The following is a 71,865-nucleotide window of genomic DNA, read 5'->3' as shown; positions in this document are numbered from 1 at the left end:
CTGCATTAACCTCCCAAGCTTAGTGTACAGCATTGTAATAACCAGCTCTCCAGCCCTCCCAGACTAGAGTCTCATTGGGAATTGGATGGACACGCTGGAGGCATGGGACCATTCCAGTTTGGCTTGAGCACTGCTCAGTGACCAGACTGTGGCAATCTGGAGAGAAATTAGACCTGGATCCGATGCATAGTTGAAAAGCAGCATAACCCAATGCAGAGGGGGAAAGTTTCTTGCCTAGCTAAAGGCTCTCAGGTGTTATTTAAACCTCTTATATGAGGGAAAGTCTCCTTCTATGACTGTACACAGTGAAATTCGGTAGGATGACATCCAGTGGTCTCGATCTAAACACCTATGTACAAATAAAGACTGGAGTTGACTTCAGCTGACTAGTGCTGCCTGACACTGCCTGGCTTTCAGGCTTTACCTCCCTTTGCTCTCCAAACATGGGGCCATTGGACCCCCACTGTTAAGACTCAGTGTCTACTCCCAGTCCTCAGGACCATCCTGAGTGACATAAGAGGGAGGAACAAAGTCTTGGGAAGAAGCACTGCTCAGTGTCAAGGCCTTGGCCTTTGGGAGCTTCAAATCTGGACAGAGAGGATGCAGATGAGATGCACAGTTACACAGTCAAGGGCTGCCTTCAGTGAGAAACTGTTCCTCTCATAGTGGGACAACCCAGCACAGCCAACCGTGAGGTCATCTGACTTAAAAAGTTCTTTCTCAGCTGAGATCATTATGATGCGCTGGACCAATTAGACTGTCACTCTTAGGAATTTTAGTTATACATTCTCTAGAAAGAATTTTTCAATTGGCCCTGGGAGCAGAAACTGATACAGGGGGAGACTGGGGGAGGCAAGGACCATGAGCAACCACAACTAAGTGTCATTTATGAGTAAGCTAAATTACAAGTAAGCCAAAGACAGGAGAAGAGTGAGAGGGTTGGTCCCCAGCCCAAGAACCAGATAAATCCAAGGAAGCCGACATGTGGGGTAGAAGACCCTTGAGTGAAGGTGAAAGCTGCTGAAAGTGGCAGCTCTCCAATCCCTGGAGTTGCTTGGATTTGGCCCGGTCTTCTGATTCTAGTCTCTGCAGAATCCAGCACAACTTCAGTTCTGTTCTACTTGCAAGGCCTGGTTGTTAAACCCTCCTTGAGACCCATGAGACTTGACTGTGGGGTTGAGATTTCTAATTGTCTTCTTTCTGTGTTCTTTGTAACACTGCTTCCCTCAACCCAAACACACATGCATGCACTGACTTAAACTCAAGTTGACCCAAGAAAGCCTCCAATCCTTTCCAACAGAAGAGACTCACATAGCCTAAACTGGGTCCTTGTTGCAAACAATGGTTTCCTTCCTTCTCCCTAAGTGCCAGGCCCTCCCGTGGTGCTCAGATCTGGTACTCTGAACAGGGATCCCTGCCTGGCCAACCTCTCCCTCTGGGAGCTCTAGATCTCTTCCACTGCTGTCAACTCAAGGTCAGACCTGAAAGGGGTAAAATAAGACAGCAGGACACTGAGACCCAAGAGGGACAGGCAGCAGTCTACTGACATCTGACAGGAGACTGAAACCCAAGGCTGGAGAAATCCATGAAGTCTACCACTGACTCTTTCCCAATCACCTCCATACCCCTGAGGCATCCCCTCTCTGGCTTCTCCAGCTCCACCACTCACCACCTATCTCTTCCAAGATGGTCATCACCCTTAGGACTCTTGGGACCCAAGCCACTCTAACCCCACCTTCCTTTTTGGTATGGACTGTCCCCCTCTCCTCTCAGATCAACACAGAATAAGTTGGTATTTTGCAAAGAACTAGGAGAAAACCAAACACAGACCAAATGGAAAATAATGAAAAGGCCAAGCAAGACACGTCCTGTTTGTCGAGCACACAGGCTTCATCCCAGGGTTTTTGAAGGCTCACCTCGAGTCACCTTGGCTGGTACAGGTTCGGCTACATCTCCAGGGTCGGCTTGGCCCAGGGGCTCTGGGTCATTTCCAGGATTGGCTCCCTTGCCTCTCTACTCCATGGGGTCTCTCCAAACCTGACAGGGCTGCTCTTTAATAGCCATCATTCTTGTTACTGGAGACCCTTGGCGCTAGACCCTAAGCTCCCTCATGTACTCCCTGGGATCCAGGCTATTCTTTCATTGTCTTTCTCCACCAGCGAGTTTTCTAAGACTTGAGAAACCCGCCCTTGCCCCTGATCCAAGTCTAAATGTGCCAATCACCATTTGGGAAGAAAGAAGCAAACACTTCCCAGGGACTCACCCTGCTACAGGCACTGCAGTTTACACATTGGCATTTCACGTAATCCTCACGACATTCAGATTTCACAGATGGTGAAACAGGCCCTGAAAGTGCTGGAAGAGAGAGAACCAGAACCAAAGCAAGGCCCCCGAAACCCCACACCCAGTGTTTGGTCATGCATGTCCTCACCGAGTCTACACCAGGGATGGCAAAGACGCTTCATCTCACGTACCAGTTCAGATCGACTTTGTGACTGCCTGGAGCATCTAGCGAGGAGGATTATGAAGCCACATCTGTGCTCAGTGGGAGAGAGGATCATGATAAATGAGAGATGTCTGATGTGGGGAGAACTGGAGAGAGTGACAGGCATGTGCCACGGAGTTGCTGCCTGTGATCCAAGCCATTTTTGTGGCAGGTGCCTTTGTGGCCAGAACCTCTCTGCCACGTGGAGGAACATGACTCTTCTTGGGTATTCAAGTCTCAGCTTTGCTCTTGACTCACCATGCGACCTCAGGCAAATCACCGCACCTCTTTGAACCCCAGCTTCCCTGTCAGTAAAATACAGTTGAGCATGTTGCTTACCTCCAAGGCATCAGGAAGTATGAGTTGGCATAATGCGTGTAGAGCCCCGGCACAGCGCCTTACACACCGTGAGCACCTGCCAGATAATGGTAGTAGTGGAAGGTGTTACTGTTGCTGGCCATCACGCTCTCCGGGCAGGAGTGTCCACACGGCTGCATGCACCAGCTCCCCATTTCTACGACCTGCCACGGTAACTAGTGCCCAGCTTGCTCCAAGTCTGAAAAAGCTCCAGCGGGCCCACACTCTCCTTCAAGTGCCATTGGGTCGGTGGCAGTCCGTGCTGGCTCTGTGTTTACCATGAAGTCCCTCCCATTCCTTTCCAGTCCACCATTGGACATTTCAAATCCTCCATGGGCTCCCCCACCTTGTTACTGTAATTACATGTCCTGATTGTTTCATTAAGTCCCTTTTCATAGAGAGGCGGGTGAATACCTTGTAGAACATGGAAGCTAATTATCATCTTAATTGGAGAGGATGACCTGGTAAATAAAATGTGTAATTTAATTAATTACCAAGGTATGCACGCTAAAGGTTAAGGAGAAATCAAAACCCATAGCCAAAGGTGTTGAAGTTTCTGGACAGAGGATTCCCAGGCTCTGGGACCTGTAGGGGACAGCCTCTGTGGCACAGACCAGAAGAGTAGACCCACTGCCCTTTCCGATCAGGGAGGAGGTAGCTCATGGATTCCGTAGTGGGTTGTTGTTGGTTTGTTTGTTTTTACTTTATTCATTTAATTAAGCATTTCTTAAGGGCCTCGTGCTTTCCTAATGAGTTAGGGCTGCCCATCCTCCAGGGATATCTATTGTTTTTCCAACATGATGAGAGTCCTAGGAACAAATTCTCCTGGATTTGGATGCCCTCTTTCCAGAAACACCTGGTACCTTCTGTTCCCAGCAGACCGACGATGCTTCACATCCACGTCGTTTTTGCCTTGCGTGGGTCTCCCCTCTCTCCTATCTTGGGCTGCCTCTGTGGCAAAGTAATCCCCAGGGTTTCCTGTAGAACCCACTCCAGTGAACAAACTTTCCTATTCCCTTGCATCCGCCGCCATCCGAATGGCTCTTTTTTTTCCAGCTTAATGGAAACTTGGCTCTTTCCCTAATGCTGCTTCCCCTGCAGGCTTCTCCATCAAGCATTGCTATCTTTTCCACAACCCAGAAATGTCTCCATCAGGAGGTGGGGACGTATTCTCTGTGCTCCCGGACACCGCGTGTCCTCCGGGAGCCCATGTCCCTATCCTGCCATCACCCTGTCTTCTCAAGGACCCCACGAGTTCCTGCCTCGCATCCCCCTCCATCTCCAGCTCTGCGATGCTCTAGTCACCTGCCTCCCCCTGCTTCGATGGCTCTGCTGTAGTTGGTGTCTGTCGCCTCCCCTCAACCCTCATGGCCGCAGCCTGGATTTGGTCAGCAGCTGGCACGGCTTCACTGCAAGCATTCACTTGGCCTTGGCCTTCTCCTCTCTGCACCTGTTCCTCACCTACTGCACCCCTTCCTGGCTTTAGCCCCATCAGCAACCCTTGCTGCCGGCATACTCACCCCATCAGGCTCCACTCTTGTCCCCCTTCTGGGTCTAGCCTGGATCCCACGGTTTCTCATCTGAACTTCTCTATGGCCAGTATTTTATTCTCTTGCCATCCTCAGCCCTCAGATTACCCACCTTATCCATTATATCCATATTTCCCCTGCTCCGGGTCATGCCCACCTCACTATGATGTGCTCACAATTCTTTCTGGCCTCCTATCTGCCATGGTGCATGGTACCCTGCCTCTCGATGGTGAGACTGAGATGGGCAGAATTAATAATGTGCCTGTTCCGAGCCAAGGCGTTAAGTACTCATGGGTGTTTCCTTCCTCTTCAGCTCCTGCCAGCACCAGGAGAAGAATGTGCTCTGGCCAGCTCACTGGCCCAAGAGGCTGGGAGCCACACGGAGCAGCCCCGAGTATGCAGCCCTGCAACATGATGTGGAGCCAACCTGCAGACATGTGAATGAGTCAAACAAATGCTCAGTCTTACCGTGAGCCACTGAGATTGGGGGGTGTTTACCATACCGCAGAACTGCAGTGATACTTGACTGAATCAGTCTCCTGTGTCTTAATCTGCTCTTCCCTTCCAGACCTTTCCGTCAATGTTTAAACATGCTTAAGTCACTCCCATCTAACAAAACCCTCTATCTCCTGTGTCCTCTTCCAGTGATTGCACCTTCTCAGCTGTACTCTTCTTGGGATTCTCTAAAGAAGTGTCTCTTGTCACTGTCTCCAGGACCCATCTCTTGCTCTTGCTTCATCTTATCATCGTCTGGCTTGTGCCTACACTTCTTTGAATCTGCTTGTCTAGGATTGCCATTTTTTCCAGCAAATACTTACTAAGCACTAAGGTTGCTGTGGGACATTGGGGATATGAGCACGAAAAGGCAGGGATGGGCTCTGTTAGCCTCACGAAGCTCATGGTCCAGGGGCATATGGACAAGAAACCAGACGGTTACAACCCAATACGATAAGAGCTGTCGAGGCATAGAGGGTATACAGGTGGAGGACACGAAACCCAGAGTTGGCGACCAGGGAAGTATCCTTAGAGGACGTGACATCCAATTTGAGAAATAAAGAATGGCAAGACTTAGCCAGGCAAAGGAGGGGAAAGCTTCAACGACTTGGAAAACACACGGTATTTTTAAAGACACAAATCCTGTCAAATCACTGCCTTGCTTAAAGCCTTCAAAAGATCCCCTTTGCATCCATGAAACTTTAGGAGGGCAGGTTCCTGCTCATTTTATTGCCACCAGGCTTGTAGTAGGAATTTGATAAACATTTGGGAATACAAAAGAATTAACTTACAAAACACAAAAGAATTAACAAGACATTCACAGGTGGAACATGAGAAGCACAGAACAGAATGTTACTTGCTGAGTTCCCTGGAAGACTGTTATTGATAATTGAGTGTTATAACAAAACTAGCATTTGGGTAATGTCTAATTTAATGTCAGTTGCATGGTTGGTGCTTCCTAGCTGCTTGTTAAATACATGTGGTGCTTGGTAATTTAAGGGATTTAAATTATAATATTTTATAATCCTTACAACACCTCATTGAAAAAAATACTGAATTTCTTAAAGGTTAAGTAAATTTCCCCAGATCACTCAACCAGTAAGTAGTGAAGTCACACTTGGATCTTAGCACTTTGGGGGTGGGGGGTGCACAGAATCTGTGCTCTTTCCTTGTTACTCAGCAAGTAACATTCTGTTCTGTGCTTCTCATGTTCCACCTGTGAATGTCTTGTTAACGCATTTGTACTTTGTAAGTTAATTCTTTTGTATTACCAAATATTTATCAAATTCCTACTACAAGCCTGCTGGTGGTAAAATGATGGACAGGAGACAGAATGTGTGCTCTTTCCCTGAAGCACAGAGTCCACATACATGTGAAGTGTAGCACGAAGGAGCCCTTCGCACAGGGGACACCCGAGCTGGGCTGTGACAGATCAGTAGCATTTGGATAGAACAAAAGCCGTATGGAGACGAAATTCTTGGTGAGAGGACCAGCAGGAACACAGGAATGGAAAGGGGATGGCACCTTGCTTTCAAGGGACAGAAAGGAGAGGGTCTGCTTACGGCCAGGACCCTGTGGCTGGGGAAGCACCCTGCCCAAGGCTCAGGTTGAACGGAAAGTGCTGACTCTGAACAGCAGCTCTTTGGCTCTAATAATTTGGCTCTAATAGTTGTGCACCAAGCGGTTGTAGATTACAAGCATCCTGAGCAAAAAAGAAGCATAACTAACACATGGCTTGCTATCAAAGAAGAGAAAGGACATCATATGCTTCTCCGCCCTCAATAGTACAAGGCTCCCTAAGATGCCAGTATATAGCCACAATGCTGGATGTGTCTGTGTGCACATCTGTGTGCATGTCCCACATTCGTAGGACCAGCAGAAGATGCCTATTCCTAGACAAAGCTGTGTGACTCACTGGAGTGCGGAAGGCCTCGAATAAACTTGTAGTGTAAAGTTATGAGCTTAGGAATCCCTGGGTGGCTCAGCGGTTTAACGCCTGCCTTCAGCCCAAGGCCTGATCCTGGAGGCCCGGGATCGAGTCCCACGTCGGGCTCCGTGCATGGAGCCTGCTTCTCCCTCTGCCTGTGTCTCTGCCTCTCTCTCTCTCTCTCTCTCTCTCATGAATAAATAAATAAAATCTTTAAAAAAAAAAAAAGTTATGAGCTTAACTGCTTGCAGATCCTTCAATGGGTACAAAGTTTCAGTAATGCAAGGTGCCTAAATTCTGGAGAGAGACCATATGATACAATGTCTAAAGCTTACAATTCTGTATTGTGAACTTAAAATTCTATTAAGAGGAAAAACGTTTATTAAGAGGGTAGCTCTACTGTTAAGTATTATTACCACACGCAGACTCACACAGAGAGAGACTGCAAGGAGGCACAAGGGAAGTTTGGAGGTGACAGATAAGTCTGTTACCTTGATTGTGAGGGATGGTTTCACGGGTGTATGTGTCTGTCCAAACTCATCGAATTACATACAGCAAATATGGGCAGTATTTGCACGTGTCAATTATACTTTGATGAAGCTATTGTAAAAATAAAATTTGTAAAGCATCCAAAAGGAAACTAGAGAATGTAGCTCTAAGATACAAAGACCAAGAGGAAAGTGGAGCCAGGTTTGGAGATGTTGGTGAGAGGCACTGCCTGGGGCTGGGAATGGCCCTGTGCCTGTGGTGGAAAGTCTGAAAGAGGCTGCGGAGTTAGTTGAATGAAGCCTATAAGCGTTTAAACCTTGTTTCAGTTGAATTTATTCCATCTTCCCCAACTCAATTTTGAATACTTTCTTCATACTTACCAAGGAGACTAGGATTTTCTCTACACTAAATGTTTTATCTAAGCTTACATTTAAGTGATTTTACATCTTCTGGCTTTCCCTTCCTTACCACGCACGCTGGCGGCTCCTGCACTCGGATCCACTTAGTAGGAATGACAGTTGAGCAAAAAGAATGAAATGCACCCACAATCTCAGCACCTGTTGACAAATATTTTTCCCAGAATCTTTGGATGATTTTTAAAATAAAAATAAGGCCATACTATACATGCTATTTATATTCTGATTTTTTTTTTTTGTTTGGCAATATAACATTGAGCATCTGTTTGTGCCAATAAATATTCTTCTGCAGCATCTTTTTATGGCTGTGCAGTGTCCCTTGGTGTTGGTGTCACTGGGAAGCTATTGTTTGACATCTGAGTTTCAGATCTCATAGTCGTGGCTGATGTTTCAGTGAGTCTATGTGCCACCTTGAATTATTTCCTTAGGGTCCCTTGCCTCCCTTTCCAGCCTCCCTGCTTATCAATCCCTCATTCCTACTTCTCTTTCTGGCCAAATTGAACTTCTTTGGATTCCTTCAGCATGCTGTGTTCTCTGCCTCTTGTGCTTTCCTATGGCCTAGAACATTCTTCCTCCACCTGCAGCCCCACACCTCCCTAACCCCGAATCATCTTACCAAGATTGCTTCCTTTTTTTAAAAAAAAGATTTTATTTATTCATGAGGGACACAGAGAGAGAGGCAGAGACACAGGCAGAGGGAGAAGCAGGCTCCCTGCAGGGAGCCCAATGTGGGACTCGATCCAGGAACCCCGGGATCACAACCCAAGCCAAAGGCAGACACTCAACCACTGAGCCACCCAGGTGCCCCTCTGACATTGCTTCTTCAGATTAACTCCTCCCGACACCATATCATCCCATCACAACCATGGCCTGGGACAGCTGTCTTTGTCATGGTGGCTACCACCACCTGGCTTCACTCTGCTAGAGCGGGAATCACATCTGTTTCCCCACCTCTCTCCTTCACCAAGTTGTAATGTCCATAAAGATTGGGATTCAATCTTTCTTGGTAAATGTACCTGGACCATACAATATATGTTATATAATTGGTACTTCATAAAAATCTGTCGAATAAATAAATAAAATGGCTGGGACAAAGGTATGTGCTCATAAGGCTTAGGACACAGATTGCCAAGTGGCTCCCTCAAAAGACCTTCCTAGTCTAATTTTTTTTTATAATGTGTGTGCTCATCTCCTCCACAACCCGGCCTTGCCAAAAATTCTGAGGATAATTTCCCTGCACAGGGCTTTATTTAAGGATCACTGACTGGAATGATGTGCAGTGGGTTATTGAAAAGTCTCAACCCAGTAGTGTATAAACACGAAAGTTATTTTTTTTCCAGTCACTGCTTTCTGCTGTGTTCGGTCAAATCCCTTTCCCCATCATTTAATGATATTTTGGGCAGAAAGTGAATGTTCCTGTCACTTTCAGTTATTAAGAACTCAGGCTAGTCAGTGTAAGACTCCAAAGCCACATCTGATTCAAAGCTCTTCCTCCCCCATGTCCCCAAACGCCAGACAGATGGAGGCCCTGGGGACCCGGAGGTGGAAGGAGCAGCAAGAGGTCTGCCTTCACCTCTGCTCCTTCTCCTTCTTCTGTGTCTGGCTTTCTCAGCCTGGGGGCAGGAAGGGGGGCTGGGGAGGCTTGAGGCCCCTCAGTGAGGCCAAGGGCCAGTGGTGGTGAGAAGGCACCTCCCATCTCAGCCTGGTTCTGGTCCCATGTGAGGCTAGGGGACCCTACTGAAGTGACAGTCTTCATGCGGAAGGTAGCTGGTGGTTTGGATTAAAGCTCAACTCAACCTGGGTCTCCTCCCCTACAAAGACCCACTCAGAGAAAAAGTGGCAAAGTCCCCCTTGATTTGGGACTATGGCCCTCAACCCTTTCTGGATGAAGGCATTCCTCACTTGTCCTAACAACCATCTGGGCAGCCCCCACCTCCTGACCCTCCTCATTCTACACCCCTTTAGGTGGAACCACAGGAAATGTGTGGACTTCCTCTGTATTCTCCAAGGGCTGAGGGGAAAGTGGGATGGGGGTACCTCTAGTCCTTCCTTCCAAAGGCCTCTAGAGCCCCTTCTCCTTCAACTGCCATAGGCCACCTCCATGGTGGCCTCTTATAAAAGTCTCTAGCCCAGGAGTAACCGATGGTCTCTGTGATAACGCATGTCTCCCAGTAGAAAGTAAAAGGAATCATCTCTCACCACAAACACTGTAAGGTTGGCAACTCTGATGCCACCTCCCCACATGGCCTGGTCTTCCCCCTCTGTATGCAAGAGTGCTGGAACAGGGGTCAGGATGGGGGGTGGCTTGAAGGTGGCAGGCTGGTTCCTAAACCTGTGGTTGCAAACCACATTGTCATATTGCCAGGCTGCATTGGCTCTGCTCCTGGGCAGCTCTCTTTAGAATGCAGGGTTCCTCAGTGTCTCTTGTCCACTGCTTTGGCTTGGACCTTAGCCACAATTCTAGGACACCAGACAAATCTCCCTCGTCATCTTGTTGCAGATGTACCAGTCGTGGTCCTCAACAATATTTTTACGATAATTGCAGAAACAGATTACACATGGCTATTTCTTGTAGCAGTGCTAGATAAAAGCTGAAGGCAAGACAAGGCACATTGGAATTAAAGGGAAAAGAGCCACATAAAACAAGATAGATGGAGTCCAGAGCTCTGTGATGTGGGAGTGGGGGAGGGGCCAAAGGGTGGACAACGAGGGAGGAGAGTAGGCGCTCTTATGCCTCCAGGGGCATCTCTGGTCAGGGGACCTTTCGGTCCAGTCTCGTCCGTTGTCAGGGGCAATCAGACATCTCATGCAAAGAAGAGAGTTGGAAATAAAGGGGCCCCAGTGAAACCCTCTCGCCCTACCTCAGTCCTCTCCATGCAAATGTCACATCCAATTGAGCTGATGCTCTGGCTGAAGCCCCTCCTGCACCACTGCTAATGGCCATAATCATCCACGTGGCCACTTCCTGAAGGCTGAGCTATTACAGGCTGACTGGGTAAGTGCTGCAGAGGTAGCCACAGGATGGCTAAGGATTGTTTCCAGCGCCTAGCATCCATGAGAGAAGGAAGCTTGGACAGGGTTTCAATGAATCAATCACAGTGAGAAGGGCCCTCGTCCCTCCAAGCTCTCTGGCATGGTTTGTGGAAATGAGCTCCTCAATATTGCAATTACAGTCAGAGTGTTGGGAGCCTTGGGATTCATTAATCTTGACTTCAGCATCGATTTCTTGTTCAGTAATTAGCTTACCAGAGCCCCTGATGGCATAATCGCCCCATTTACATAATTAAGACATAAATCTTGAGCCTGGATAGTAGTGAGGACACTAAGGACAGTGGACACTGAGGGTGGCAGGTACTTGGCAGCTGGTAGTCCCAGTTCTCCACTCTCAACTGCTGGTTCCTTTTGCCTCCATGACTTCAGTGGGCTTAGAACTTCTACTTAGAAACATTTTTTTGAAGGTTGATGCCAAGGAGATCAATCCACTTAAACTGGGCTTACAGAGAGTCTGGAACGTTTCTTTTTTTTTTTTTTAAATACACTCACAATTTCTTCAACACTTGTCCTTCAAAAGGTGGAGTCTTATTCCCTATCCTCTTCAGTGCGGGCCAGAATCCATCAGCAGCTTGCTGCTAAAGAACAGACTGCGGCAAGTGGTGCATTATTTCCAAAGCTAGTTCAAAATGATGGCTACTTCCTTCTCTGTCTGTCTGTCCCTCTTTCTTTGCCTGATTCGGGAATCTCAACTGTCATATTATCACAGTATTACAACAGCCTATGAAGAGTCCACACTGAGGGAGAAACCGAGGCCTTCTATCAAGCACTGGCACTGACTCACCAGCCACATGAGTGCGCCATCTTGAAAGTGGATCCTCCACATTCAGACAAGACTTCAGATGATGCAGCCCAGACTGACATACTGATGACGCTCTGAGAAATCCCACATCAGGACCACCCAAGCCATTCCCAAATTTCCAACTCACAGAAACTGTGAGAATAGTCAGTGTTTATTATTATTTTTATTCATCAAATATAAGAGTAATTCGTTACCCATAATAAATAATACAGAGGGCGCTTCCCTCCCAATGCTTCTTCTTCAGGAGAGGAGCTGGTATCAGAACAAACCTAGCTAAAACTGTTCATACTTTGGGATCCAGCAATTCCTCTTGTACGAATTTACCTTTTCTAAATATATCATATATATTTGCAAAATATTTGTATAAATGTGTTCATTGCAGCATTCCTTGGAACAGTGAAAACTGAAAGCAATTAACATTTCCATCAATAGAATTCAATGAAAGAAAGAAAGAAAGAGAAAGAAAGAAAGAAAGAAAGAAGAAAGAAAGAAAGAGAAAGAAAGAAAGAAAGAAAGAAAGAAAAAAGAAAGAAAGAAAGAAAGAAGAAAAACTGAACAAGTCTATGGAAGAATAAAAGAAATTGAGTTAGCAGTAAAAAAAGAAAATTTCTACATGTAAAACTCCCCATCCAGATGGTTTATCAGTTACTTTACCAACAATTTATGGAAGAAACGCTTGAATTTTTATACAGTCATGAGGAATTTTTTTAAAAAATGGGGGGATCCCTGGGTGGCTCAGTGGTTTAGTGCCTGCCTTCAGCCCAGGATGTGATCCTGGAGTCCCAGGATCGAGTCCCACGTCAGGGTCCCTGCATGGAGCCTGCTTCTCCCTCTGCCTGTGTCTCTGCCTCTCTCTCTCTCTCTCTCTCTCTCTCTCCCCCTCTCTCTCTCAGACTGTGTCTCTTGTGAGTAAATAAATAAAATCTTTAAAAAAAATCTTTAAAAAAATGGAACACTGCCCAACTTGCACATAACCTTAATATCCAAACCTGACAGAAATATTAAAAGAAAGGAATATTGAAAAAAAAACTCACTCTTGAACATAGATGCAAACATTTTCAAAAACTTTTAGAAACTGAATTCAACAATTTATAGAAAGATATATAACATGAATAAGTAGAGTTTAATGCAAAAATACAAGGCTGATTCAAACTTCAAAAAGAATCTAAATACTTGGGGATCCCTGGGTGGCGCAGCGGTTTGGCGCCTGCCTTTGGCCCAGGGCTCCCGGTGCATGGAGCCTGCTTCTCCCTCTGCCTGTGTCTCTGCCTCTCTCTCTCTCTCTGTGTGACTATCATAAATAATAAATAAAAAATTTAAAAAAAAAGAATCTAAATACTTTACCTTATTAATAGGACAAGGAGAAAACTCTTGTGACTATCACAACAGATGTAGAAAAAACAATCTTCTGGTAAAGTGCAACACTCATAATTTTTAAAAGATTTTATTTATTTATTTGACAGAGCACAAGCAGAGGGAGCAGGAAAGGGAGATGGAGACTCCCCCTTGATCAGGAAGCCCAGTGTGGGATCATGACCTAAGCTGAAGGCAGACACTTAACCGACTGAGCCAACCAGGCACCCCAAATTTATAATTATAATTTTAAGGAAGAATCCCTTGACAGAATAGAAATAGATAACTTATAGATAACTTAGTATATATATATATATATATATATTAGTTTTTATATTATTATTTGAGATCTTTATTAACAGGTGCCTGCAGTTTGTGGACTTTTTTGAAAACACTCAGCTTACAAACTTTTTTTAGAAAAGATGAGAGATACAGGGAGCAGGGAGAGGCAGAGACATAGGCAGAGGGAGAAGCAGGCTCCTTGTGGGGAGCCTGATGAAGGACTTGATCCCAGGACCCCGGGATCATGACTTGAGCCAAAGGCAGACGCTCAACCACTAAGCCACCCAGGCTCCCCAATAAACTTTTATTACAAATTAAAAATGTTCTTAAAAATCTTAAGCCAATACAAAACTATGTTAAAGCCTTTAAAGATGTATTGAGAAAAACCAGACTTAAAAGAAAAATTACAATAAAACAGGTTTGCTATTACTAAAAAGAGATATTGCAGTTAGTTCCGGTTATCTGGTCAACGGGGAAATAGTAAGCAATTAAGGGCTTCTTCGCCCACAATCTTTTGTTCATTGTTTATTGCTGAAATTTCATATTCATTTCTTCTTGTTTGACTACACCGGATGATGGCCACGATGGGAGGCCGGCAATGATTCAGCCCTCCCCACCCAGCCTTGGAAAGGAGCAGATGAATTCTCAGCTGGTAGATGAGCTTCTTTTGTCTCCTTGCCTTCCTGTGGCTTAGGGTTTTCGGCAGGGGTGTAGATGCTGAGATGGCTGCTGACCTTGGGTCTGCTGTCCTTGGTTTTCCTTATCTTCTTCACTGCCATCCTGTCTTGGCCAGGAGGCCCTGCGGAATGGTGGCCTCTAACGCCAGTGCTGTGTCGCTGGTCTACCCTGCCCCTGGCTGTCAGCCCCTCCATCCCCTCTCCCTGCACAGGTGAGCTGGACCACTGTGCTCCAACGCTGCCCACAGGTTCTCCACTGGGGGCAGGGGGGCACCTGGCCTGTGATGGGGCTGGCCCTGTGGGCTGAACTGCGGGAACACTCCCTATTGCTCCTTCTGTCCCCACTCCCACTGGTAATTCTGGTAATCCTGCTGTAATCCTTCGTGGGATCCTACCCTGTGGGTGGTGGCTAGAATGATTAGGGTCTCCTGCATATTGACTGCCTTGCCCTGGAGCCCACCGGGGTCTGCGACATTTGGCTCTGCACCTCTTTCTCAGCAGCATCAAACTCGGCTCTCTCTCCATCTCCTGCACCATGAAGGCACTTCTGGGGTTATTCTTCCTCGTGGCAGCCAGGTGTACCAGCACATCTTCCTTGGTGTCATTCCCACCGATGAAACTTCTTATCCGTTTCTCACATTGAGCTCTTTTACGGTCCCCAAGGATTGCTATGATGACTTTCTTGGTGCCAGAGGGGAGGCCCCCAGGCCACCTGCTGCCCCCAGGCCCCTAGGCCCCCAGGCCACCTGCTGCTCCACCTGCAGCACCTTGCAGGGCTTTGGGGTCTCCTTCCTGCTGGGGGTTGTTGTCCTGGTGCCCTGGGCTGAACCTCTTCCCTGGGTAATGGCAGCTAGTCGGGTGGCCCTAGGGCAGCTCGGGGCTTTCTGAGAGGCTGTTTTCCTAAGGTGGTACAGAGTGTCTGTAAAATGGTTAATAAAAAAAGCAACAGACTTGATTTAATAGTTCTATTTACAGGAAACATATATTATTTTTACATCAGTGGAACATTTGCAAAAATTCATCATGTATTTGGGACAAAGCAAAGCTTGATAAATTACAAATCGTAAGACTTGTAATAGGCCATGTTCTCTGACCATAATCTTTAAAAATCTGAAACTCAACAATAAACAACACTCTCCTTCCAAAAATAAAACCCTAGCAGTATAACGACTAACTGAAAGCAAGGTACACTTCTGTGCTTGTAATTTCAGATACAGTCATTTCTTTCTTAAATAATGCTACATTTAAATTATAACTAGGAAATAATTAAAAAGAAAATACTACACATCAAAACGTACCAAGCATAGCTAACTCTACTCACAGAAATTGTAATGGTCTTAATTTTCCCCTTTTTCTATTAGAGAAATTAGAAATAAATTAGGTAAGGGGGCACCTGGGTGGCTCAGTTGGCTAAGCGTCTGCCTTCAGCTCAGATCATGATCCTGGAGTCCCAGAATGGAGTCCCATTTTCGGCTCCTTGCTCAGTGGGGAACCTGCTTCTCCCTCTCCCTCTGTTGCTCCCCATCTGTGCTCCTCTCTTGCTCACTTTCTCACTCTCTCTCTCAAATAAATAAATAAATAAATCTTTTTAAAAAATTAAGCAAGTATTCAACTTAAAATCAATAGAGGATATGATAACAAAATAAACCAGAAGAGGCTAGAAAAACTAATAATAATACATGTTTAAATTAATGAAATGGAAAACAGTAAAATATTAGAAGAGCAAACAGTAAAAAAGCTAGGGTTTTTAGAAAAAAATATGACATAAGATAACCCCTGTTGACTAAAGGCAAAACAGAAAAGGCAATGTACATAATACTAGGGAAAAAGGATATAAGTAGCCACAGGTATGCAATACAGACAATAAATGAATATTATGTGCAACATATCTGAAACTCTAAAGGAAACATTTGATTTTTCTAGGTAAATAATAACCCCCAAAATTGACTCAAAGAGAGAAAAGAAATCTGAACAGACAATAAATGTATAAGAAATTAGAAAGATGGGATGGATCCCTGGGTGGCTCAGTGGTTGAATGTTCAGCTTAGGTCATGATCCCAGGATCCTGGGATCGAGGGCCGTAATGGGCTCCTTGCAAGGAACCTTCTTCTCCCTCTGCCTATGTCTCTGCCTCTCTCTCTCTGTGTCTCTCATAATAAATAAACAAAATCTTAAAAAGAAAAAAAAAAGAAGGGGAGGGTCTCTGGGACTGAACAGAAAAAATCTAGGAAAAAATCTCTCTGTGGGTTGATTTTAAATGTCACATAAGGGGTCTTATAAATTGATAAAGAAGACAAATAGTGTGATAGAAAAATGAGCAAACTATAGGAACTGGTGATTTATAGAAGGGGAAATACAAATAATCAATGAAGTTTCAATCTCATTGTGTAATGGAAATGCAGATCAGAGCACATATGAGATAACCACTTCAACTCAATAGATCCACAAAATATATACTTAAAGAATATTGATTCTAACAAAGAGCCTGATTCATCTCAAATTACTAGCTGTGTAAACTTAGGCCTCTCTGTGCCTAAGTATCTTCATTTTTAAAATGAGAGTAGTAATCATATCTTCACAGGGTTGTTGTGAGAAAGAAATGAGAATTTAGAACAATAAAGCTTAGAATGATGGTGTCTGGCGTGAAGTAGGTAGTCAATAGTGTTAGCTCTTGTTATTACTAATATAACAATTGGGGAAGTGGAATAATGGGCACTTAATGCACCACTGGCTGGTGTAAATTTCTCTCAGCATTTTAGAAAGTCGATTGGGAATTTATTTTGAAAAATTTTGGCCGGCACCTGGATGGCTCAGTGGTTGAGTGTCTGCTTCTGGCTCAGGTCATGACCTAGGTCCTGGGATCGAGTGCTGCATCGAGCTCCCTGCAAAGAGCCTGCTTCTCCCTCTGCCTGTGTCTCTACCGCTCGCTCTCTCTCTCTCTGTCTCCCATAAATAAAGAAATAAAATCTTTTTAAAAATTAAAATAAAAACACCAGCATATTAGTACATATTTGCTTCATTATTGTTTGTAGTGACAAAAAACCTGGAAGTGGCCTATCCCTCAGTAGAGGGATGGTTGACTGGGGGTGGTCTGTCTGTGGAATATTACATTGCCATTGTTGGAATGAGGAAAAGCTAGATCTTTCCCCCAACTCTTAGCCTCTGTCCTATACTGTGTCTCAATAAAATATACATTATAAAGAGTATTTTTGCTTTTCTAATAAAGACATCTTTAAAAAAAAAATTAAAGAAGTCAGCCCTCTGCTGAGACTCTAGGTATTCCCCTAGACTCTCCTAGAGATGGAAGGAGGGAGAAACCTGCCTTTGCCCATCTTGCTCTACTCTATAAGCCCAGAACCTCCTTCTGTCTCCTCCTTTATTCTATCTACAGGCAGCTGAGGAATGCAGCCCTTAGAAGGCTCAGATGGGGGATACCTGGGTGGTTCAGTGGTTGAGCGTCTGCCTTCAGCTCAAGGCTTGATCCCAGGGTCCTGGGACTGAGTTCCGCATCAAGCTCTCTGCAGGGAGCCAGCTTCTCCCTCTGCCTATGTCTCTGCCTCTCTCTATGTCTCTCATGAAGAAATAAAATCTTTCAAAAAGAAGAAGGCTTGGAGGGCAGGAAGCCAAGGGAAGAACACACCACAACCATCCTGGTAATCATGGGTCTTGATCCACTCCTGCAAACGGCTCGTGTGTACACTGTGCCAATGAAGACATTTGGGGACCAAGTTTAGGTATGTGGTTCAAGGTTAAGGTTCTGACTGCAGTGTGTGTATGTGTGTGTGTAAGAGAGAGACAGAAAGAGGGAAAGAAGACTGGCTTGTGTCAGACAAAAGCAGAGTGAAGAAGGAGGCAAAAATCACGATAGTCAAAATGCTATTTATGAAAATCAACAAGTGACAAGCCTTGTGTGCATGCAGGTTGGTCCCAGAGGCATTTAGAGGAGCGTGCTCTGCTCTGAGAAGTTGCATGGCTGCTAAGTGGCCCCCCCTCCACCATACAGGCCGAGTCTGGTGGGAGGGGTGCTGCACCAGGGGACTTACAGGGGATCAGAAGACCGGAGAACCAGAGTTCAGACAGATGTTCTGTGCCTCCCCTTACCTGTAGGGCCAGCTACTCCTAAGCCTCCCGGACAGAAAGCAAGCCTCCTGGGCCTTGAAACCGCTGGACACCCCTCCCCGACCGCTTGCCGCACTGTGCCAATTTTCCTGCTTTGCTAAACTCTTTCCTTGGTTGAAGCAAAACCGGGGAAGTCACCCTTCTTGGAATAAATGCCCTCCTCACAGGACGTGGGCCATCTTTCCCATCCTCCATGACAAGGTCCCGATCTCAGGGGGTTCGTAAGAGCTCTGCCCCAAATCGTGAGCCAGCCTCTGCCTCGTCCCCAGCCCCTCAGCATCCTTCAATCCAACAAACACTGTAGGGAGGATGGGGGTGGCAGGGGCACAGACAGCTTCTGCTGCAGGATTGGAGTTTGGGGGCTGCCTGCCGTCGCTGGCACTGGGAGCTCTGACTCTCCTGGCTTCCACGCTGGTCTTTGATCTCAACTGGCTTCCTGAACACCCTATTGCTGGCCTGCCACCCACCTCTCCCTGACAGCCCTGTGTCCCATCGCCTATCGCCTTCGGGTCTGTGATAGCCGCAGTGGCCCTGGTGGGTGGTCACTGGAAACGATCCTCTTCTGGAAGGCCGGCCAGCCTCTATCGGCTTAGCCACTTGCCTCGCACTACCTGAGGCTGGAAGCCGAACTTAGTCTGGTTTTTATCTTCCTTGGCGAGATCGTGGCTCTGCAATGTGGCTCTGCAATTCGAGGCGGCTGCCCCGGGCTGGCCCTTCCCATTATGTCTATTGCATAACAAGCGCCTTTGTTCCTGGCTGAGCAGCGACATTACTCAAATGTGACAATGCTCCCTCCGTGCCCCTCCTCCCCGGGTCTCTGCGTCTGCGTCCGCACCTCGCCGCCCTAAAAACCGAATCAGCGGGCGCCTGCTGGAAACTGATGCGTGATGCCTGAGAAGCTCGCTCCGGAGGTAAAGAGATGCCCATTACTGGCGCCTTCCCTTGCTGTCTCAGAACTGCTTGAGGGCCCTGTCGCTCTGTCAGCTGCGCAGGTAATGAGCTGTTAAGCCTCACCTACCTCGGCCAATTGCACGGTCATCTCCGGACTCACTTAAGCGTTTCTAGAGTTAGAGATTCCCAAGCAAGGCAGTAACCCCAACAGGTCATCCAGCCCATTCTCCAGCTCCCAGGCTAACCAGACTGCCAGCCAGCTGCCTAAGAAAAAAAGCGCATCCCGTGATCCCTGCAACCCTCGTAAGCCCCCAGGGGAGGAGGTGTTCCATTTCCATATTACAGATGAAAACAACGAGGCTTCGCAGGAGTACAAGGCTAGCAGGTGGTGGCACCGGCCAGGAACCCACGCTGAGGGTTTGTTTCACTCCCCAGACTGGCCCTGCAGACTTCGAAAAACACATTCAAGGTCATCTTCCCCTCCCCTGCTTCTCAGCTCCCCCCGACAGAATAGAATAGCACTTGAAAGGGGAACCTTTGCCCCAAAGGCAAGCAGAATCCCAAGTCTCTTTTTTTTCCCTAAGATTATATTTATTTATTCTTGAGAGACACAGAGAGAGGCAGAGACATAGGCAGAGGGAGAAGCAGGCTCCCTGAGGAGAGCCCGATGTGGGACTCGATTCCAGGACCAGGATCAAGACCTGAGCCAAAGGCAGATGCTCAACCCCTGAACCACCCAGGTGCCCCCAGAATCCCAAGTCTATCTCTGTGGAGCTGTGTTCCTTATAGGAGGAGGGTGGCAGGAGGTGGGGCAGTGGAAAAGCATGACTGAGTCCAGCTAGCAGCCAATCCCCAAACTTCAGGGACAGCACCATCTCTGTAAGCCAGGGCTTTCCTCTCCCCATCCCTGTACAGGGGAAGGAGAACAGACGCTCGTGTAATGCAGGCTTACAGGGTCTCCAGGCCAAGCTGCAGCCACCCTACTGAGGGCATCCAGGCAGAGACATGGCCTGACTGAAGCCTAGAGTCACAGACGGACAATTTCAAGCCTCCTTTAATGAAGTTGCTAGCTGCGCCCCCCAACCCCAGTCTGTAAGATGAGGCTCACTGAGTATGGAGAGCCGGCCCTCTTCTCTGAGCTGGAGGAGGAGATAATCTCCCTCACTTTGATCCCCAGCCCTGCAGGGTGGCTTATCAACAACAGAAACTTCCTTCTCACAGTTCTGGAGGCCACACGTCCAAGATCGCGGTGTTCCTATGGTCAGCTTCTGGTGAGAACTCCCTCTGGATTGCAGACGGCCGACTTCTCGTGTCCTCATGTGGAGAAAGTAACAGGAAGCAAGTTCTCCGTGAGATCTCTCATAAAGGCACCGATCCCATTCATGAGGGCCCCACCCCATGACCTCATCTTATCAAAATAACCTCCCAAAGGCCCCACTTGTACCATCTCATTGGGTGACAGAGCTTCAGCAGGACATTTGGGAGGGCACAAATGCTCAATCTAATCTGTAAGGGGCTAGAAGGTTTTTCCTTTCCTTTTTTGTTCTCTGTTAGCAACAAGAGCTGCTTTCATAGCTCAGTTCTCATGGCGTGTGGAGTGGGAAGCCCACCTAAAACGTATCACAGGTAGTGGTGCCTCTGGCCTCTCCAGACAGCCCCGCTCCCCTCACCTGCCAAGCGTGGCTCAGCCTGGGTTGCCCAGGGCTCCCAGGACTTGAGTCAGGGAAGGCAGAGATGGCGGGAGGGGGAGACCCGGGCAGGACAAGAGGGGAGAGAGGAAAAAATAGAGACAATGGAGGTGGAAGAGAGAAGAGGAAAGAATAATAAAGCAAGGAAGTGATGGATAAGGGCAGAGAGGCGACACCAAGTGCTTCTCACTATGGGGACTGCATTGGTTTTGAGGCCAGATTGTGTGAGATTCCAGCCTGCTGCTCGCTCAGGCCTGGCTGGCGATGGTTTTCCTGTGGGTGATCCAGCCTGAGCAGCAGGGAATAGATGCTGTTCTAATAATGATGATAATACTAATAAATAAAATGGCTAATGTCGAGGGGAATTAGGGCTGGGAAAAAAAGCTCACAGCGGTGGGAGAAGCCATCCCACTGCCCATTTGATTTCAACTGGTGTCTAATGGGGGGGTGTTCAATGCCTTAGAACGAGTGTTTTTGAGCCACAAAAAAACCTTGGACATCTTGGGCTTTCAACCTCCTCACTTTATAGCTAAGGCTCAGAGAAATTAAGTGATTTTTTTTTCAACACCACTCAGCAAGTGAGTAACAAAATCTGACCCAGGGAAGTCTGGCCTTCCAGTCTGGGAGGTGGCTTCCCAGGTCTGAGAGTCCGAGGGCTTCGGATGGACAGCCCTGAGTTCCAGCCCCGGCTCTGCCCTCTGCCCGGCAAGAGAGACTCGTTCTTTTCGAGTCTCCTCTTGGGGAAGGGTTTTGAGAACCATCATGATGGAAGAACAGAGTCATGTCTCCCTTGAGAGCAGCAGGATTCAGTGGTAGCTTCCCCTCGTGGTGCTGGAGGCGCTTGAGAACGAGGCCTGCGTCAGCCCGAGGGCCCGAGAAGCTCCGAGAGCCTGGCGCCCACTACAGGGACGTCCTGCAGCCCGCACAACAGGGACTTGCCATGCAAGCCCACGTCGCGTGGAGCTGTGACCACGGTCCCCCTTCCCACCTCCTGCCCGGGGCCCCGCCTTGCAGCTCTGCGCCATCCCATAAGGCAGCCACTAGCTTTCCTGGCTATTTGCATTTCAGTTCATTCACATGAGACAAAACATAAAATTCAGTTCTCTGCTCACGCTTTAAGCGCGGCTTGGCAGCCGGTGGCTGCCTCATTACACAGAGCAGTATAGGGCATGTCCGGGACTGCAGAGGCCCCTGGGCACCGCCGGCACCGCGGCCGCTTCTGTAGTTCTGTTGTCCTGGGGATGCTTGTCTGTTTCTGCTCGTTCTTCTTCTTTTTTTTTTCACTTTAAATATTATTAATTTATTCATGAGAGACACAGAGAGAGAGAGAGAGAGAAAGGCAGAGACACAGGCAGAGGGAGAAGCAGGCTCCATGCCGGGAGCCCGACGCAGGACTCGATCCCGGGACTCCAGGATCACACCCCGGGCCGAAGGCAGGCACCAAACCGCTGAGCCACCCAGGGATCCCTCTTCTGCTCGTTCTTCTAAATCACTACAAGCCCACCTGTTGGCGGTCTGCAGTCCCTAGGCAGAGGGACGGTATCACTGCCTGTCCCCTGCAGGCCCAGGGGGGCAGATGATGAGACGGAAGAGGTGACTTCCCGCTACCTGCAGGGGCTCACTTGCTGGGTCTCTTTCCTCTCCGTCATCCCTGGCTTCCTCTGTCACTCCCCAGCATCCCCAGTAACCCCAGGTTAAACACCTTCGAGAACTCCTCAGGCTCCAGAGTCCTGCTGAGTGGAGCTGAGCACCAGGGGATTTATGGCCAAATTCCCAGTCGGCTCACTCTCCCCCCTCCACCCCGCCATTTCCCCCTCCTTACCGTGACCTCAATTTCCAATCTGATGTGTGTGCTAACAATAAGGGAGCAACCGTAGCAACCTGCAAATTGGAATCTGAGGAGTCTAGGCTCCTGTTCCCCGGCAATTGTTGGCTTCTCTTAGCAAGAGGAGAGGAGACACAGGAAGGAGGCAACCGCTACCTCCTGCTTCCCCAGCAAGTGCTGTTTATTTTGCCACTCAAGTGAAAGGAGACGAGACTAGCAGAAGATGATACCCACCAATTTCCTAAACCCAGAGAGAAAGCGCCTCTGTCTTTGCTTCTTCAGTTTCTTGGTCCCAACTAAAACTCTCCATTAGCTCAGCTGTCTCACACATTCATTCACTGATTCATTCACTCACTCGTCTTCTTAACCAAAGCCGCATCTTTGGCATCACCTGTAGAGTTTTTGCAAAGCACACGAACCCAAATGATAGGCAGGCAAACTGAATCTGAGTTAGTGAAGGATGGAGATGGAGGGACATGGAGAGTGGAAGGGGTGCTGGGACTGGGCTCATGTGTTTTGCAAAACATTCCTAGCTTATTCTCTGGCTCCATGTTGGGTAGGAAGCCCTGCATTCATCCATTCCCTCATCATTCCTGCCTTTATTCATTCAACAAACATTCCTCGAATGCCAAGGACGGTATTAGGTGATGGGGAGACAGTGGAGCTGATGCAGAGGTTATTGGGCTTGGCCTCACATTAGAAACATCTGGAGAACTTCTGAAATTCCTGATGCCCGGGCTGTGCTCCAGAGCAATTAAATCAGAATCCCTTAGGGCAGGGACCCAGGTAGGAACATTTTTAAAGTATTTTGGGTAATTCAAGATTGTGGCTCAGGGTGAAAGAATTCTATGAAAGTGTGGGTTGGGGAGGATGGGGGGGTGGTTCTCACTTAGGCTTGTTTGCTGGGTGGGGCTCAACAAGGCTGCCCTCTAGATGGATGTGGTGACACCATACATGCAAGCCAGCTAATCATCTCCAGTGTCCTTCATCAGGCAGTGATCAGGGCAGAGAAGATGGGCCAGACTGACCCGGGGCAGAATTCAAAGGACACAAGTTTCAGCGCTGTCCCAAAGAGGACAGAAGCCTACCTCATGTTGGTCAGACCACAAACTAGAACTTGCAATGGTCTTGCCCCATTAACAACGTGAAATCTGATCAGGAGCAGGGACTGTGTGCTCGTGGAGACGCCACCATCTCTGGGGGAAGTGGCCGTGGAAAGGCATCTCTCTCATCTCCTTCTACTAGTTTTACTCCTTTATCAACATATTTGTCCATGTTTTTGTCAACATTTCTCCCAGGAGTCAGGCACTCTGGCAGACACTGGGGAGCTGGTCCCAGACTTGGTCTCAGTTTCTTTATCCATAATGGAGGGCATGAGGGAGGAAAATCTCGGACTTCTGAAAGGCTCTAGCATCACTTGCTTCTATGTCACTCTGATGAGGGGTTAGAGTGGAAACAGGATCTTTGCCTCCTTGAGCTGATTTTTCTCATGGCTGGTGAATAAATGCATATAGTTTTGTGCTGTTATGAGGCTGGCCCAACTGTCGTCCACTTCTGGAAATTAAAATAAATCCCAATCACATGTCTGCAATCAGGAGTTGAGCTCTGGTAAGAACTGTGCAGTCTGCAGAGTCTGTGGTGAGACCTCAGCCCATTCCCTTTTACTCCTCAGGGCTCCTTGTCTCTCCAGTCTGCCCCATCTCAGGAGCAGTGCTGTGTAAGCAACTCTATCAGCTCTGGCATTGCCCACACATTCCTACTTAGACAGCTATTTGTCTCTGTGGTTGTTGTTGTTCAGAGCCGAAAGTCCAGCCAGTGTGCTTTTGCCTAACAGCCCTTAGAGATGGCACCTGTTCAAGAAAGTCTCACCAGGCCAGTGCTCCTTACAGCAGGAAAAGAGCCTTCCAGAGTTGAGAGAGAAGGTTAGAAGGGCTCATGCTCTGTTCTGCCAGGAACCGATTTCCTTCTGTGTTGTCATACCCTTTGAAAACTGCCAAATGAAGGCTCTGCTATACATAAGGGAAGGCAGGAATTCTACAACTTGGAAAGAACTGGGGTCAGGGGATCCCTGGGTGGCTCAGCAGTTTGGCGCCTGCCTTTGGCCCAGGGCGCGATCCTGGAGTCCCGGGATCAAGTCCGCATCGGGCTCCTGGCATGGAGCCTGCTTCTCCCTCTGCCTGTGTCTCTGCCCTCCCTCCCCGCATCTATCATGAATAAATAAATAAAATCTTAAAAAAAAAAAAACAACTGGGGTCAAATCCTGATTACTATGTAATTAAGCTGAGCCACATGAAGTTCACTATATTCTTCTGTGTTATACCCACAGAAGCACAAATTTCAGGTGTTTCGCCCTATGGATGAATCTAATCTCTTTATGTCTGAGTTTGTTCATCTGTGAAATGGGGGCACAGCTACTTACCTAGCAGAATTGTGCGGAGCTAAACGAGATGGGTACTCATCCGTCCACACGGTACCTGAATACAATCCTTTCATGTAAAACCCGAAACCTGGCATCTACTAAGTGCCAGGGCACTGGCCCCCAAACCACAGCAGTCATCATGGTAATAAACCGCTTGACGGCCGGCTGGTCACCCCTCCTTGTCTGAGCCCCAGCCCCTGCAGGGCCCATGTCACATCCTGGCACGGTGAAGGACTGGGGTCACACAGACCCCAGAGCAGGTCTGAGCGCTGCCCTTTCCATCCTTAGGGCTGAGCAAGTCAGGCCTTCTAAGACCCCTGGCTATCCCTCTGATGAAAGGAAGGGGGCAGGAGGTGTCACTCTTCTTCCAGAGTTGTTTGGAAAATTAAATGATTGCATTTGCAAAGTGCCTGGTCAGAGTAGGTTCTAAATAAATGGCCTGAGGTCATAAGGGACACAGGGTGGGGACCTGACGGGATCAAGAGATGGGCCAGGGGGTGAACTGGAAGCTGGGCTGAACCCAGAAGTTTCCCTACCCATCCTCTGAGACATCACCTTGGAGAGAGGTTTCTGCTAGTTGGGAAGGATCCCTTTCCACTGGAAATTGTCCTGGAAAGTGAGAGAGAGAGAGAGAGAGGGAGAGAGAGAGAAAGAGCGAGAAACAATTACCATAGCCATTGGCAACCAGATGCCGGATGCAGCTAAAACCCAGTGCCTTAATTGGGGATTAGAGGCTGAACTTTACCGACGCACTGCCTCGGTGGCTTTGTTAATAGCTGGAAAATTCTCCATGCAGGTGCAGTGACCTTTTGTGACATGACCCAGAGGCTGTCTGGGCCCCAAGGAGTATGCTGCCCCCAGCCAGACACCGCGGCGACCTCCCCACTGGCCTCTCTCCTGCTCAGCAAACTATAAGTTTGCATTTATCCTTCCCCTGCCCCCTGCAGCACCAGCCCTGAGACACAGAGAAGGTAGACAGACCTACCAAGGACCTGTGCCTGTGTCTGGTGTCACTTGATAGGGCCTGAGCAGCCCTGGTGTCCCTAGATTTCTTTCCTTCCCATGGGTCACTTGGTCTGAACTTCTACCATTAGATTTAATAAAATCACTTTAAGACTCAGAACCTAAAACTTCTCTTTAAAATGCAGGTAACAGGGATCCCTGGGTGGCGTAGCGGTTTGGCGCCTGCCTTTGGCCCAGGGCGTGATCCTGGAGACCCGGGATCGGATCCCACGTCGGGCTCCCGGTGCATGGAGCCTGCTTCTCCCTCTGCCTGTGTCTCTGCCTCTCTCTCTCTCTCTCTCTCTCTCTCTCTCTCTGTGACTATCATGAATAAATAAATAAAATCTTTAAAAAAAAAAAAAATCCTGTCTTTTAAAAAAAATAAAAAATAAAAAATAAAATGCAGGTAACAGGGATGCCTGGGTGGCTCAGTGGTTAAGTGTCTGCCTTTGGCTCAGGTCGTGATCCTGGGGTCCTGGGATCAAGTCCTGTATCCAGCTCCCCACAGGGAGCCTGCTTCTCCCTCTGCCTGTGTTTCTGTCCCTCTTTCTGTGTCTTTCATAAATAAATAAATAAAATCTTTTTTAAAAAATAAAAATAAAATGCAGGTAACAGTGACCCGTCTACAGGGTTTCACGTGATCCAGGTGCAAAGTCCCATTATGATGCCATCTTGTTTGATTCCCTAGTGATCCTATAGATGGGGAAGGACAGGAGATGCTCTTCAAAGTTCCAGAAGCAGAACTGGGGCAAACTGGGGGTCGAGACCTGGTCCAGGCCCAACACTCAGTCCTCTCCCAACAGCTTTGTGTGCCTGAGCTTGGGGGGACTGGAGAGGCCAAAAGCCCCAGACAACCATTGTGATGGGGGGAGCAGGTGCCGCTGACCAAGAGGGGAGTGAAGGACTCCATGCTTTTCTCCACTTGACCTTGGTCATGGGCCACAAACCATCATAGATGAAGGATGTTTAGAACAGAAGTTGTGGGAGAAGAAAATAAGCCCCAGAGATATTCTGAGAACAAGGGTGAGAGCTCAGGATCTACCAGGACAAGTAGAGGGTCCTTCCTTGAAGCCCTTCAGCAGGGGACAGCTGCTCATCTCCCGCCGGGCCTGGCCGACCTCGGGGGTGCACAGGGTGACTCACAAGGCCTGTTGCACAGGGTGACCTCACAAGGCCTATTGACTGGCATCTGGCGTGTCTACCTCTGACCAGGCAGCACTTTCTCTGGTCCTCCTGGGTCCAGGAGGAGATTAACCCAGCAGCCACCCAGCATGGGTTGAGACCTGCTTTGCTGAGGGTGCCCCGGAAGTCACAAAGCAGGATGACTCCCGTTTCGATTCATGGAGCCTGAAGCCTAAACGGGGATCCAGGACAGACAGACATCAAAAGATGAGGAGGGACAAGACCATCTTCAATTTATTTGCAACTTTACCTAATTTTAAAGTATTTTATTACTTGGTATTATAACCTCCTAAGTAATTATCTGGATGTAAAGCATTTAGCCATGTGCTCTTGAAAGCACAAACGTGAAGCTATTGTTAGTATTTTTTTTTAAAGATTTTATTTATTTATTCATGAGAGACACAAAGAGAGAGGCAGAGACACAGGCAGAGGGAGAAACAGGCTCCCTGCAGGGAGCCCGATGTGGGACTTGATCCCAGGACCAGGGATCACACCCTGAGCTGAAGGCAGATGCTCAACCACTAAGCCACCCAGGTGCCCCTATTGTTAGTATTATAATTTGGGTGATTTTCTACTGAACCACAAGCTGCTTGACAGGGAAGGTGTATTTTATTCATTTTCTGTCCTCTGCACCTAGTCCTCTGTGTTTTGTGCCCAAGATTGCGAATCCTAGAAACCACCAAGGAGCTGACACTGAGATGCAAGTACACGAGGGTTTATTTACAAGCTCGAGCTTGGGTCCAAGTATACTCCACACAACAGAGCAGGGGCTTGGACCCTGAAGTGGGTTACAGCTGGGTTTTTTATGGGCTGGTCTAGGGGATTTTCAGAAGGGATGGAGGAATTTTTCCATTCCAATATGGGGGACAGGGTGGGAGAGTTTCTTAAGATCTGATATGGGATTCTCTGCTGAGGGCATTCTGAGCTCTGTTGTCTTTCTGATATGGGATTCTCTGTCAAGGACATTCTGCAGTTTTTCCTGTAAAGTTCAGCTCTTATTCACAGGGGCCTAAGACGGCTGTACTTGTGCTAATGCTAAACTTGAGGTGGAATGGCCTTAATTTTTTGGCCTCCACATGTGTTCTGAACCAAATACAGAAGAAATGTTTGTCAGTGTTCAATGAAGGAAGATCTTTGAAGTTGCATGAAAAGTCTGTGGAGGGATTTTTCTTTCCTCTAAAGATAAGAAATCTGAGACGCAGGGAAAGCAAGAGTTGGGGCTAGAAGACAGTCCATGGGAATTCTACATGGAAGGTGGTCAGGGAAGGATTTGTGGAGGAGGTGTCGCTTTTATAGGCTTTTTCATAATGAGCCTCAGAGAGGCATAGAAGGAAGAGGAATCTATAAAGGGAAACTGCATCAATGAACTCCTGCAGAAGGAAGAATGTGCTGCAGGGTTTAGAGCACAAAAGGTCCAACCCAGCCAAGACCAAGCCTGAGAGAGTCTTGAATGTTAGACTGAAGGTTGAGCTTTTACCTTAAAGCCCATCAGGGCTGGGGCACCACCCGGACCATGTTCCGCTGAGAGATACCAACCTTGGTCCTACATCCATTCAACGTGGGGGCTCTGCATTGGCCACTGGTACCAGACCCTGAAAGAATGGGTGTGCCTTCCCGCCAGTGCAGCACAGGGCCATCTGCTGGGTGGCATGATTCATTCATTAGCACCCGGAAGAGAAGATGAGCAATCTGCCTCAGTCCCTAATGAGAAAGATTGGAGCCACATGCTTATTACTGAGGGGGCCGCATTAATTATGGACTCTGAAAGGGAAGGGTGGAAGCTGTGCACCCGAGCTGCGCAACATCTGAAGAGGTGGCGGGAAGAGGTGGCAGGAGCAAGGTGCATATCACTCTGGCCCAACCTCCAGGTCGCACACTCAGTGCCCCCAAGAATATTCACTCAGCTCTGTATTCATTCATTCACTCAACAAAGACTTCTTAAATACCGACTGTGTACAAGGCGGCTAAGGCCCAGAGACTGGTGACTTGTTGGGAGTCAAGTGCACAATCAAATACTCAGAAGAAAATCTGCTGGGATGGACTTACCCAAAACATGGACTCCTAACCTAATCTGGGGGTGACCCAGAGAGACAGGAGTTATCTGGAACCCCTTGTAAGCCACTTAAGAGGCTGGTTCTTTAACTTTCCAGCAAGGGGAACCACTGGAAGGATCAAGAAGGAGAGTCATGTGGTCAGATCTGCTCCATCTCTCCCCATGGCACCCAACAACACCCCTCACTGCCTCCTGCCTCTCTCTCCTCCTTCAACCTGCCTGTCCTGAGCTCCAGCTGGATTGGATGGCAGATGCCAGGATGCTCCACCCCAGGGCTTCTGGAGTTGTCATGTCCAGCAGCCAGACAACTGTTTGAAGGCAGGGTGACCAATGGTGGGAAGCATACTGCATAGACCACGTGTTCACTTTGTTCCCCCAACCTGACCTAAGGTAGAGGGCAGCTGTACCAGATCAAGAGCCATCAGGGGACCCCGGACCAAAGCTGTCATAAGACCTAGCATTGGGGCTATGGCATCCTAGAGACCACGTGGCAGGGGGCCATCTAACAGAGCTCTAAGCTCCCATCACCCTGATTCACCACTGCGTGCCCAGTGTTGAGCACAGATCCCGGAGGAATTGTGAATGAAGGAAGGAATGAGTGAATGCATGAATATCTGGGTCTCAGCTCAGTCATTTTCCAATTTGGTGACTTTGGAAGTGTCACTACTCTACCATCCGAGTCTCTCTTTCCCTCTCTATAAAACACTGATTACAAGGCACCCTGCACAGAACTGCTGAGCGGGTAATGTGGTGCCTATGAGTCTAGTACAACGTCTGACACTCAGGCAGCATCAGGAAATTCTTAAGGACATACAGCCTTGGATGTGTGTGTCTTGTAGGAGTGTGTCTAAAGTAGAGCAGTGTGACCACCTGGAGAGGCAACGATCCTTTTCCCAGGGATGGCCTCCCAGGATGGTCATTTATGAGACACTTATTTCTGCTGAAATTGAGAAATTAGGGAAACTTAGTGATTTGGCACAGCTCACACTTCTGGGTCTCTGCTCTAGTCTTCTGTGATTCCATCATTCAAGAACATTCAGCAAGTGTCCATTGTGCACCCCCAGGTGCTGGACACACCCAGCGTTCTCTCCTCTGCACCCCAGCTGGGACAAGATGAAGACTCCCCTGTCCTTAGAGACCGTCTTGTACACTCTCCCCACCTCATAGGCTAGGAAAAGGGCACTGCTTGGTGACAGGTACAAGGCCACTGACTGGGAGTGGTGAAGTGAGCCTCAGGACCTGGTCTCCAACCCCCAGTCTGAGCTCCTCCTTTATGTAGCTCCCTCGTCTCACTGAAACCAGCAGTCTCTTCCCAAGGATCAGAGAACAGCAATGATTACATTGCCCAGGTGAATAGGGAGCAGAAGAGAAGAGGGAGGGACTGAGGAAAGGAGGCAGAGTACAGAAGAGGACCAGAACTTGTTCCCCAGGGAAGTGAATGTCGTTTAGCAGTACCCTCTAGGAATATTCCAGGAGGCCTGGGTAAGGTGGAAGAAACTCCAGGCATGGAGTGGGGACCAAGCTCCTCCAGATGGGCTCCTAGGGTCAGCCCCAGGATTCCTGTCTGCTCTTGGGATGCCAGCTCCACCTCTACCCCCATCCATCCTTAGGCTCCATAGGGACTGTGTGGATAGGTGTGAGGCAGATGAATGGAAGCAGGAGAGGGAAGGAACGAGGTAGGAAGGCAAGGAGGAACAATTATACTGTCAAATCCCATTTTGCCCTACAGCCCCAGAATGTGTGTGTGTGTGTGTGTGTGTGTGTGTGTGTGTGTGTGTGTATTCTTCAGAGAAAAGAAATTAATAGTCTGTGTGTATATATAAAGATGTATTGTAAAAAATGGTTTGCATGATTATGGAAACTAGCAAGTCCAAACTCTGCAGGGAGGGCCAGCAGGCTGGAATCCCCCAGAGCTGATGTTTCAAACCTGAAAGCTGTCTGCTGTAGGACCAGGAAGGACTGATGTTGCAGATGAAATCCAAAGCCAGTCTGCTGGAGAATTCTCTCTTGCTCATGGGAGACTGGTTTTTTCTCTGTTGAGGCCTTTGACTGATTACATGAGACCCATCAGTCAAGCAGGGCAATCTGCTTTCCTCCAAGTCCACTGACTTAAATGTTAATCTCATGCAAACATAGCTTCACAGAAACACCCAAGATAATGTTCAACTAAATATCTTGGGCAGCCCATGACTAACCCAAGTTGACACACAAAATCCACCATATCACAGAATGTGTGTGTGTGTGTGTGTGTGTGTGTGGTGCTTGGGGGAGGGGTTAAGGGCATAGTGTCTCCCACACCCATGCCACCTCCTGGCACCACAAAAAGTCCCTGCCATGGCACGTGGTTGTGAGAAGCCAACTCTTGCCCAGATGTCCTCTCAGTAGGCCTGGTAGGATAGTGCTCAGGTCAGTGAGTGTGTCCCCACCACAACGTGGCAGTGCGTGTCTCCTCCTGGAGGCCCCTGGGTGTGGGAGGCATGTGTCATTCTGTATCTGGGTCTGGGGTCAGGGAGTGAACGTGGCAGATACTGTGACAGATAGCAGATGGCTCTCTCGACACTGGCCAGGAAAATGAGCATCTGTCTGCCGTGCCCATGCCGCTCGCCACTTTCCCAGAGCTGATGACCAGAAAGGCCATGACCCTGATGTGCAGGGCTTCACCCTGACAGCTCTCTGTGCCACCACAGAAGCGCTAAGTGGGAGCTGCCAAGTCAAAGCACTAGGCTCTGGGCAAACTGATCATTGATCAGGGGCTCACCTATCCGGAGACACGAGCAGTGGATGTTCATCAAACCGAGAAACATCACACAGGACACAGGGAGCTGGGCAAGCGCTGGCATTCTCATAATCAGGGAGCTCCTAAATTATTCGGTGAGAAATACCACTGTTTGCCTTGGCCAACCAGTCTCATGCCTGACCCTCTTTTACCTAAACACCTAGACTGCACCGCTTCTACTGAAATTCAAGCCCATTTCTGTTGTTCCTGTCTCTGTAGAAATGGCCAACAGCCGGCTGCACCCCCCTCAAGGCCTCACCCTTCCTCTTTGACTGGTGGTGCCTCCCTCCCCATATCCACAACCCTGGCTCTGGCTACCACCTTCCCCATCCTCTCTGTGCAGCACCGTGCTGGTTTTATTTCTATAGCTTTGAATCTGTCTTGATATATAGGCAGGCGAGGAGCCTTTCTTTCCTTGCTTTTTTTTCTCAAAATTATTTTCCCTATTTGGGGGCTTGAATCTATCATGTGGCTTCTGGAATCATTTTGTCAAATTTCTGAAATGTTCGACTGGGAGTCTGATTAAAATTGCCTCGAACATAAAGATTAATTGGGGAGAGAGGGTGGTCTCACAGTGCTGAGCCTTCACATTCACAATCTTCTCCAAAAAGGTATAGTACTTTTATGGTTAGGTTTATTGGTTTGGGGGCCCCCAGAAGCAGCCTCTGAGCCAAGGTTTCAAGTGTAAACAGTTTATTGAAAAGTACAGGAAATAGGGATAGCCTGAGTGGCTCAGTGGTTGAGCGTCTGTCTTCGGCTCAGGTCGTGATCGTAGGGTTCTGGGATCGAGTCCCTGTTGGCCTCCCCACAGGGAGCCTGTTTCTCCCTCTGCCTAGGTCTCTGCCTCTCTCTGTGTGTCTCTCATAAATAAATAAATAAACTCTTTTAAAAAGAGAGAGAAGTACAAGACATACAGAGAGGACTAATACAAAGGAGAAAATCAGCCAATAAAGGGTGCATTAATAAACCAGCTTTCCCATAGGTGACTCGATCAAGATCCTGCAGGGGAAATCTGGCAAACGGTGCAATATACATGCATCAGAATTACCTCAGCCAAGGGACAAAGAGCCCATCCATCCATCCATCACTCATTGGTTAAGGGCTGCCCTGGGGAAGATCATTCTCAAGCACTTCTGTCCAGGCCAGTGGGTTTTCACAGCCCGACCACAAGAGGCAGGAGCTGGTATTACAAATAGTGAAGGTAGCCCAGGTGGCATGAGCACAGCATCTGGCAGCTTGTAGGGGGGAAAAGCAGGGCAATGGATGGAAACCAGAGACAGTTTAACTGGGATGAGAGCTTTCTTTGCCTACTGAAGCTGCCGTGTGGGGGTGTGAAGATCACCACGCTGGCAGTTTTCAAGCAGAGGCCAGCCGATGTGTCAAGGATGTGTATCCATCATTGACAAGTAGTTCGGAGTGGAACAAGGATTCTCAACCTTTTCCTGCAGAGATCTCTACGGTGATGCTATTAATCGGAGCTACTCATGCTAGCACAATGCCCTTTCTCATGCAGCCAAGAAGGCTATCAGAATGCAATGAAGTCATAAGCTGTAACTTCGGGTCCACTATAATTTATGGTTTTTATGCAATAAGTCATTTGCAATTTTTATTACTTGGCTGTTTGTTCCCAACTGTGTGCAGTACATGCTCTGAGTCCCAGCGACACATCAGCTGTCCCGGTCCCTGGGATGGGAACTTCAGGGCCAGATGACCTCCGAGGGCATGTCCTACGTCACCAGCTCTAGTGTGTGGACAGACCAGGGGGTTGTGTATGAGGCCTGGCTCCCCAGTCCTGAGGGCCCTTCTCCCCCTTTTGGCAAATCACTTGGAGTGTTGAGTTATGCATATTCTTCAACTTGAAGTAAACATCACAATGAATTATTTGAGCCTGAATAATCCTAGAGGGGATCTCAGCTGGATACCACCAGATGGATCCTCTGTATAGAATTATTGTCAGAACATGGCTTCCAAGTACTGATTTTTCTTTGGAATCTGGGGCTGAGTGAAGGAGCCAGGAGCACAATTGAACAATTTCCTGTAAGGAGTGGGATAAAACAAGGTGCTCTCCACCCCAGTGAGTCCATTCCACCAACTGCACTGCAGGTGCTCTTCCTAAGAGCTCGTGCTTCAGACCAAAGGCTGATGGTTCATGCTTCAGAGCTCGTGCTTCAGACCAAAGGCTGATGGTTCGTGAGGCAGAATGTTCATGGGGGAACAGGGGAGAGAGAACTCGTGCCTAGAAGTCAGGGGGCTAATTTGCTGAGACATCCCTTTCCCCCTACCCCTTGGTTGCTCCATCTGTAAACGCAAGATGAACACTCTTGCTCCACCGTGCACCAAACATGTTCAGAGTCGACGAGTCCTTGACACTCTTGCTCCACCGTGCACCAAACATATTCAAGGTCAGGGAATCCTTGCCACAAACAGAGGGGATTCTGGGTCTTCTGGAGGCCGAGCTGCATCTGCTCCCCCAGCTCCCACCCCTGGAGGTGGTTGTCAGGAGCCAAGGGCCCACTTGTGAGCAAGACTGTTCTCACCCTCCCCTGGTCTCCCATCTCCGTAAGCCTGAACACTCAGAGCCTCCTGACACCTGGCAGGGCTCCTGGGAGCCACTCCCCTGTCTCCACCCAGGCCCCCCTTCCTGTGACCCACTCCCCAGCAACACAGCTGGGGTGATAGTCACATCAGCCTTGGACAGTCGCCTCCCCATGGAATCAGAGCAACATAAAGCCTACACTTCTTCCTTCTCCTCTCAGCAATCACCTCAGTGCAACAAGGCAAATGAGAGGCAGGAACACAAACTCTATCTTCCTGAAGCAGGAGAGACCATGGACATGTCACCCGATAATGAAGACCCAGTTAGAAAAGGAGGAGGAGGGAGGAAGTCCCAGCAGTGGAGCTCATTGGTGTTCTTTACAGAAAGAACTTGCAAAATACATTTCCCTAAGGTGAGAAGCCCTCCTTGAGAAATAAAACCTAATCTCCATGATTGCAAGAGCAGGAGCAGGGTACCCAGTGTGGGCCAGGAGAGTCTCTGGACCTAATTCCATGAAGCAAAGAAGGTAGGGCAAGACCCCGTGTCACACGGACCAGCTGTATTTGCAAGAAATGCTCCATCTTTGTGACAGTGGGGAGGAGGGACGCTTTGCCCTGTGAATCACCCCCCAGATGTCTGCCTTCCCTGGCTAAAGAGAAGGAAAGCCCAAGCCACATACATATACACAAAACCCTGCATCCTAATGAGAAATTCTGGTGGCCTGAAATGCAGCCCACCCCTCCCCACACACAGGCCAACGGTAGCTGGTTCCGGGTAAAACTCCCCTCCTTCAAAAGGGGGCATTTGAAAAAGCACTGGCATGGGATCCATAGCAAAAACTCAAGAGAAAAGGAGGAAAGAAAGAGGAAAAACAAGTAGTAGATAAAGAAGAATCAACAGGAAAATGTTTTCACAGGGCTGAATAAATTGTGACCAAGAATTTCAAATGATTTTTTAAAAAGAAAGTAATGAGGCAATTATCTCGGTGAACCGAGCGCATGGAACAAAGATAGGAAAGAAATCACTACCTATTATCTCAAGAAATAGAAGATTGAATGTATTATATAGAGAATTAACAGATCCTGTCTAAAGAAATTGTGGGTTAAGCGTATTGTATAAAGTTATGGTTATGAAGGTAAAACCACCAGGAAAATACAAACCTTCTAAATTACACTGGGTAGGGAGGATAGGGAGTCCACACAGAGAAAAATTCATAAATAAGAAAATCAGAAAGCATCATGTAAAAACAACAACAGAACTGAGATCAAACATATAGGCGGTGTAAATACATGTTAATGAGCTAACCTCACTTATTAAAAAAAACCTTTGGATTGTATCACAGAGCAAAACCAACTCTGCTGCACATAAAAGCCACACCTCGAACAAAGAGATCTAAAACTTTGAATATAAAAGGATGAACAATGGAATACCAAGCACATGCACAGAAAGATAAAGCAGGTCATGATCTAAATACAAGAGAGGCTGGATTCGGATGAAAAATAACAAAGGATAATGCTTTGCAATGCTAAAAGATACAACTCTCAGTGAAATAAAATTAGTTATGACTACCTATGCACAAATAGCCTAACATCGATACTAACAAAGCAAAAAAAAAAAAAAAAAGATACAAAGAAAAATAGGCAAAAACACATCAGTGCTAAAAGGTTTTAACTCAGCTTCCTAAGATCAAAGATCAAGTACAAAAAAATTAAGTTTACAGAAGACCAAAATAACATAGCTTAATAATTACATTTAATTTATGTATTTCCAACTCTGTATCCTCTAAACAGAGAAAACGTCTTTATTTCTAATGCACCCGAAGTTTAAAAAGTACAAAACTTGTTCTCTGGTCATACTGCAGAGCTGTGTGGGATACAGCTAAAGTGATATCAACAGGGAATTTTATTTTATTAAGTGGTATAATAATCAAGGTTACAGAAAATAAATGAATTAAACATTCAATTCTAGAAGCTATAAAAAATAATAAAACAGCTTTTAGGAAAGCAGAAGGCAGGATTTAATAACTGAGGGAAGAAATAAATATATTAATTTGAAAAGGAAGATGTTAGAATAAATCTGAAAGCTGGCTTTTACGAGCATAAGTAGGTGACAAATCTAATTAATAAAAAAGAGAGAAAGTAAAAATCTATCAAATAAGACATATGGAGTGGGAGGAACTACACATCGAAAGGAAATTAAACCACTACTTTACTCAACTCAGTGTAAATACATTTAAAAATTTCAAGGGAATGAATAATTGCCTAAGTCATGTAATTTTCTGAATTGATTCCATAAAAGATAGAAAATCTAAACAGACCAATTATGAAAGAGCAAATAGAAAATGCTGGCAAACTTTCTCTTCATAAAACTATCAGGCCAGAATATAAAGTTACTTTTAAACCATTTTTAGAAGAAGAAAATGAAAAATAGTGATTTCCAAAAGCTCTTAAAATTTTTTAGAGCAAGTTATTTCCAATGAAGCAAGCATAATGGTGACTTCAAAACCCAATTATAGACCAGCACCCTTATAAATGTAATTTGCAAAAATCCTAAATAAAATGACAGACCAAGACCAAGTAATATTTTTTTCCAGGAATGCAAGAGACATTCAATATTAGGAAATCCATTAACACATTCACCTTATTAATAGCTAGATGGACAAAAATGATTATCTCCACAGATGCCCAAAAGGTATATGATAGAATTCAACAATCGTTCTTCTTCTTTTCTTTTTAATTTATATGTACTGTATATATACAGTAAAGAGAACAAAACTTGTGTACAGTTCAATGATATATATATATACACATACACACATTTATATAATCACCACTAAAATACAAATGTAGAGTATTTCCAGCCCTCCAGAAGACTCCCTCAAATTCTTCTTTCATGTTCAATAATTCTTCCACCAAAGTAACAATTGTTCTCACTTTGTTACCTTAGATTAGTTTTTTGTCCATTCATTAACTTTCATATAGATGGATTCATACAGTGTATGTCTTTACCATGTTCATTCATTAAAAACTCTTGGTTGGGCAGCCCAGGTGGCTCAGGGGTTTAGCGCCGCCTTCAGCCCAGGGTGTGATCCTGAAGACCTGGGATCGAGTCCCACGTCGGGCTCCCTGCATGGAGCCTGCTTCTCCCTCTGCCTGTGTCTCTGCCTTGCTCTCTCTCTGTGTATTCTCATGAATGAATAAAATCTTTAAAAAAATAAAAAATAAAAAAATAAAAACTCTTGGTTAAATAAGAATACATGAATCGTCCCTCATCATGATAAAATACATCTCTCCGAACCCCAAAGTTTAATGTGGAAACATGAGAAGCATTTCTGTAGGAATGCAGGAAAGATGTGCATATCTCCAGTAACAACACTGTTCTAGAAATATTAACCAAGGCAATGAGACATAGGAAGAGATTAGATTTATAGATATTGGAAAGGAGGAGGTAAAATTATCAAATTTTCATATGGGAATTCCAAAGATCCAACAAAGACTGAAAACACTAAATAAACTATGATGAGCAGTAAGAGAACTAAGTTGGCTGGAAATATAGCTAGTATGCAGAGCCTTCATATAAGCAAAGAACCACTGGAAGGCATAATAGGAGACAGGACTCCATTTACAACAGCAAAAAATACATATGCAAAGAAATATGAAATACCAAGTGATGAAAATCAATGATAAATGTGCAAGTTTGGCGTGAAGAAAACTAAAAACACAAAAGAAGCCCTGAAAAAAATGAAGAAAGAAGCTTGCTATGGTCTTGGCAACACTCAACATTATAAAGACATAAATTCTCTTCAATCTTTGAATTTAAAATGTATGTAAAAAAGTACTACCTAGATGTTTTGAATTTCATTTGGGAAAATGAACAAATGGAAAAGTCAGAATATCATGAAAACAGTAATAATGAAGTGGCACTAGTCTTTCTATATATTCAAATATATTATAAAGCTATAAAAATGAAAGCATTGTGATATAGTATATGAATAGACTGACGGATTATTGGAACAGAATGAAAAGACCAGAAATAAACTCAAATCACTTGGTGAATTAATACATTATAAAGGAGGGATCTCAAGTGAGAAAGGATATATGGATTTTTTTTTAAATGATGATGAGAAAACAGGATGGAACTCCCCCAAACAAATGAAATTTTATTCCTAAAGCACCTACATAAGAAGAAATTCCAAATGAGTAATAGTTTTTAATGCAAAATTGATACATTAGTAATACCAGAAGAAAACATGATAGGATGTTTTTTAAATCATCTCAGAGCTTGAATGTCCTAAAAAAATGACACAAATCTCAAAAGCCATAAAAGAGAAACTGAAAAAAAAAATCATTAACATAAATATTTTTAGAGGCTGGCATAGCAAAAACTACCACATGTAAGATAAAAGACAAAGTCAAAATTGTGAAAATATTTGCCAGTCATACCACAACTCCTTTACTGTGTAAAGAGTCCACAAATCAATGAGGGAAAAACAAAACCTAACAACACCATAGAAACACAAACAAAATGATTTGGAATAGTTTGCTGAAAGGGAAATGTGAATGGGTTTTAGACATAAGGAGAAAAGTGCTTATCTCCACAACACTAAGAGAATTGCAAAATAAAACTACCCTGGAGCACCGTTTGTCACCTATCACATTGGCGGAAACCAGAAAGCTAGCTATTGCTAAATTGCTCTCTTAGATGTTATCCCAATTCACGGTCGCTCCAATGATGTATGATGACGTTCCGCAAGCTCATCCAGTGATGGTGGAAGAGTGAATTAGTGTAACTTCAATGGAATTGAGCAATAGCTAACAAAATTAACAATGCATGCACATTTTTGATCTAGAAATTGTACTTCCCGAAATCTATCCTTATCCACTCCAGCACGAGTACAATAATGCCGGTAACATCCTGAAAACTGTGTAACAGCAAAATGCTGCACAAGAGGACATCAGAAAAGACTTTAAAGAAAGTGCTTCTGTACTCATGAAAAATTGTAGCCAAAAAATTGGGTGTAGAAGTACAATATAGTGTTACAAAGTGTATCTCCACTTACATAATACAAAGATGGAGGGTATATGTGTTTTCTTGGACATATATTAGCTGTCTTAAAAGAATGCCCCAGAAGCCAGTTACATTTGTCACCACCAGGAGAAATTCTAGCTACTAAGCGAGCAGTGGTGAAAAAAGAGATTTTTCCTTGTATACATAATTTTATACGTTCTGAATTTTGAACCTTTGTAAGTTGTACCTATTCCATAAATAGACCAAAACTGTTGATAATTATTCCACTTGCATTTATCCAGTACTTTCTATGTCCAGTGCCCTTCTAAGACACTGCAAGCCTCATCCCATATCATCCTCACAATAACCCTATAAAGTATCTTTCTTTCCACAGATGAGGAGACCGAGGCATAGAGAGTGTAGATGGTTTGCCTACAATCAGAGCTAGAACATACCCAGCACCTGAGCCAGAATAGAATCCCAGTATTTCTACCTGGGACACTTAGGACACCCAGCTGTTCTCCACTCAGAGTCACAACCTGTTTGGACCACATCTATTTCTGAGTGCCTGACTACAAGGTGGATGGTGTATTAATATAGATCAACCCTGTCCTCTCCCAAGAAGACCTTCCTTTCAGAGACACATCCTATCCGGGCACACAGACTACAAAGCAATTCCTCTGGTCTGTACTACACTCTCTGTGCCCCCTAGACATGCATGAACGGGGCGGGGTGCGGGGGGTGCGGGGGTAAGCAGGAGGCATTAATCCTTATTTCCTTCTCTTTAGCCCTCCTACTGCCTCTACACCAAATCTCACATTTGTGACTTCCTGAGCGCCTCTCCGATGTCTCCTTTGCTCCACATTCCAACTGCCTTGGACTCCCAACAGGCTGCCATCGAATCATAACTGTGTTTCGGCACCAGTGTCCTTATTCAGTGGATAGCCGCCAGAATAATGTTTTCCCCTTTGTATTATATCCTACACAGGTAAATGTGTTTATTACAGGAAATGATTTAAATGCCATTACACAAGAAGAAGATGTCTTTTTAATGCTCTCCCTTGGTTTCAAAGGATTGGGGCTTGATAAAGTACATGAACCTTCATGTTCTAGGTTTTCTTGGCTCATTCCTTCCTTCTAGATGTGTGGAATAAGCAACCACATCCCATTTTTCTGGTGGTGTCAAGGCATCTCTCATCCCTATGTCTTGACACACTATCTCCTGAGTTTGGAATGTCTAACTGCAAATCCACCCAACCAACCTCCACTGTTGCCCCAAAATGCAACTCAAATATTTCTTTCCTAGGGAAGTCTTCTCTGCCTCCCCTAAACTCCGATCTGACTTAACTTCCTCTTCTCTTTGACTCCATAGGATACAAGACAAAACTCAGTTCAGGTACAGATCACACATACTATAGAATTGTCTACCTGTCTGTCTGTAGCCAATGATCTATGGGCTCCTTGAGAGCAGGGATGGTGTCTTGGTCATCTTGGTATGCTTGCTCACTGTCTGGCACAGTGCCTGGTACTAGCTGGAGTGTCTACTTATCAATAACTGATTGAATGGGACATGTTAAAGCTACATGTACCTCCCAGAGCTGTTCTTTGATTTTCTAGACTTGCCTGATCAAGCCCTATGTGACCTTCCTGAGAGTTACTGATAACTGCACTTCCAGCGGCCACATGGTAGACTGTGACATCAGTGGTCACCACCATGCCACATTTCCCAGTAGCTACCCCTTGTGCAATCCCCTCCCACAGTGATGCTGGACTTGGTCATGTGCCTTGGTTTGGCCATGGGATATTAGCAAAGATGATGCGAACAGAGGCTGGATTAGTGCTTGCACACTGGGGCTTGTCCTCTTGGAACACCCCCTCTTGGAAGCTGCCTGCCATGTTGTAGAGAGGCTTGGAGTAGACTATTGAAAGATGAGAGACCACATAGATGAAGGATGACAGGTCATCTTGGATGTTCCAGCTCTGTCCAGCTCCCAGATGAATGCAGACTCATGAGAGATTCAGCTACAACTTGTAGAATAGAGAAGAACCTCTCAGCTGAGCCCAGTTAACACTCAGAACTCTGAGAAATAAGTCATTGTTCATTTCAGCCACTGCTTGTTCTGATAATTTTGGGGTGCTTTTTTCATGCAGCAACAGGCAACAGAAACAGGCTGATATGGAAACTCCCATGCTCCTGACTCCTGGCACAGCAACACAGCCTCCCTGGCAAACCCTGGCTGGTCACTGCAGCTGCCCCATATGCCAAGGTCATTTGCTGGAACCATTTGCTGGCTTATTTGCAGGCTGCCAGAACCCAAGTGAGAGAATTGGAGCCCTCAAATCAAAGCACAGCCATAAAATAGAAACATGGGGAAGAACTACAGCTGTGCCTGAGTATGGAGCAGACTTTGTCAAAGAGAAGAATGAACGATCGGCCTTGCTTTGATGTGGCCTTCCTCTGGAACTTCCTCACAAGGACACCTGGCCTTGAAAATGCATGAAACTACAGCCTTCCAGGACTCGTGAGGTTAGGAAAAACAGAGTCGTGTTCAGCACTCTTCCACTCCATCCAGAGACCCAAGGGGAATCCTGGGCTCTGTCTCCCATCTCCCACAGGGTAGGCTCCTGCCCTGCTCCCTTTGCCAGCATCCTTGTGTGCGGCACTGGGTATGCACCTAGGATTGCAGCTTATGGGTAAAAGGAGATGAATGGCCTACCCAGAAAAAAGACAGCAAATCAGGGAGTTTTGAAAAGGAGAGGAGCCTACAGGGAAGGAGAGTCTCCTGCGGATTTATAGACCGTATCCTCTCCTCCAAGACTAAGCTAGATTCCTTTAAAAAAAAAAAAAAAGGGGGATCCCTGGGTGGCGCAGCGGTTTGGCGCCTGCCTTTGGCCCAGGGCGCGATCCTGGAGACCCGGGATCGAGTCCCACGTCGGGCTCCCGGTGCTTGGAGCCTGCTTCTCCCTCTGCCTGTGTCTCTGCCTCTTTTTCTCTCTCTCTTTCTCTGTGTGACTATCATAAATAAATAAAAATTTAAAAAAAAAAAAAAAACCTTTGTGGCTCTTTTTTTTTTTTTTTTTTTTTTAATTTATTTATGATAGTCACAGAGAGAGAGAGAGAGGCAGAGACACAGGCAGAGGGAGAAGCAGGCTCCGTGCACGGGAGCCCGACGTGGGATTGGATCCCGGGTCTCCAGGATCGCGCCCTGGGCCAAAGGCAGGTGCCAAACCGCTGTGCCACCCAGGGATCCCCAAACTTTGTGGCTCTTATTTTAATTATAATTAAATTATTTTTAGTGAATCTTTCTTCTCCAGGAGAAAGCTCCTTGAATGCAGAGATTATGTCTGTCTTGCTCCATATGGATAACTGCTTTGCCCAGCACACAGCATGGCGCATAGGAGGTACCAGTAAGCAGCTGTGGGGAGAATGAATGAACCAACAAATCAATACCCAGCCCAGCACTGTGCAGACAGGGCTTCTTCTTCTTCTTCTTCTTTTTTTTTTTAAGGATTTTATTTATTTATTCATAGACACAGAGAGAGAGGCAGAGACACAGGCAGAGGGAGAAGCAGGCTCCATGCAGGGAGCCCGAAGTGGGACTCGATCCCGGGTCTCCAGGATCATACCCTGGGCTGCAGGCAGGGCCAAACCGCTGTGCCACCAGGGCTGCCCCAGACAGGGCTTCTTAACTGTGATGCCAAAGACAGGATCCACCGCCCCCCCCCCCCCCATGCCTCTGCACTGGCTGTTTCTGTGCTGGAATTCCCTTTCTCTCCTTGTCCATCTGGCGTTTCTAATAGCTCTGGAGAGATGAGCTAGTTCTGAGCCTTTTGGATCCTCAGTTTGCTCCTCCGTGTATGGGGTATAGCACGCTGCCTTGTGGAAAGGGAATACGAGGAGGTCGACGGTGCCTACACATGCCTGATACACAGTCAGGGCCCAGCGATGCTAGTTGGCTCTGGCTTCAGGCCAAGATGCCTGTGACCATTTCTCTGTGCCATGTTCTCCGCCCCTGGTGCTGAGTACCCAGAAGTTATCTTGAGCGTTACCCTTACCAGAAAGGAGCTGGGCAGTGATGAAAGCCCATAGGTGAGCAGAGGTATGTTTCTCAGACTTTAAAGTGCACACATATTCTCTGGGGATCTTGTTAAAATGCAGATTCTAACTCCGTCTGCCTGCGGAGGGAGGAGGGCTGAGATTTTGCATTTCTAACAAGCACTCAGAAGTCACAGCAAGGTACTGATCTAGGGAGCAGTCTGAGGAGCAAGAGGCTACAGCACCAGTTACAGGATGAGTACAGACAGAACTATGGGGCAGCCAGGGGGGTGGCCACTGGAAGTGGGGTGGCCGTGGTTGCAGCTGCTGGGATGAAACCGGCCCCCTGGATAGTGGGTAGTGGAACCTAACAGAGTAGCTCTAGGGCGCCGCTCTACAGACCAAAGAGCTGAACTGCAGAGAACGCCTGAAACATTTTATTCCTGGTGGTGGACTTGGGAGGCAGCTGGGAGCCTTCTTCTGGGGAGTTTGCACATTTTCCCAGCTGCAAGTCTCTACCCCTTCTCTCAGTACTATAGGATAGCTGAGAAGAGCCCTCATCGCTGATGGAGGCCAAGTGACAAACGTTCTGATGAACTGGCAGTCCTCCCCAAGTAATGCCCTAGTTTGGAGCTGGTATTGTAGAAGAGGAAAGGGAAACATGCCAGACTTTGCAAGGAGCTCGGTCAAGCCTGCTGGGGCCTGTCAGTGGGTGTGTGCTACATTCTTTGTCACCCAGCAGCCTGGCAGGAGAGAAATCAGAGCCCTGCCCTGGCCAGGGAGGCCCTCCTCCTCTGGGGAGCAGGCGCTTTCCACACATTACCTCCAGGCTTCCCAACCTTCCTTGGGGGGCCTCTGAGGACTCTCATCTCATAGCAAACACTCCACAGACCTCCGCAGGAGAGCGCTGGTGCTTTGTGTCTGTTGATTAAAGAAATCATCAGACTCAGAGTCTACCACGCATTCCGGGATGCTTTTCCCTCAATTCAGTCTTCTTTATGATAAGAGCACGAATGTTCGCCTGGAGAGTGGTTGGACACATGTGAGCGGCAGGGTGAGGTCAGTTTGAGGACAATGGGCGAGTTGCGCCCCTGGGCACCAGGTCCTTGGCAGTGATTCTTTGCCCCGCCCCTCCCACCCTGGTCTGCACCATCTCATTTAGTCCTACTTTATCTCTTCTAGTCTTTGGAACTAGTCTTCGGGGTAGGTATTGCCACCCCCATTTGACAGATGAGGAAGCTGAAGATCTAAATGGTGAAATGAGCTGTCCAAGGTCACATGCCAAATAAGCAGAATCAGGGCATATTTATATAACACATATATATGTATATGTGTTACATATATACGCTTATTCACTTTTTAAATTCAAATATCATTAACTTAGAGGGTTACACTGGCTTCAGGTAGAATCAGCTTTCACCTGGTCTTTGTGCCCCAAGTCCTTCCTCCTTCATCCAAGAGGAACGACCTCGGTTTTGTTTTGTTTTGTTTTTTGTTTTTTGTTTTTTGTTTTTTTTAGCAGCACCTTAACATTGAATCCCTCTGGCGCCCTCTGGAGGTCACTCCTCCATCCTGCCCCCTGACAGAGGTCACTTCATCTCAGGCTCATAATCCTCTTCTCTTGTGCAAGGTCTGGCACCTGGAGAAGACTCTTAAGTGCCACCTAGCTGAGTATTATAAAAATCTGTCCAGGAATGGAAATGCGTAGAGGGCCTCTCAGCCCCCTCCCACAGCAGAAAGAGAGAGAGAGGGAGGAGGTGAGAGCCCCCTCCACCCCCACCCCACCCCCTCGCGGGCCCCAGCTGTCTGTCTGCGTCAAATGTTCTGAGCAGAGGTTGGGGGCTTCAACTCCCCACACAAAGAGAGTTCAGAGCTGTCAGTACCTTTCCCACGATACACTAGGTGGTGAGGAGCAGGTGATAATTGTAGCTCTGTCACCCTTGTCACCTCTGAGCTGGCTGGGTTTTTTTTTTTTTTTTTTTTTCTTTCTTTCTAAAAAACAAATGTTGTGCTGCCTGGAAATCACTTGGAGTTTCAGTTGAGGAAATACCCATATACAGGCCGCTGCTCTTTCCCCAGAAATCCAGAGAGGAAAACAGCCTCAGGGGCACCAGGGTGGCTCAGTGGTTGAGCATCTGCCTTTGGCTCAGATCATGATCCCAGGGTCCTGGGATCGAGTCTCAAATCAGGCTCCCGTCAGGCACCCTGCTTCTCCCTCTGCCTGTGTCTCTGCCTATGTCTCTGCCTATGCCTCTCTCTCTGTGTCTCTCATGAATAAATAAATAAAATCTTAAAAAAAAAAAAAAAGAAGAAAAAGAAAAAGAAAGAAAGAGAGAAAGAAAGAAAGAAAGAAAGAAAGAAAGAAAGAAAGAAAGAAGAAAGAAGAAAGAAAGAAAAAAAGAAAGAAAGAAAAGAAAACATGGACTCAGAAAGCACCTCCTTCAATATTTCTGGTTTGGCCTCTCCATAGGGGAGAGAGCCCCAGCCTCTATATGAGCACTCCCCAGGGGATAAGCCTGTCCCACAGCCACCTGGGATGTCAGAGCTCTCTCTCTCTCTCTCTCTCTCTCTCTCTCTCTGAATGGAAAACTGCCTTCACCTATTAAATCTTCCTTCTGTGCTTTGGAGAACACACACAGGACCCCTCCATCTTCTTCCCACTGAGACCCTTCTAGTTTCCGAGGGACTCTCTCATGCTCTGACCCTGCACTTCTGAGGTCACCTCTCCTCTCCAGCATAGATGCTCCGGCTCTTCTGACCCTTCCTGTAGAAGGATTCCACCCCTATCCCCCCCCTGCCCTCAGGGCACACTGTGCTCTATCTGTGAATGTCTGTTAAAGAGTAGCAATGAGCTTTAAACATCCCAGAGGCTTGTACTCAGATTTCCACATTCTGATTCACACACAAAAATGCAAACTGAAATAGTCTCGTGTAACAACAGATGCAGTTGTCAATAATAATAATAACAATAATAATAATAATATCCCAAGTTAATGGGCTCTTTACTATGCTCCACGCATTGTGAAGATTTTACCTGCATTATTTTACTTAGTCCTCGTGCACCCTGCGAAATGCCATACCATCACTTTACAGGTAAGAAAAATACAGCTTAGAGATGATAGGGATCTATGCGAGTCTCAGAGCTAATCAAGTCTTTAAAAAGCATAAAAAAAAAAAAAAAAGCACTGGAATCCATGTTTTGTCTCGAAAACCAATGTGCGTACGACTCCTCTATATTGTTTTACGTAAAATTGCTCCAATGTAGTAAAATATACTCCATTGTAGTTCCTCTTAGACCCCCCCACGGATCCATATTACAGAAACATGCACAGATAGAGATCCACGTAAGTCCCTCACAAGCTGTCGTATAGACAAATCAAAATTCCTCAGAAAGAAAGAAAGAAAGAAAGAAAGAAAGAAAGAAAGAAAGAAAGAAAGAAAGAAAAAAGAAAGAAAGAAAGAAAGAACAGAAATATCATTTCCCAGTCTAAATTGTTTAATTAATCTTATTTATAACTACATTTCATTGTGGGAGCTATCCTTGCAGGAAAAAGCAGAAAAACATTCAATACAATCGTGGTTTCCCTCAGCAATTTAACCTCCCAGAAAGCAGAGGTTGAGGACAGGGCACAGCATTTATTTTGAACCTAATTCCACTCCAGTGAGGGTGAGCTGCTTGGTGAAAGAACAGGGAGAAAAATCCTGAGCAACAGTAGCCAGGTCATCTCACAGGTTATGCTATTCATGATGGGAAAAGCTGGGCATGGTCTGACATGAACCTGAGACTTTACAGAGGCAGATTGCAAAAACCTTTGCAGGAGAGAGGCTGGTCCCATGACTTCATACACTCTGGGAAGACAGCTCTAGAGGGATGACTTTCAAAAATGAAATTCTGACAATCCGATTGCAAATGACTCCAATGTGGGAGAAATGCAGTAGCACAGAATGAATACAAAGGAGTGACACAAACCCTCAGGTATAATGTTAGCAAGGCTGAAGCCAGCATGAGCCACCAGTGATGACATAAAAGGCCTTTCTGGGAACAGAGTCATGAGAACAGAGAATGGCTAGATCCACCTCTCAAGCACTGGCTGTATGACCTTGGGCAAATTTCCTAACCTCTTGGAACCTCAGTTTCCTGGTCCATATGATGGGGATAATAGTTCTTCCACTGCAGGTGTGTTGTGAGGATTATAGGAATGATGCCTTAGAAACAGACAGACAAGCAAAACCTCGCACAGAGGAAAGTTCTCAAAAAGTATCTGTTGTCAGGTCCCTCCTGTCATCCTAGTACTAATGGTGTAAAACCAACTGAATCTTCAGTTCCTGCACTGCCTCCATCTCCTGTCAAGGACAAAAGTCCCCAGATTAGAACATCTAGAACAAACATCGATAAGGAGAATTTGCCAATCCGAGCAGCATGCAGATTGCTGAAATGACGTTATGCCTCTTGACCAGGAAGAATTATATTCCATGGCTTGAGGATGACATGCAGAGTGTTCAACCCGTCTTGTTGGGATCCCTCCAAGAGTCTCCAAGGATAAGGGACGGGACAAAAGACATGCCTGCCACATTGCAAGCACTCAACTGAAATTTGTTAAACGTTATTGCAAGAAACAAATGCCTCAATCTTTCTAAAGGGATGGAAGATGTGCCCGAAGTCCATCCCAGGATAAACTCCAGATCTGCCTATTAAACAGGTGACTTTTGTACCTTCGGGAAGCTGCTGACATCCCCAGCATGGGTCCATCCTGAACCTGCCACACCTCACATACCTTGTTTTCCTTTCTGATAGAATTATTAGATTAATAGCCAAAAAGGCCAGTATCTTTGGCTTCACAATCCCAGATCCTGAAGTTGGACTTAGATGACAATGCAGTCAAGGGGCCGAGGAACCGATGGAATGACCGTGTCCAAAGACAGCAGGTTGGCTGGGTCAGCACCAACCTAGAGTCCTGTTTGGTCAACCTTTTTCTCGCCGGGGAGAGCATAGATGGATGGCTGACCAGTGGTGAAGGAAACACGGAGGGCCAGTCCATGTGTTGGTGAGTGGTCAGGATCCAGCTCCATTGCACCAGCTGAATCTGACGTCAAAAAACTAATGCCGGTTCCATAAAATCTTTTCTTTCTTCAGACTCCAGACGCTTCTCTCCCTCACTCACTCCCTGAATGCATCCACTTACCAAATTCACAGGTTTTAACTCCTAAATCATTCTCAGACTCTTCCTCTACTTTCAATCTGCCCAAACATAGGCCCTTGTCAGCCAAGGGTTTGGAATCTGGGGGGAGAGAGCCATGTTCAGATCCCAGTTTATGCTGGCAGCTATGTGACCTTGTTCAAGTTACCTCTTTGTTCAAAATTTCGGTTTCCTTGTAGGTAACACGAGAAAAATAGTAATACCCACCTCACAGGCTTTTGCAAGGTTTCCGAGCTGACTCCTTTGCAGAGTGCCCAGCACCATGCCTGGCATAGAATAAGCACTAGGAAACATCAGTAAATATTACTGGGCGCTGTGATGACCTCCCAGCTGGTCTGTCTACCACCAGCCCCACGGCCCCTGCATTATCTGCCTCTTATCACAGAGATGATCAAATCCAGAAACCATCAGTGATTCTGCTCAGAGTAAACGCCTTTACACACACATGCACACACACATGTACAGGCACACACGGACATGTCACACACACACATGCACACACACACACACTCAGCATTGCCCCAGGACAAAGTCCCAGCCCAGTGCATAAGGGCCATCCTGATTTTTCTCAACTGCAGCTATAATTGAGCATTTTTTTCCCAGCACAAGAGGATGTTTCTCACTCTGAAGCTATTGGGAGGGCTTTCCCTCTGCCCGTAATACCTTTGCCCTCTTATCTATCCAGGGACCTTCAACTCATCCATGAAAATCCAGGCAGGTGTCTGTCCTCTGTGGAGCCCTCCAGGTCGTCTCGAGGTGCCCCACACTCTTCATGCCCATTAGAGACATCTAGGAGCCTCCATGCCCTTCCCTGAAAAATGTTGCTTAAAATACCAACTCCAGCGAGTGTCTTCATGAGAACTGAGGGAGGTAAAAATACCCGGCACGTCTAGGAGAGTGGACTGCTGATGGGGCTTGAACCTTTCACTGGCAGGTGGTGGGCGGAAGTGGGATGCTCACTGTCTCAGGGAAGAGAGTGGGGACTTAGAATGTGAGCCTTAATGATGATAGATAACCAAGGAAGTGGGTCAGACATTCTCTCAAGGCCCCTTCTTCCCGAAATGCACATGGGCATCGTTGGGCCGGGAGCTATACCAATAGTCACACATCACTTCTCCATCTCATGGATGTGCCCCATTCCATTAAGACAAAGACGACCACACCACTCCTGCCCCCAGCTCACGAGGAAAGGAGGGAGTGGGGCGCTGGGGCTAGATACTCCCTATGCTGCCCCAGCCTGTCACTCGCAGCACCTGCCTCAACTGAGGTTCAACCCCCTGTGCCCTTTGCTTCCTGAGGACCCTGACAGCCTGGGGACTGGTGGACCAGCCTGAGAAGCGTGCTCATTACTCGCAATGGCAGAGGGGCACTGGAGAGCCTGGACAGACAAGCAGACAAGCCTGGCCTCTCTCCCACCTACCGTGGGACGTTCCCAAGCTGTTTCTGCCCCAGGCGGCCTGGGCTTCTGTCTCTGCCATGACCAAGGGCAAGAGCCCCCTCCACTTTCTCAGGATCTTTGAAAACTGCATGAGGAATGGATGTCTTTCATTTCAGGGCCACGAGACCCAACTGCTGCCGGGCCAGGCACCAGCTCAGACCAGGTAGGGAAAGAAGTCAGACTTCATCCAAACAAAAAGCAGGAAAAGTCACCCATTGACCCAGAGAGTGGACATCCTGCAGACAGGGAGAACAGAGTGAGAGACTCCTCCAGAATAAGCAATGGACATGTCTGCCATTCGGGCAGGACAGCCGGGAGCCCTAGACTTGTTTCTATAAAGCTACTGTCCCCAGAGCAAAAGCCTGGGTCCGCCAGAGAGGCCAGGACACTACGGAGTCCATGTGGCAGCCAGGGCCGGGAAGCACATCCTAGGTCCTTACCCAGATTGGCACCTGCCGATCCCTCCAAATCTAGCAGCGAGCAGAACCTAACACCCCCTCCAAGCAGGATCAGCCAGCATGGGTGTCAGCCAAGCCCATGAGGCTTTAGGTCACCTTGGGATATATATTTGATTAATTTGTCAGCTTTTCAAATATACTCAGTTTTCCATCTTTGCTTCATAATTTTTTCAAATAGGTCAGCTCGTGTAGGCCAAGCTAAGGATAAAATGTTTCTCTCTCCCGGTGATCAAAGCACCTGTAAAGACCAGGTGAGATCAGGAAAGTCCAGCCAGAGATTGGCTCCGTCAATGCTTCCTGAGCACCCACTGTCTGCCAAGCCCTGTTCCACACACCAAGCAGAAACAGAAAGCAAAGCAGAAAGGGCCCTGCTCTCTCGGAGCTGAGGTCCAGAGGGAGGGAAGCAAACAATACAGTGCTAAGCAAATACTATAAAGTGAGTTTAGAGTAATCAGGGCATCCAAGGGTGACCACGGGCACCTGTCTAAGGTGGTAGGGAGGTACCTTTGAGCTGCATGAGTAGAAGCAGTCAGTCTTGTAAAGCCCTGGGGAGAAGCAAAAGCAAACACAAAGGCCCTGATATAGGCCTGGGCTTGGCAAGCTGGAGGAAGAGTCAGAGGGTGAGTGGGGTTGCACCTGGTGAATATAGGGGGTGAGGGCAAATAGGCAGGCATCCTGGATCGGCAAGCTGAGCCCCGGGGGACGTCACCTCTTTGCTGTGCCCCAGTATCCAGCTGAGCTCCTGGCTCAGATGAGTGTTTAATAAACACTTGCCGAGTGGCTCAGTGGTTGAATGGTTGAGCGTCTCCGTTCGGCTCAAGACGTGATCCCGGGGTCCTGGGATCAAGTTCCACATGGGGGTCCCCGCAAGGAGCCTGCTTCTCCCTCTGCCTATGTTTCAGCCTCTCTCTTTGTGTCTCTCATGAATAAATAAATAAATAAAATATTTTAAAAATAAGATAAAATAAGCACTTGCCACATGAGCAACTCTGTGAGAGCATGCCTGGGTCAATGATGAACAGAGCAAGGCAGATGGAAGTGATCGTGGGTGGCTTTCTCATGGTGGACCTCCTCCCACCCTCTGGGTCCACGGGTGCTCCCCCACATGGTTCTCCGGGCAGGGACCCATCACTAAAGCAGAAAGGGACAGACCAGAATGAGGGCCTTTGAGTTGGGAGACCCTAGAGCTGACTTCAGTCTCTGTTCTTTGCAGAAAACATGAGCCTCTGGGAGGCCTTGACCAATTCACCAGCCAGACCTTCTTCCCCGGCACGTCACGTTTGGCACCCAGGGACTCCCAAGCCCGGTCATCATCTGGAAGTTGCAATGAGTTTACCCCAAAGACCCAGGCTGGGCAAAGGGGGTTCTGTTCTACTGGTGCTGGTGACCGTTGGCCCTGCTGTGCAGATTTCATTTTTTAAGGAGAGATTTTTAAGCTTTGTTTGCATTCGTCTGGTGACAGAACTGAACTGAAGAGCTCCGTTGGGATCAATAAACATGTATCCGCCTGGCTTGCTAGCACCAGGCACTGGACTGGCCTGGGGATTTGAGGCCAAGTGAGGAGCCATCTAGAGCAAAGGACAGCCACACAAACAGGGCACAAAAGCCCCATTAACACTGTCGCACTGGTCAGTAATTGCCTGGGGCTTTTCTCCTGCAGAGCCCCGGGGTGGGACCTGAGTGAGGATTTCACTCCTGCTCTCCCTCCCTTGCTTCTCCATCTTTTGTTTGTTTGTTTTCTTCCATGGGCAGAACACACAGACACTGAAGTCTGGAATTCTGGAAGCTTGTGGTTCCCAACAGGAGGATGGTCTGTGGAAGCAGTATGCTTGTTAGTAACACACTCCAAATCTCTGGTGCCTGTAAGACTATGAGCCTCCAGGAGGTTGGTCTGTTCACGCCAAACACTTTTCAGGGAATAACTCAGCATCCATTAGGATGCTTTTAGAAGAGTGGAAATGGCCCATTTCCCCCCGAAGATCTACTGCAGGGGCGAGGGAGAGTGCAATGTCTCAGCAGCCTGTCTTCAACCATTGCTAAAGGCCCAAGCAGAGCTGTACAAAATCCAGGGGACCCACCCAGCTTTAGGGATCTTGGCACACCTCTCAGGGGTTTCAGTCATCTGTTCCTGCCTCTCACGGTCCCACAAGGTCTGCAGTCCCTGAACTGTACCGTCCACCCAAACCTCACAAATCTGCCCCTACTGCATGGAAACCTTGGGGAGGTGCCCAGCCTCTCCTGGGATGACCGTGGCAGTCGGCACCCAGGGCTCCCCCTTGGAACTCTCTGCCCCCTCTTTCTGGGCCCCATAGACAGTGAACTTATCTAGAGCTCTGCCTCCCGCACTTGAACTGAAGATTTCCTGATTTAAAAGTACCACGAGTACAATAAATTCAATAATTCAATAATCAGCAGTTATTCATTCCCTGTCTGCCAAGGGTACTTGGCACTGATTTGAACAAATCAGACAAACTTTAGAGCATGTGGAAATTACTGAAACCTACAAAGAAGAAAAATTAAAATATGATCCATAAGGCAATTATCTAAGAGCAATGGGGTTAACGTTTTTAGTATACTCTTTCCCAGACATTTTCCTATATATTTTTAATATGGTTGAAATCGTATTGTAAACCTAATTTTGTGTGATGACTGTCTCAGTCCATTTGGGTTGATATAACAAAAATACCATAGAAACACAGTTCAAGAGGCTAAAAGTCCAAGATCAAGGCCCCGGCAGGTTCAGTGTCAGGTGAGAGCCCACTTCTGGTCATCTTGGTATGTTCTCATGTGGCAGGAGGGGCACAGGGGTTCTCTGAGGCATAAAGGAACTAATCTCATTCCTGAGGGCTCCACCCTCAGAACCTAATCACCCCAAAGCCTCGCCCCCTAATAGCATTGCTATGGGTGCTAGGATTTCTACAAGTGAATTTAGGGGGAGGGAGACACAGACATGAAGTCCATCATAGTGATTTTTAAACGTGACACTATGTCATGACCATCTTTTCTCCTTTAAGGTTCCCAAATTTAGCAGAAAACAACAACAACAAAAAAAATCAGGACATCCAGTTAAAATTGAACTGGAGACATAATGAGTCAAGTTTTAGTATAAGAATGTCCCAAATATCTGCACGGGACCTGCTTAAACTAAACAATTATTTACTGTGTTTCTGAAATTAAAATTTAACTGCTGTCTTGTATCTTTATCTAGCAACCTTCTGGTTAAAAATTCACAGAAGCCTTTTTTTTTGCCTCATTTTTGCTGTTTGCCTACTTCTCTCATTCTGCTTGGAATGTATGAATCTCAAGCACGTCACCTGCACCTGCCACAGAGCCTCCTTCTGCCTAGACACCCATGCCCCATAGTTGACGGACTTCTTCCTCACTGATCAAGAGGCCTCCCATCCCCCCCACCTAAACACTCTCATCCCTCCTTGTCCCTCTTTTTCTAACTAGTTTTCTTCATGGCGTTTATCCCCCACGTAACCTTACATAATTGTTTATCTTCTGGCTCCATCTATTTAAGTAAAAGATACTTGGGAACAGGGACTTCATCTGTTGGGATTTTGTTTTGTTTGTGTTCCTGCCATACCCGTGTGTAGAGCAACACCCACTCAAGAAATATTTGTTAAGTGGATGATACATGTGTATACATTGTATGTATCTGGTTATGGATTCTACTGAACAATGGTCTATTCTTGAGCCATTAGCACCCTGATTTAATTATTACAGCTTCAGGAGTTTGTTGTTGTGGTTTTGCTTTTGGTTTTGATTTTGATCTTTAATATCTGATAGAGCCAGCCATCTCATTAACCTTATTTTACACTGTTTATCCTTGGTCATTTTCAACTGATTGTTCTTCTATCTAAATTTAGAGGCATGAAAATGGCAAACAATTATAGAGCACTTACTCTGTGCTTATAAATGGGTAAGAAGTCACTTAAATATTGGGCTTGAGTGTGCAGGCAGATGGAGGCTCTGTGGCAGTTGCAGGTGACCTGCTCAAGATTGGTGGTACGCTCCAAGCAACTAACCCCTGGGGCGGGTACTGTATTTATTCCCACTTTCCAGATGAGCAAGCTGAGGTATAAGTAACTACTTCAAGGTCAGCAGAGCCGATATTTGAACCCAGGCTGGCTCCAGAGGACATTCTCTGAACCACCATTCTGTGCCACCACAATGAATTGCCACAAACTCTAGAGTGGCTCTGAGGCAACACACATTTATCATATCATAGGGCCACGGATTGGGAATCTGGGGTACAGCTTAGCTGAACCCTCCGCTCAGGCGTTGGAGGCTGAAATCATGGTGCTGGTGGAGCTGCAGTTCTCATCTGAGGCTGGAGTCTTCTTCCAGGCTCACTGGTTCTATGGCATGTGGTGCCCACAGCCGCTTGCAGCACAGCAGCTGGCTGCTTCTTCTTGAAGCCAGTAGAAACACCTCTCTATAACTTCCTCTCCTGTCACGGGCCAGAGAAAACTCTGTTTTTAAAGGGATTCCCCGATTGGGTCAGGCCACTCAAATAATCTCTGTGTTTTAAGGCCAGCTGTCTTGGGATTTTATTTACATTTTGTGAAGTCCCTCCACAGCAGTAGCTAGGTTAGTGTTTGATTGGCATTAACCAGGGCCAGGGTTGTGAGGGGCCTCTCTTAAGAATTCTGCCCACAGGGTGGTGGAAGGGGAGGAGGGCAAGGGGTGGGGGTGAATGGGTGACGGGCACTGAGGGGGGCACTTGACAGGATGAGCACTGGGTGTTATTTTGTATGTTGGCAAATTGAACACCAATAAAAAATAAATTTATTATTAAAAAAAAAAGAATTCTGCCCACCAGGCTGTTTATATGAGTTTAGTTATTATTAAGGTATATATTAAGGTATAGTTAAGTCCAACAGATTAGGAAACAACTGCCCCTGAGAACATGGTTTGTTTGTTTTTTTTTTTTTTTTTAACATGTTTTGTTCTATTCAGAGATCCCATGCTGTCATGCCACAGCACAGAGGGCCCAGGGAAACACTGGGGTCAGTCGGTCAGAAACAGGGGCAGGGCAGGGGTTGGGAGAGCAGGGAGGAAACCAAGGGTACGAGACTTTATTGTCACTTCTCTGGGAAGCAACACTTCACATTGGCCAGTTTTAATAATTTCAGCAGGCCTCTGTCTAGTTGTCCAATACCTGGTGCTCGGTGATTAGGGCAGAGAGATAGAAGCTCACATATAATAAAAGAGGGGACTGGGGCTGTGGGCTCTGGATTGGCTGGTTTGTGTTTGAAAAAGACTCGCAGGCAATTTCTAGGAATTGGCTAACCCTGGGAGAGGGGGTCCCTCCCAGCTCAGCTCAGGGAGGCCCCAGGTGTTAAAGCAACAGAATATGGGAAAGATGCAGTGAATGCACACAGATGCCCCATTTGGTCAAGTTCCAGTCTTTTCCCCCATCTCCCACCACCTCTCCCAGAAGAAAATAATTCTTTGTCCTTCTGATTCCCTTTGTTTTAAATTTGCATGGCAATTTAGGAAGAATGGCATCTTTAGGACAGTCTACCTATCCAGGAACATAGTATACCTCTCCATTTATTCAAGTTCTTTTTATAAACTCTAAGTAAAGTTTTGTACTGTCATTTATGTAACTCCTCACTCTTTCATTATGGCTGTTCCAGATATTGTATGTGTTTTGTTGCTATAACAAACAGGATTTTTCTCTATATTTCCTAATTTATTTTACCAATATAGAGGAGCTGCATGCTTTAACAGCTTTATTGAGAGATAATTGAGATCTAATAAACTACCCATATTTAAAGTGAGAATTTAATATGTTTGACCAATGTATACACTCATGAAATGATCACTACAATTAGGGCAATGAGTATATCTGTTATACCCAAAATTTCCTCATGCCTTTTTGCAATCTCTCCCTCCCTGCCCTCCACCCCATTACCAGGCAACCACTGGTCTGCTCACTCTGTCCATTTTTTTTTTCATTTTTTTTTTATTGTATTTTCAGCTACTAAATTGTCATACTACTTTTCATAGTTTTTCAACTTAATCTGTAGAGTTTTCTAGTACACAAACAGATCATTGGTACATAATAACAATTTTACTTCCTCTTTCTGTATTTACATCACCTGATCCTAGCTCCAGCACAGTATATCAGCAAGAATGCCCAAAACAATGCCAAACCCCATCAGGGACTCTTGTGTCATTTCTGACTTTCATTGGAATGACTACAGTGTTGCATCATTGTTGCAATGGTAAATCCGTTGCCACCCGGAGCCAGACATCAAAACACAGAGGGTTCTATGACCAAGTAGCGTCCTTTCTGAGCCTGGATCCATCCACATCCTAACCCTGTCTCCTGTCTTGTCATTTCCAACCCATTTTCATGACTCCCTCCTCTGCATCTGGTAGAGGCATCTCTCACATTAGAGCAGAATTAGTTTTCATCTGTCTTTTTCCACTACCAGACTGAGAACTAAAGCAGAAATTGTCTTTTTCATCTTATTGAGCAAAACACCTCACATAGAGTAAATACTTCACCAATGTTTATTAAACTAAACTGAAATACAATAATGTTTACCTAAAAGCATGGGTCCCAGACCTGGATCTACATTAGAATCACCTTAGTAAATTAGTGGAGGGAAAAGCAAAAGATATATAAACATACGTATTTTAAAACAGATTTTTTTCAATTAGCAAATGAATAATTTTTTTTAAAAAAAGGATGTATTTTCCCATGTCCCATCCTGTATCCCATAAACTTGAATCAAAGGTCTGGTCCTAAAGCCTGGAATTTGGATTTTTAATAAGCTCCAGATGATTCTTAGCCAACCAGCCTTGCATGGGATGACGATCAGTTTGGAGAGCCAGTGTCTTTAAGTAATAAAAACAAGCTGGGAGCAAAGATCCTTATATTATAAAATGTTAGTGCTAAAGGAATTCTAAAGAGCTAGTCTACTCCTGCATTTTGCAGTGGGGAAAACCTCCAAAAAGCGAAGTGCTTTGCCTAGCACGTTTTTGATCACCCTGGTTAGTCTCAAACAAAAGCTGGGACCTTGAGGGGTCTGTCTCCACCTTCCCCTTGACCTCCCTGGAACTCCACCCGGCCCTTGGCAGAAATGAATGTCTCATCCCAACCTATGCAGCAGCGAGCAGCAGCAGGGGCAACTGGGGAAAGCATATTAAGAATAATTACTTGGGGAGGGATATGAGGACTATAAACCAAACCAAATTTTTCGGCCAAATGCTTCGATCTGGGTTCTGAAATAATTCAAACTCTTCAGATAGTTATAAACAAACACGAAGCCAGACAGCAGGCGATAATCCTCCAGGCCACCTCTGTCGGATGCATTATTTATAAGGTGGGAAATATATTTTGTGCATTTTTTTTCTTCATAGACATTCAATAAAAAAGCGAAAAAGCAAACAAAGCAGTTCTTACCGCTCGCTCTCTTGACACCGTCGGGCACAGGTCACATGTTGACTCGTGTCCCTCGGTGCTCCCCGGGGAAGATGTCTTCCAGGCCTGACCGGATCACCCCAGAGAATGTGCCCAGGTACTACTCAGCAGCAAAACCCTCAAGACAGGAGAGGAAGTTGTGGACCATCTGGTGCAGTCTGGGGGCTTTTCAGAGAAGAAAAGCAAAGCTCAGAGAGGGAAAGTGATTTGCCAACAGCCACCAGCGTGGCCGGGCAAAGCTGAGATGAGGACGGTCCTGGAATCCAGGTGTGCTCTTGCTACCTTGAACACTGTGTGCTAAATTCTGTGCACTTTATTTGTGGGGAAATGTCTTTGTGTCTCATCAGATTTACAAAGAGGTCCGTGCCCCTTAAAGTATTGAGTCACCTTCCAGAAGTGTCCAAGTCCTCACCACCCCATGACCCCCTCTCCTCTCTCAGTGCTTCTCTGCAGCCTTCTCACATATCACCTGCATTCGTGCAACACCTTCCTGCATGCCATGCTGCCTCTGGGTGTGATCCGTTTTCCCTGCTGCTGGGGCTGGGGGCGGGGGAGGACTTTACCTAAAATGCAAACCTACTTCGTTACCCTACCTATAGGACCACAGTATATCACATGAGGTCCTCCATAATCTAGCCCTTTTCTGGATCCTTAGCCTTAAAACTCACTGTTTTGCTGCTTTTCCCACCCACAGTTGAGGACTGGGGCCTCACCAGGGAGATTTGAACCTCCATCAATCTGACATCAAAGCACTGTCTCTGGATGACAAAACAGTGTCCCACACCAGTGAAGAAGGCCCCTTCATCTCTATTTTGGCCCTCAATAGATACTTTTTAGGTGTTTTCTTAAACCCACAGAAGACCCACCCACTCTGGCCATAGATGCATGCTCCCCCTACCAATGGGAGCCTGATGGGATTCATTCTAGTATTTAGAATTCAACTATCATGTGTTAAGCATCAATTTTGCCCCAGTCCATGTGCCAAGTGCTCAGATAGGAGCAGAAATCAAACACAGTACCCAATTACTAGCTATCTGGAAAATCCAAATGAAGACCATGGAAGACTCTTCACACCCACTGGGATGGCTGGAATAAAAAAAGACAGTATATGTTCGTGAGGATGTGGACAAATCGGAGCCCTCAAACCTGCTGCGAGAAGGCAAAATGCTTTGGAAAACAGTCTAACAGTTCTTCAAATGATTAAATGGAGCTGCTATATGACCCAGCAATCCCACTTCTAGATACCTACCAAAGAAGAATAAAAACATATGTCCACATAAATATTTGCCTGTTGATGTTCATAGCAGCATTATTCCTAATCACTGAAAAGTAGGAACAACCCAATGCCCAATGTATGATAAATAGACAAATAGATGTGCCAATCCACATAGTGGAATATTATTCAGCAATTAAAAAGGAGCAAAATATCGACACATGTGACAACATGGATGAACCTTGAAAACATTACACTAAGTGAAAGAAACCAGACTCAAAGGGCACATATTGTATTACTTCATTTACATGAAATGTTTAGACAAATTCAAAGGAACAGAAAGTAGATTAATACAAGGCTGGGGGCATAGGGGGTGGAGGTTCATTAGGCAGAAATGAGGGACTTCTTGCTAACAGGTCTGGGGTTTATCTGGGAGTGATGAAAATGTTCTGAAATTGGTTGTAATGATGGTTACACACTGTGAATGTACTAAAAACCCCTGAACTCTACACCTTAACTGGGTCAATGGGTGGCATGTAGTTACTCTCAATAGAGTGATTATAAGAACACTCTCGACGAGGGACACCTGCGTGGCTCAGCAGTTGAACATCTGCCTTCAGCTCAGGTGGTGATCCCTGGGGTCCTGGGGTCGAGTCCCGTGTCGGGATCCCTGCATGGAGCCTGCTTCTCCCCTGCCTGTGTCTCTGCCCCCCCCCGTATGTCTCCCATGAATAAATAAATAAACTCTTAAAAAAAAAAAAAAAACACTCCACGAGAACTTTAGAGTGATCAGTTTGCCCTGGTTTGCCTGGGACTTGCCCAGTTTTGGCACTGAAAGCCCCACATCTGGGGAAACCCTTTGTTCCAGACAAACCAGGATGATATCACCTTTCTGGAATCCCCCCCAGCCACTGGCCTGGGGATGCTGGGGCTGGAAACAGGGCAGAGTGTGGCTGGCACAGAGTCAAATGTCGAAACGACACCTACAGGAAGGAGGTGAGGGCTGAGCAGGTACTCCAGAGCAGGGCCAGGGGTGGGGGGCGTCTGGACCCGAGCTGACAGGGCTGACCCTACAGGACCCTGGTCCCTCAGGGGGAGCTTGTGACCAGGGAGTTTTAAAGCACGGTGTCACCCCAGCCCCGTCTCTCCTTGAGAGCCGGTGTCACTGAGGGCAGCTGGTCCCCACTCTGGGTCCTGAGTGTTTAAGCTGCCAAACCGGGTTTAATCTCACAATCTGCTCTGGTGTCGCCTCAGCCCTGCCTTCCAGAACTCCCCTCCCAGCCAGCGGGCTCCCACCGGCCTACGCGGCCCTGCGCCTCCCGGCGGCCGGGGGAGGGCTTCCCAGACAGCAGATCGGGGAGGCTGAATGACGTTTGGTCTTTCTAAAGCACTTGTAATCATCTCCCATGTTTTAGGGCCCAGTTTCCAACGTGGCAAACGGTCCAGCCCCACCTGAGTGGAAGGCTTGCAGCCGAAGGCTGAGGAGGGGGATGAGCGTGCAGCGTCTGCGGGGAGGCCGGGCCCAGGCCCAGGCCCAGGTGAGGATGGCAGGATGGCTCCCCCTGCTTCGGGCCCCAAGCTGCCACCGCGGCCACTTTGCCAATGGGAAGGTGCTCCCCGTCACCCTTCAGCAATCACACAGCTTCCCCAACTAACCCTGCGCTGTCTTGCTCCAGCTACAGGTAATCCCCTCTCCAGGGGCTCAGGTACCATGGGGCCTGCACATCACTTCCTGTGGGGCTGCTATGAGCTTAAGAAGCACTTAAGGTTCGCAGCTTACTCTAGAACTGTTTTAAAACATAAGTCAGTCGGGGCATCTGGGTGGCTCAGTGGTTAAGCATCAGCCTTCGGCTCAGGACCTGATTCCAGTGTCCTGGGAGCCTGCTTCTCCCTCTGCCTGTGTCTCTGCCTCTCTCTGCGTGTCTCTCATGAATAAATGAATATAATCTTAAAAAAAGAAGTCAGTTGATTTCACAGTCCTGCTCAAAACCTCCTGTAGGCTTCCTGCCACCTCAAGAATAGAACCTCATGTCCTCTACGTGGCCCTGCAAGGCTTTGAAGGATCCAAGCCCAGGATGCTTCTCCAACCTCACGTCTGAGCACCCTCCCTTCCTCCCTCCCTCGGTCCCAGACACCCTGACCCACGTGCTCTTCTTCAAACAGCAAGCTTTTGCTTCAAGCTCTTGCACACACCGCCTCTTTGACTCGGAATATTATTCCCCCAGATAAGCCTGGGACTCTCTCCCTCACTCCCCTCGGGTTTCACTCCAAAGTCACTCCCTTAAAGGAGACTTCCCTGAATATCTTGTTAAATGAAACGGCAGCCTTCTGTAACTGTCTCTCCCTTTCCCTTGCGTTATTTTTCTTCATTGCATTCATCATTACAGGAAACACTTGTTTGGTTATTTGTCTACCTCCCTCCAAAAGAACTAAGGTCTGTGAGAGCAGGGCCACTGTCTGTTTTGTTTATTGCTGTGACCCCAGGACCCAGGATAATGTCCAGTATATGACAGGTGCTCAAGTAGCATTTATAGAATGACCACTATTATTCAGCCTCCTGTATGAGGAGCTCATCAATCCACCTCCACTTCCCAGAGGAGGAAATAGAGCTGGAGAAAGATTATGTTACTAGTCCATAGTCATGTAACTGGTAAATGGCAGATACAGAACATGAGCCACAATCTCTCTGAAGCCAACTCTATGTTCTTTCAATTATACCACATTGCCTCACTTCTGAAACGGTCCTCTGTGGAACTGTGTGGGCAGGGAGCTTAAAAAGAGAAGAGACTTCTCAGAGAAATAAGGAACCTGCCGCCCTCTGGCTCCACCCCCCAGATCTCAGCTGATGTTATGTGACATTGAGGTTGGGGCAACGCCAGCTAGAAACACTGATCGATTCCAAAGTCAAGCATGCTGTAAGTGCGGTATTAAGGCGATACCATCCCAGACCTGAAGTCGGGGGTGACAAGAAAAAGTTACGGCAAATCTCAAGGTGATAGCAATTATCCTATGCAGGGCTTAAATCCTTTTGGGGAGAAGACTGGAAAGTAAGGGAGAAATGACTGAACCATTAGCAGAAGCTGCACAGTCAAAGTCAATTCATGGCCTAATATGAAACTTTAAAGAAGTTCCAGAAAATCAATCAGCTATTTGTTATCAAGGAGGGCCATGAACATAGTGTGGGTGTTTCACAAAAGTTAAAGAGTATCAGGAGTATAACGGTCTCATGGTTCAGCTAAACCAGAAAGGGCAAACTTGTTCTACAAAGGGGCAGGTAGTAACTATCCAGGCTTGCCAACAACACTGTCTCTACAACTACTCATCTCCTCTCTTGTGGCCCCATAATGTAAACAAAGGAGCACAGCTGTGTTCCAATAAAACTTTATTCACAAAAACAAACAGTGGGCCAGATCAGGCTGTGAAGTTTGCCAAGTGCCTGTGTAGACCAATTTGCTTCTGTGACAAATGAAGAAACTAAGACATGGAGAGATGGGGTGACTATCACAGCCAGTTACAAAGGAAGGAAAAGAGTTAGAAAGTCATTCCAGGGGCACCCGGGTGGCTCAGTCCATAAAGCATCTGACTCTTGGTTTCAGCTCAGATTGTGATTTTTATGGGTGGTGGGATCGAGCCCTACATCAGGTTCCATGCTCAGCTCGCAGTCTGCTAGGGACTCTCTCCCTCCCCCTCCGCCTCTGCCTCACCCTCCACTCATGCTTGCTCACGCTTTCTCTCTCTCAAATAAATAAAATCTTTAAAAAAAGAAAATCATTCCACGTTCATTCAACAAATATGTATTGAGCATATATCACATTTCAGGCTAGTTTAAACAGAGGAGAAGAAATGGTGCAGAAAACATCAGAAGAGCTCCGTGCCCACCCCTTAGACCTCACATTCCGTTAAAGGAGCAGACAGTGAAACAAATGCCTGATGAGATTGCGTCAGATCCCTGCGAGGGCATGAATGCAATAAACACAGCATAATACGGCAGCGGGCAGCTGGGCACCCAGGGGTGGGTGGGGAAAAGCAACTAAATTGGTTTCAAGGAAGACACTTGAGCCCAGACCTAATAAATGTTGCCCCCTGGGAAGATCCCATCTATTAAGCTGCCACCTTATGTATACACTCATTTACCTCCTAGAGCCCTGTTGTCACAGATGGGCAATCTGAGGCGAGCAGGGCTGAGGAACTTGCTCACAGAGTGGCCTGCAAGGCACCAAAGGATAGACTCTTTTTTTTTTTTTTTCCACAGCAGATGACTTAGGAGTCCCTTTGGGAATTTTTAAAACACCCAGTCTCACATGTTTGGTTTGGGGCCTGACTGTGTATTAAATGCAGATTTAATGTTACCTAAGCTATTACGGCATGGAAACCTGCTTTGATGACCTGATGCTGGAAATGATGGGATTTTGCACTTTAAAAATTAAACTGGCTTATTTTTTTTTAAATTGTTCACATTCTGTTTCTAAACAAGATAGGAAAGAAGGTTTCAGGCTGCTATTCTCGAGCTCTGCAAACAAAACCTTCATGAATATTATTTATTCCCGACAAATGAAAAGCTGGAATGAAATGCATGTTCTCTTTCATATCGGGTCCTGAAGTACTGCAGATGCTCAAAGCACTCTACCGGAATTTGGATTAGCTACATGCAGCTTGCTGCTTTGATCAAGATGGCCATGAAGCAAGTAATTCTCACCGTCTCCTTCACTTCTGCTTGAGCGTTCCCCATGCGGCCCATCTTCAGCCAGCGGTCCTGGTGCGGAGTCCATGCTACAGAACACGACCACTGGTGGGAATGCTTTCATCCGTGGGAGTGTGGGTGCTCATGCCCACCCGAGAGGCTGAAGGCCAGGCCACTGCACATGCTCACTCCATATCCACTCTGCGCACCCACTGTTCCTTCTGGAGGGAAAAGGATGTTTAAGTAATCATTCTGTTGGTTGACTGTTATGGGCCAGAAATGGACACCAGGGCCTTTCAGTGGGAATGTCCACCCCCCTTCTCCCAGCCCAGGCCCAAGGGGAGGCAAGTGAGGGAGGGCACCCCCCACTGCCACCCTTGGGTCCCACCCTGCACCCCCACAATCCTGGCAGTAGGAGCCTCCTTCTCTTTTGCACCCTACCTGCCTCATACCCTTCATCCTGCTGCATGCAAGTCCTCGTGCACACACACATACACACACACTCATGCACACACACATGCTTGTTGACACACACACTTGCATGTGCACACACACATACACAGTAATTCCACTTTGCCATACACAGTCAGCTGTTAGGAAACACCATACCTCACCTACCAGCTCCTAGAACCTTCCAAACCAGACCTGAATTCAATTTTCCAGCCCAGGGTGAGAGTGGGTATAGGGGGGTGGTTTGTGGTCTTAGCAGAGCGGCTGCTGCTGCTGCTCAGCTTGTGTCTGCTCCTGCTGGTTACCCCCATGCCCCACTGTGTCTCTCTGATGTTGGGTCTGAGGTACCTGTTTTTATGACACCTTGGGGTATAATGAAAAATGTTTTCCTTTTTTTTTTCTTTTTCATGAAAATCTGGTTTTTTTCTTTCTTCTTTCAGAAAGAAAAGGACCTTTGGAGGAAAACCCAAAACAACAGACATCACTGATGGCTGAAATCCCCAATGCAACCAGGCTGTCATTTGTGGAGCTCTCCCAGAAGGAATTCCCAGGGGTCCCCGGGTCCAGCCGCCCACCTTCACCCGGTCATGGCCAAGCAGCAGCGTCGAGGGGCTGAGTGTGAGAATCCCGGCAGACAGAGCCAGACGAGCCGGGGCTGCTGCTCACTCGTCACAGAGTACTGGCAAGTGCGTGCTGCCCTAATGTGCAGGAACGAATACCCACCCTGGGTACCTGACAGGGGCTTGGGAAGACCTGAATACAGCAAGTTACACAACAATACTTTAAAAAAAAAAAAGGTCTTGGGGCGCCTGGGTGGCTCAGTCAGTTAAGCATCCAACTCGATTTCAGCTCAGGTCATGATCTTACGGTGGTGAGATGGAGCCCCAGGTTGGGATTCTCCCTTCCTCTCCCTGTCCCCCACCTCTCTCTCCCTCTCTAAAAAAACAAACAAACAAAAACAAATAAATAAAAAATGTAAAAAGTCCTGAATGCTACAAAATGAAATAAATACTTGAACATCTCTAGGAGTAGTGAAACTTTAGAATCCCTTCACCGCTATCTCAACACATAGCCAACCATGCAGAGAAAGTTTATCCTCACTCCTAATTAGCTTCTCCTACTGCACATCTTATTTGTCTTCTGGAAGCTGATAAAACCATATTCAAATCCTGATGTCACCATTATCAGCTGTGTGACCTTAGACAAGTCACCTAACCTCTCTGGGACCCTACTCCCTTATCTGTAGACTAAGGATGTGATACCTACCTCAAAGGGCCATTCCAGCTGAGTGAAGTAAGTCAATCGGAGAAGGACAAACATTATATGTTCTCATTCATTTGGGGAACATAAATAATAGTGAAAGGGAATATAAGGGAAGGGAGAAGAAATGTGTGGGAAATATCAGAAAGGGAGACAAAACATAAAGACTCCTAACTCTGGGAAACGAACTAGGGGTGGCGGAAGGGGCGGAGGGCGGGGGGTGGGGGTGAATGGGTGACGGGCACTGGGGGGGCACTTGACGGGATGAGCACTGGGTGTTATTCTGTATGTTGGTAAATTGAACACCAATAAAAATAAATTTAAAAAAATAAATACAAAAAAAAAGAAAAAAAAAGGGCCATTCCAAGGGCTGAGTGAATCAGTGTGGGGCTCGTTGTATATCTCAAGAAATGGTACTGTCAAGAAACAATTTTATCACAAAAACAAAACTTCAGAGTTACTAAAAATCCATTTCATCCTCATGTTCTTCTCTGGAATCAACACCCCTGTTGCCTCTAACTGTTCCCAATTCTCTAATCCCTATTTTTCAAACTAGTGATTCTTAAGCTCTTTGGGGTTCTTAGCCTTATTGAGAATCTGATAAAAACTTCAGACCCTCTCTGCCAAAAATTTGCACACAATTTCAAGAAGTTCAGGAACCTTCTGAAGTCCATCCGCATGCCCACCCCCCCCTCCCCCCCACCAAGTCCATACACCACAGCTGGAAGCGTCAGGTTTAAGAATTCCCTTACTGTGCGTGCCCCTCCTCACTAACGTGTGGGCAGTGCTCCAGAAACAGCCCTTTCTGGCAGGCTCTGGTTTCTGAGAGGGGCCTGCCTGCCCTAGAGTGACCTCAGATACAAATTTTTGGCAGGCCCCGGAATCTGGAGGAGCCTGGGGTTTGGGCAGAAATAATCAAGCTGAGGAGAAATGCGCCTCAGCACAGCCTGAGTCTTGGCAGAACAGAGGCCCAATTACCAATCTCAGACTTTCAAAATGTCAGGCCCAGTTTATAGGAAATGTTTTGCAGTTAAGAGGCATTAATAGCACCAAAGGGGCAAAGCTGAGCCAGAGGCAGGAAACCCCAGGGCTGGCAGGGAAGCACCCGGGCGCTGGCAATTACAGGTCCCCCGACAAAATCGCAAAGCCCTCCGGGGGAGGGGGGGCAGGTCTGGGAGCCCCTTCATGCACCAACGCTCCCCAGAAACCCAAATGGCAAGGTCCACGTCCCTTCCCCACACAGGGGCTCCAGGGCAGGCTATTACTATCTCTGGCTGTGACCACAGTGAATCTCACCTAGAGCCGCCACTTAGCAATATTGTGAGTCCAGAGAGGGGTCCAGCACAAGGGTCCCCAGAACCACCCAGGAGAGGGGTGTGAAGTCAGACAGATGCCTGGGTGGGTGTCCAGCTTCTGTGCCGCTTAGGTTACAAGCCTCGGGAGGTCACTTCACCTTTCTGAGACTGTATCCTGGCCCATGAAGGCAGGGTAATTCCCACCTCTTGGGGTTGTGTGGGCATTTGGTGAGGAAGATGCTAGGAAGCCCTCGTGAATGACATTACTCACTGGTATCATTGCAGTTATCAATACTGCCCACAGGAAATACTGCCATTTCACCAAATGTGTGGTAAGAGCCTACTGTAGCGATAAGATGAATGCAGGATCAAAATGGGAAGAAACCATTCTCTGGCAATTAGAGTCTCCATTTACCACCCATTGCGGTGACACTCTGTCCTTGCAGACCTCCAAGGATCTCTGTCTTGTAGGGACTATTTGGCTCGTTGCTCTATGTTTGGGAGAATACAACCACCATCGAGGGAAAATCCTACAGTTAGATTTTATGTTCATTCACACTGGCCTTTGCCCTAGCAAATCCTAATTTAGTGAGATTTGTCTATAAGGTTATTTGTTTATTTATTTGACAGAGAGAGAGGGCACATAAGCATGGGGGTTGGCAGAGGGAGAGGGAGAAGCAGGCTCCCCACCAAGCACAGAGCTCAAAGCAGGGCTCAATCCCAGGACCCTGGGATCACAACCTGAGCCAAAGTCAACGTCCAACCAACTGACCCATCCAGGCACCCTGGTTTGTCTATAAGGTGAGAAACCCAGTCGACTTACCACCTGTGAGCCAGAAGCTTTGAGAGCTGTTTTATTTAAGCATTGCAATCCTGCTAGGTAGGTATGATGATCATCTTCTGTAAGAGGAGACATTTCAGCTTAGGAGAGGTCCAGGGGTTGTTCCTTTTGTTTGAAATCACAGGTAGACCTCTGGGCCTTCAGCACAAGCCACCTCGATGATGCTTCACGTAGCATTGCCTTAGTACTTCAACCCGCCAAGCCCTGGTGTAAGCTGGGGTGAGCAGAGGCCAACTCAAAGCAGCCAAGTGTGGGGGCAGAGCAGGAAGGAAGAGGAGGACTCTCCTGTACCTCAAGGGTCCTACGGAAAATAAATTACACCGGACATTTCTTAAATGTGAATCTAGCTTGCCGAATTATCGAGGAGAGCCTGAATACATCGGGGCCTGCTGGGGACTTGTGGCAACAGGCGGGACGACAGAGAGTTTGGACAGCCACTAACAGGAGCTCGGTGAGGTATCAAAGATGGACATGATTGGGGAGGAATCTGAACACACGTCAAGGGGGGGGGGGGTCTCCCCGAACTGGCTCGGCAGGGTTCTTGCTAAAACCACGCTCGCTTGCCAGGCCAAGGATGGAGCCAGAAACAAGGCCTCGTTGGAAAGAGGCTCAGGCAAGAGCTTGGTTCATGAGCAGGTCCTTCTCAGTCCAATGTGGAAGGCTGCAAAAACGGCCCCCCTTCTCCATCCCTTCTTGTGTCTGGGCCTTCTGTGGTGTGAAGGTACAGTAATTCCCTTAAAGGTGGTGCTATCAGTGGCCCCCTCCCTTGAACCTGGGCTGGCTTTACTACCCGTTTCAGCCAAAAGGCAACAGTGGAAGCCACATGGCACCAGTTCTGAGCCTAGGTCCCTCTTTCTCCTCTACCAAAAGCCTAGAATGGACTTACAGTTGGCCAAGGAAATAAGACCCCCCCACACACACACCCTTTCCTTGTCCCTGCAACATCCCCCAGAGGCAGAGCTGCCCTCCTGGCCCTTGGCTGCCTGGAGGCACAGTGGCAACCAGAGGAACTGCCTAGCAGAACCCAGCCCCTGTAGACTCATAAACTAAATAAATGATTATTGTTTTAGGCCACAAATTTTGGGGCTATTATGAGGCAGTAGATAATTGATACAATGCCAAACATGTCCACAAATTGAAATCACTTGAGGAGCTTTAAAAAATATTGTTGCCTGGGCCTTGCCCCTATTCCCTTTAGAGCTTCTCATGTCTTTGGCCCAGAGTTGACCTCAGCATCAAGAGCCTTACAGGCTCCCCAAGTGAACTCACTATGTGGCCCAGATTGAGCATCACCGCCCTAGGTCCTCTGGCCTGGGCCTGCCTGATACAGGCCTGCTGGACTCTCCAGGGGTGTGGAGGATACAATGGGGGGGGGGGTACACAGGTCATTAATGATTTGAGCTGCCGTGAGATCCAAGGGTCTATAGATCAGAGGCAGTGCTTCTCAAACCTTAATATGCATACTCATCCCCTGATGCTCTTGTTACAGTAGAGAAAGTCAGATTCAACAGATGTGGGGCAGGGCCTGACAGTCTGCATTTCTAACACTCTCCCAAGTCACGCTTATGCTACCGTCTGTGAACCATACTTTAGTAGCTCTGTGAAAACCTGCTGGGACTCACTCCTTCCTACCACTCTTCAGATGCTTGGCAGCCACCTTGAGCTGGACTTTCTCATGGATACTTTATGGTCTGGAGGAAAGCAACCTCCTAAATGATGAGATTTGGGGCAGGCTGCCTCTCCCAGAGGCTCATAGGCAGGCCCTAGGGCTCTTCTTGGCTCTGTCAGACTCCCATGGGATCAATTCTAGGACACGAGCCTCTGTCAGATCCAAAGAAGGGCACTGTATTCATTTGCTAGGGCTGCCCTAAGCCAGTACCACAGACTGGGAGGCTTACAGAACAGAAATCTACTTCCTTACATCTCTGAAGGCTGGAAGTCCAGGCTCGAGGTGTCTGCGGGGCTGGCTTCTACTGCGGCCCCTGTCCCTGGCTCAAAGATGGCTGCTTTCCCTCTGTGTCCTCACATGGCCTCCCCTCTGTACGTGTCTGTCTTGATCTCTTCTTATGAAGACACCAGTCATATTATACTAGGGCCACACCAGTGACTTCATTGTAACTTAATTGCCTTTTTAAAGACCCTATCTTTGGGGATCCCTGGGTGGCGCAGCGGTTTGGTGCCTGCCTTTGGCCCAGGGCGCGATCCTGGAGACCCAGGATCGAATCCCACGTCGGGCTTCCGGTGCATGGAGCCTGCTTCTCCCTCTGCCTGTGTCTCTGCCTCTCTCTCTCTCTGTGACTATCATAATAAATAAATAAATAAATAAATAAATAAATAAATAAATACCCTATCTTCAAATACAGTCACATTGTAGGGGTTAGGATTTCCACATATGAATTTGGGGGGGGACAAAATTCAGCCTCTAAGAGGTACCTACTTTTCTCTTCCGTCCTGTGTGGAACCAGCAGCATGGCCATCTTTAGCTGGTTGCAGTCCCAACCAGCAGAGCCCGGAATGGGCAGCAGATGTGGGGCTCTTGAGACTTTCCAGGGTAGAAAGACAAGCCAACAAAGCCATGTTTGAAAGGGGGAGGACAGGCCGGTGTGGCCAGAGTGCATACAAAATACCTGAAGAAAAATGGCATCTTCTCTCAGAATAGCCATATGATAGCGTGGATCTAGAGTACGAAAAGGTCTGTCCCAGCAAACCACATGCCTGACATGCTCAACTTGAACTGGAAAAATGGTCCAGGGGTGATCAGAAAGGACCTGAGACCACACCAGGAAACCACAGAACAGTCTGGATCAGGACTCCTGGGCAAAGCTTGTGGCTTTGCCTCCAAACATCTTACCAACCCGGTTAACCTCTGAGCCTCATCTCTCCTATGTAACATGAGGTTGCTTTCACCTCCTTCCCTGGGTTTGGTGAAGATTAAATGATAGGATGTTTGTGACTAGGACCAGATTCATTGGCGTGTAAGTGTGCCAGTATTCCGGGACTCCACCCTTTCTCCACCTCCTTGGCCCCCACCTGCCTTTGGAGAATTTTGCTCGGCATTTCCTCAGCCCTGATCTTTGAGAAGAGTTCAGTCTCTGCCCACCCATTGTCTGGATTTTTTCAGAGCAGTTAGGATGGACAGAGGGAGAGAGAGAGACTGTGCCAGAGAGGCAGAAGGCAGAGAGACAGGTTCCCACCCTTTGGGTCAGCCCCTGGTCTGTCCTCCACCGTGGAGACAGCCCTGCATAACGGGCAAGCAGGGGAGACACTAAGCCCAATGTCAGAGAGGTAAAGATCTCAGGCAGAGAGGCAAGGCAGAGGAAAGCAGTAGCAAAAGCACTGAAGCATCAGGAAACATTCTGGAATGTTTGCCAAGTGAGAGCTTCTGAGGGAGGCCGCAGAGTGTGGGAGAAGGAAGGGGGACGCAGGCAGATTTTCCTGTGGCTGGAGTTCTGTTATTTAATGCTGTTTGAGAGATGCCAGTCAAGATTGGAATTCCTGTTGAATTACTTTTGTCTGCTAGAATTTGCTTCTTTCAACATGACTTAATACAGAGACTGGCGAACACGAAGCCCCGGGGTTTTATAAGGGAGAGATCTGTCCATATTCATATCCTATCCACCTGTACATCTATCCCGTCTCTTGTTGCTCAATTAATGCTACTTCATAAATGGCAGTTTATAACTGTTATTATTAGCCACTTGACATCCACATCCTTCTGAGAAATGACCCAATATTTTGGAAAATCTCCTATACCTGCCCCCGTCTCCCCAGTCCTGGTCCTCCTCCAGACTCATTTATAGAAAGTCTGTTCCAGGATGACTGCAGGAGAGACTTCCAAGGCTGGTTACCACCTTTCTGAGCCTCCTGAAGGAACCAGGAACTATAGACTCTAAGACAGAAGATCCCTCTAGTGCAATAACTCTAAACTGTACACCTCTGAGGACAGTAGAGCTATTGGCAAATCCAAGATCCAAAGGCATGCCAAGCGTGGTCCGTGGGCTGAAAAAATACGTCATCACAAAGATAAGCTATGTTCGAAATGTATGTGCTATCCTAGAGTCACAGTACTTTCTGCTAGTCCTTTTTTAAAATAATTTCTTTAGATTTATATATTTTAGAGGGAGAGAGAAAAAGAGAGAGAGAGAGAGAGAGAGAATCTTCAAGCAGACTCCATGATGAGCACGGAGTCC

General features: G+C 47.1%; 2 long non-coding RNA genes across 4 annotated transcripts; one reads left to right on the top strand and one right to left on the bottom strand.

The window, feature by feature from the left end:
- Window positions 1-13,400: 13,400 nt before the first annotated feature.
- On the bottom strand, window positions 13,401-26,932 carry LOC112671318 (uncharacterized). 2 transcript variants are annotated; one of them, XR_007410685.1, is made up of 4 exons: window positions 26,850-26,932; window positions 25,361-25,414; window positions 19,982-23,940; window positions 13,401-14,782 (listed from the first exon to the last, which is right to left on the bottom strand). It is a non-coding gene; the product is annotated as an uncharacterized LOC112671318 (long non-coding RNA). The 2 variants fall into 2 exon arrangements; XR_003143537.3 differs by having other exon boundaries at window positions 20,093-23,940.
- LOC112671317 (uncharacterized) lies at window positions 26,744-52,859 on the top strand. 2 transcript variants are annotated; one of them, XR_003143536.3, is made up of 5 exons: window positions 26,744-27,250; window positions 39,756-40,044; window positions 40,150-40,349; window positions 41,513-41,888; window positions 51,705-52,859. It is a non-coding gene; the product is annotated as an uncharacterized LOC112671317 (long non-coding RNA). The 2 variants fall into 2 exon arrangements; XR_003143535.3 differs by lacking the exon at window positions 51,705-52,859 and having other exon boundaries at window positions 26,745-27,250; window positions 41,513-42,179.
- Window positions 52,860-71,865: the final 19,006 nt, after the last annotated feature.

The sequence above is a fragment of the Canis lupus genome, chromosome 5 (genome assembly GCF_003254725.2).
Source record: "Canis lupus dingo isolate Sandy chromosome 5, ASM325472v2, whole genome shotgun sequence".
NCBI classification, from domain to species: Eukaryota; Metazoa; Chordata; class Mammalia; order Carnivora; family Canidae; genus Canis; species Canis lupus.
Note: the sequence above shows the minus strand (reverse complement) of the source record. Positions and strands in the feature narration are given on the sequence as shown.